The 72,089-nt window shown below is 47.5% G+C and overlaps 1 long non-coding RNA gene across 1 annotated transcript; it reads right to left on the bottom strand.

The window, feature by feature from the left end:
• Positions 1-13,666: 13,666 nt before the first annotated feature.
• Positions 13,667-53,874, bottom strand: LOC146806140 (uncharacterized). Its single transcript, XR_014967556.1, has 2 exons — positions 52,537-53,874; positions 13,667-13,864 (listed from the first exon to the last, which is right to left on the bottom strand). It is a non-coding gene; the product is annotated as an uncharacterized LOC146806140 (long non-coding RNA).
• Positions 53,875-72,089: the final 18,215 nt, after the last annotated feature.

Below are 72,089 nucleotides of genomic sequence, written 5' to 3'. Positions count from 1 at the left end.
CCTTTTTTTTCCCTTCTACAGAAGTGGAGCTCCCCACATGCCCTGAAACATTGATGTTTTTGGGATACACTACTGGATACCCCTCTACAGGAGAAACAATGGACCTCGCTTTATAGGAATATTCTCAAGTTTAACCCCTCGATATTTCTACGGGAGGCCCACTATAAATTTATGTTCGACTGGTATTTCCACCCCCAAAGGTTACACTCTATTTTCGCTAGCACTTCCGACAGGTATTGGAGGGGTTGCGGGCAGCTGGGTGATTTTAGGCACAGCTGTTGGGACTGGCCCCACATCAAGCCCTTTTGGAAGGAGATTCTAGCTCAAATCAAACACATCCTGGGTTATCCACTACCAGACACGCTTTAACACACACTTCTGGGGATCTGGGACACCAAGTTAAAGAGCCAGATGCAGGGAGACTGCTTGGTAATGTGGCTCTGCCTCGGTGCAGCCAAGATGTCAGTGGCAGTGGCTTGGAAGAAATCAGAGGCCCCTTCCCTCACGCAATGGTATGCTAGATTATGGCAGGCATTGGAGATGGAGAGAATGGCCAACATTGTAGAAGATGCCCGCAAGGGATTTGACTATGTGTGGGCCTCCCTAGTTGAATATGTATCTGAGGGCTTACCTCTGTTTGCATGCAGCCCAAGGCTATGAGCTCTGCATCTCTTCCATGTCTAAAACTCCCACTACCACCCTCGAGTTCCGCACGGGCAGTTTCGGACAGAGTTGTGCTCCGGAGGCTAATCCATGCCCTTGTACAGCAACTATTTATACTTTTTTTAATTGACCGTGACACCCTAGTTTCAATTTTTTTTTCCAATTATATGGGGGGCATGGGTGAGTGACAGCCAATTGTTGACTGTTCATACTATTTGGAAATGGCCGATTGCTAGTTCACAAACTGTATCCGATCTATTTGTTTACTGAACTGTTCGGCTGTTATTGTACGTCCGGATCTCCTGCCCCTACATGTTATGTTTGCATATCTGTGCATTTCACTCTCTTTAAAACCAATAAAAAGATACTTGACAAAAACAGCATGAATTATTACATACATTTAGTTTTTTTATTTCCTACCCTATAACACCACATAATTCACAAGCCATATCTAAATTTAAAAAAAAGTGCTTCCTTAATTAACATAATGAATTATCAATTAAATAAATATTAGTAATTAAAAAACAAATTAAAACACATAAACAATAATTAACTTGACACCTTTTACTCCTATAATCTCCACAAACCTCACCTAAAATTAAACTGTAAAAAAATGAATTACACAATTAAAAGGTATTTTTAATTATAAAAACTAATCGTATTTAACAACTAATTATAAATTAAGTAAGCTAAATTACTCCCTACCCGTTAAACCTATAAAACCAAACCCCCAAAAACAAAAATAAATAATGACCCTAATTAATTATCAATTAATTAATCGATATTAATTGTCAATTAATTAATAACTAATTAAACATACATTATTTTCCACCCTTTACCCCTATAAACCCCACAACCCACCCCTAAATTAATTACACAATTTCCAATAGTAATGTTCAATTAATTATTTAATACTAAGTAACTAATTATTAATTAATTAATTAAACATAAATTACTTTCCACCCTTCACCCCTATAAACCCCACAAGTCACACCTAAATTAATTACACAATTTTCAATATCAGTGTTCAATTAATTATTTATTAATACCTAACAACTAATATAAATTAATTAAAAATAAATTACTTGCCACCCTTTACCTCCATAAAACCCACAACCCATTCCTAAAAAAAGTACACAATTACCATAATTACATACCAATCATTTAATTAATGTTAAGTAACAACCAATTAATAATTAATACATAATAACTTACTTCCCACAATTAACAAGATAACAATACAATAAATTAATAATAATAAATAAATAAAATATATATTATAATTAAATGACTTCCCATCCCATTCCCCTATAAACCCACAACCTGCTGTGGAACTAAAAAACATAAAATGGAATTAAAATAAAATTGATAACTACTAAATATTTAACACATATATCAAAAAACATAAACAATACTGATATAAAAATAATACATCACACATATTAATATTGTATACTAAAATACATAACACTAATTACATGTGTTATATTTTAAACAACTGTATTTTTGCAAACAATATTAATGACTTCTATATTTTAAAAAATGATATTTCTTACCTTAAAATCCAATTTTTTATACCGCAATATTCTTACTGTCAATATTTCTGTGTTTTGATATTTACAACTCAATATTTGTGTAAGTAGACAGTTTTGACTTGATATTTTGTCTAAATCTCCTCCCTGACATATACTACGTGTTTTTTACACTTGGCTTATGTACTTTGTTCCTCCATGGCTATACCTTTAGATTACAATTTTGTTACTTTTTTCCTCATCCTTTGGATTCTATTTGTGACAGTCTTTTTCCCCGCTTCTAAATGGACACTATCTCTCAGAATGCACTCCTGTGATTTAACACTAGGCATGGGTGGTGAACTTCGCTCCGTTCGCGGAAATTATGGAGTTTTCTTCACGAGCTGCAGGAATAACAACACAAACTGCAGTTCACAATGCCACTCACGGAATTTCGTGAAGTTTTCATAGCAAAACTCCGCGAACTATGCCCAGGCCTGTTTAACACCCCATTCTCCATCAGACAAAGTGCCAAGATACCTTTCCTGGGTGACCATTTTTACTGTTCCGGTTCCTCATAGCATTGTTTGGGAAAGGATATTATATGATTAGTTTTGCCCAAAGTAACTTTTGCAAATACTGTATGCATTTCGCAATTCCTTGAATGACATTATCACCTCTAGTAAAATCTGTGATGACTGGGACATTCTTACAGTACTTGAAATAATAGAAGATCTAGAGCAGCAGTTCCCAATCTGTGGTCCGTGGACCCTAAGGGGTCCATGGCATTCTCAGGGTGTCTGCAGGCAGCAGTTTTATTAAAAGATCTGTTTTTTATTATGTACAAACAAAGTAAAACAGAGGTCCAAATCGACACAGCGTTAAGCCTACAACCCATTTAGGGCGGGCCGCGTTTCACCAAATGCTCTCCAAAAATATCTAAAGGCATTAAGAGACAGTTGAAAACACAGCTTGTCGCCTACAACTCTTGGTGGGCCGGCCGCTTGACATTGCATATAAAGCAATGCGAGAGTGGTGTGTGAAGTCTCAGGACCTTTTTGGTGTAACAACAAGAATAGTAAGAACACGGGTAAGAGGCCCATTTAAAGTGGATAATAGTGAAGGGACAGAAAAGTGTCGGAAGAATAGGGGAGAAGAGAAAAAAGGAAATATGCAGCAATAAAAGTGGCTAGGTAGGCGGACGGGTATATACGCGCAGCAGTGCATGGTGTGGAGAGCGCACATCTTGAGGCTTGCCGTAAGGAGCGTCGCCCAAGGCTGGTCTGGTTACGCAAGGAGTCTATTGGGGTCCGACGGGAGTATGGCATCTTCAAAAAGTCGTAACGCTCTAAGCTTGGAGGGTAGATAACGCACATGGTCTATTTTACAGAGATAGTGGACTAAGGGTCGCCAAACAGCAGTAAAGCAGGTGTTGAGTGATTGCAGTCGCGCTGTAAAAAGTTCCATGGTTATTACATGCCATAAGCGCGTGAACCAAGCAGCTATTGCGGGAGGTTCCATTTTTTTCCAATACAATGCTATAAGTTGTTTAGCCGCCCCAAGAATATGAGGTGCTATAGTCCAATTGCTGCGGGTAAGTGCCTTTAGGTTGGTGGGTTTAAGGCCCAAAAGGATCCTGGTTGCAGACTCAGGCAGAGGAAAGCCCAATACCTCCTTGATATGACTAAGGACTTCCTTCTAGAGCTGGGTCAACAGCAGACAAGCCCACCAAATGTGAATGAAATCCCCAGAAGCATTCGAACACCTCCAGCACAATGGGGACATGGCAGGGAACATTTTGTGCAGTCGAGTAAGCGTATAATACCATTGCGTCATAATTTTATATGCATTTTCCCTTTGCGGGATGCTGCGATTGACGCTAGGAATATCTCGCCAAAGGCGATTCCACTGTGTTGGTGTGATTTCCGTGGTTGACGTTAATTGCCATTGGCGCTGATACGAGTGTGCAGTTAGCATTGGACGGTGCTGTAGGATCTGGTACGTCCGAGAAATAAGGCCCTTTGATTCATCGAAGGAACGGACCAGCCGTTCAAAGGGGGTGAATGGTCGGACAGCGGCCTGTTGTATCTCAGGTGAGAACACCCAATGTCGCAGCTCTGCATATTGTAGTCTCGCGTTCAGTGGGAGACAAAAGTTCTCCCTGCACTGGGCAAATGTCTTAAGTGTCCTCACCTTACAGGTCTCCGATCACTCTGCATCCCCCATGTAGCCAGTTGGCGAATGTTTGTGAATGGAAGGCTGGAAGGAATAGTGGGTTACCTGCAATGGAGGTATGGGGAGAGGGGAAGGTCGTTAGTCTCTTACGCACTGCTACCTTGTCCCATATATCCAGAACCGTTTTAGTAGGTACTGCAATATGGGCACTGCGTGAGCGCTCTGTACGATGGTGCCACGCAAGGTCCCAGATGGAGCATCCAGTTACGGTCCTGTCCATATGGAACCAGATCTTTTCGCTTTCAACGGCTATCCACTCCGAGACAAAGTGGAGATGCGAGGCCCAATAATAATCCAAAAGGTTAGGGCACGCTAGCCCCCCTCTGTCTCGCGGCGACATGAGGGTCTTATAAGAGAATCGCGGCCTACGTCCGCCCCAGATGAAGCGAGTGAGGTCTCGCTGGAGGCCCTGTATTTGGTGCTGCGGGATAGGGGTGGAAAGACATTGAAATAAATATAAGATTTTAGGGAGTGGACAGCAGCTTTAAAAGCACTGTAAAGTTCCTTGTATAACCAACAATTTTCAGGCAACAATGTCAAGATAACTTCAGTGATTAATGCACCTTCTGATGAGAGATGGGATTTTAATCTATTGGCAGGTTTGACTCATCTATAGTAGCACAGCTGTTTAATATGACTGCTGCAAATATTGTGTTTCATGCATTCTAAAAAACAGTTTTTCATGTGCATAGATCAATGGGCTACTGCGTTTGCCACAGAAATTCTTTTGCTACTGTGCAGTTCATAAGTTACAATCATAATCTAGATCAGTGGGATTTTGAACTGCCATCAAAGAGCTGCAAGCAAACTGCATGGTACAAGTTAGTAAGTTATGTTTTGTCTTCAGTCTTTCAATATCCTGATGCTTCTAAAAAAAATTGTTTGGGTAAAAATAGTTCTTATTATTAAAGTCAACACCAACTACTGTGTTAGGTTCTGAACCCTGACTTTGTGCTTCTCTAGACCAAGCACTTTTAAAAAATGCCTACCAGTATGGATAACATGTGAATCCTACACCTTTTAGTCCCCTTTGCCTTAAGTAACATTTTCCATAAACTGATTTACACACATATGATTCATTGTCTCTGTATGTGCGTGATGTATAATACATGTGACAGAGGGGCTATGGAGAGATGAGAGGCACTATAGGAGGGTGATATTGAAGGAATTATTGAAAAGCTCTGAGCAAAAAGATTTCGAGATGCAGAACGTTCAATACATTCGATAGGCACAAGTGAAAGAGATAAGAGTAGCAGAAGCTCTGAAAAAGAATGCTTTTTAATGTAATTGTTGTATCTACATATCTTGCTGCTTAGCCAGTATGCATGGGTATGTGAATGGAATGATGGAATGCATGATGATTGTATGGAATGTTGGTGTGCCTGGCTGACTGGGAGGTATGACAGTTGGAGAGAGTGGGCTGAGCAGCAGAGATGCAGTTCCTGGTGGGACCATATATCTACCTGATCTAACTCATCTACTATGTAACTACCATCCTGTAATCAACTAATAAACATCAACTTGGATCTACCACCTCGATATCATCTTTGATTGCAACATTGGCGACGAGGATGGGATAAAAAAAATTGCAACAGTAATATAGAGCTACATTTGTAAATTTACACTAATGCATATAAAAAGGGTGAGAATTGATGCCATATATGAAGGGACCCAGTGCCATTAAAATGCTGTTGTAGAGAATACATTGCAAAGAAACATAGGTTGTATAGCCTGTAAACAATAAGCTATGAGCCTGAAACTTTGCAGAATAATGCTAGAGATAATATAGTTTGTAAATTATTCAAAATGATTTTGTTTCTTTAACTTAGAAAATGTGCACTTATACAAAAGTGATGAATTTTGGAGTAGTAAGGTATTCACAATTATAACTAGTGTAGTAATAATTTGTGAATATTAAATATTACATGTAATTTCTCATGGTTATTATTATTTCATTTTATTTAATAATGTTTTAGAAATGATAAAGTGAAGAAAATGTGAAGTAAACTTAATGGCTTCTTGTTGAGACATGATTTTAGCTTTGACCTTTTCCCTAATTGGCTCAGTGATTTAGCATATGGTTGCATTCCCTGTACCGCAGTTGCACATTCTTTTTCTTTTCTGAAAACTATTCCCATGGGAAACGTAGGACTAAGTACCATGATTTCTACTGTCTTGTGTATTGCTGTTATGTTTCTTTTTCCTACGAATAACTGATGCAGACTTGTGAATCTCTCGATTCTCATGACAAGCATGGGGAAATATGTTGATTTTTTTACTATCTAGGTGACTTAATACATATCATGAACACATGATGGTCTTTCGACGGTGGTGTGATGTCACATCACTCGTATGTTGTATCATGAACTTTTAAAAGAAGAAACTCAAAAGGAGGAATGCCACACTCAATTCCTTTTTTGCAGTGCAACACACTTAATTTTTTTTGCTCATTGGTGCACAAACTTTGTGTGATGCTGAGAATCTTTTATTCTGATTGATTTTGAGGTATCAAACTATCCTTTGGCTTTAGACTATCTGTGATGCTACATTCAGTAGCTGATGTACTGAGATCTTTCTTACTGAACCAGAACTTTCCGTTTTGGCTTAAGCTTTGTGCTAAATGAACTCTCTCTTACAGACTCATATATGTTAATTCCCCCTCTCCTGATAGGATCAATTCTGTTAGTTTGAAGAACTATCCTTCTGCCTTCTGGGTAGCAATAATTTGTGAGTGGATATAGAACCAGCTTTGCCCAAATGCTGGGTGCTTTAATTAAAACTGTGTTATTTCTAACTGAATTACTAAATAGATTGCATTTGAAATTTTATTGCTAAGCTGGACTCTTCGGACACTGTGTGCTGGTTGCCTACCATGGCAACACCTTAATGCCACTAGCTTGTTTTTACGTTATAATCTTACAAAAGAGCAAACCATCATGGCAAGAAAGGATGCAACATGGACTATGTTACACATAGTGGAAGTGGGGAAATTACCATTCAATGTTGTAGAAATACCTTCTGTTGATTAGATAATTTGGGGGGTGGACGGAGTTAGCAGAGTGCCACTATGCAGAGTTTCCTGGAGTTGGAAAAATACTCCGCTCCACTCCACCCTATTTAAAACAAATTGTAAAATAATCACATACATGCTCTGGCGTCTCCAGGCAGCCCTCCTCCTAATCGTGGTCTCCTCCTCGTTGGTCCCAAAATACTACTTTGTACATCTTGGGAGGACTGCACATGTCATTTCCTGTCCAGGCGTGGGCGCAGGGGCCAACTCCGCTATGCCGCGGAGTCGGAGTTTCTGCCTGAACTCTACATTCCCAAAGGAGCACGTAGTTGGCAAAACTCTGCAAACTCCGCTGGCGGAGCGGAATTAGCCACCTGGGGTTAGTTTATTTATCTGCCAATTTCGACATTTCACTTCCAATACTGTTTACAACACCAACACAAAGGCAAATATGAAGCTCTAGGAGAAGGATGTGCACAAGTCATGGATCTTACCTCCCAAATACCGCTGTAGGAATGTCAAGACTGAAGCATTTCTTAGCTGGACTTACTGCAAGAGTACAATAGGGAATTCCTTAATATGTAGGGAAGTTTCACTTCATGATGCATGCATATGTGACCAAGGCAAAGTTGTTCTGATATCTGAAGGGTTCTCCAGCTTTTGCGATCCATCTGGCTTTCAGATTACTCTCCTATGGTAGTTATTTGATGTTGATCAACTTGCTGTGGCATGGAACTGGGTGTTGCCTAACTGGTAAGAGTTATGTTATGTTAAGGTGATTTTTAAAGGGCGGTTACCCGATAGGTGTCCTGGCAAAATACAAGTACTGTTTAAATCTGCCAGCACAGTTAGGGAGGCTATGCTTTGCCAATTGATAAAGCTTTTGAATTTGACTTTGATGCTTTAAGGAGTCTGAAAGTCTTATTGTCCCAAAAGGATGTGGATGTAGCATCTTCAAAGTAGTAATATGATCTTCAAGTTCCAAGGTCTTCTTCTGGGATACGGTCTCTACTCCACAGTAATTTCCCACTACATTTCAGTGCGATTGTGCACCGCATTTTTAACATGTCTAGGACCATGGGAGTAGTGCACCTTTTCAGATAATTTGGCTCTGAGCTGGTTGGCTCTTCCAGACAGTCTTCAGAGTTATTTCATCATTTATACACTCTGTGCTCTGAAGTGGTTTTGGAGGTCTTCCGCTCGACCTGTTCCTGATTGTGAGTACTGTGCTTTTATTTTTTCTGCTCCACAATGGATGTCCGATCATGAGGCCAAAGGGAACTGGCACTACCACATGTGCTCCTGTGTCGTCAATGCATGATACAGTATTTTGGCACACTCTTGCTTCAGGAACTAAATGAACATTGGTTCTTGTCCTTTCGGTCTGTTTGGCTACACTGCATGCAGACCATATTCCGCTGTATGTTTTTTACTTTCAACTGTGCCGTGGACACATGCCTAGGAGCCCAACAGATTCAATCTCTAGACACGGAACTGCTGGAGGCCCTTCTAAAGGCTCACTTATACAATTGTCCTCTGAACTTGCTGTTATTTATGAATGTATTTTATAAACCTTTCTAGAATGTTTCAGCTCCGAGTGATCTGGATCTTGTCTTGGCTTGTTTGAATTCAGCACAAGCCCTTCTTCCTTCGGCAGCTGCTGAGGGGGATGGATTGGAACATATTTGCTCTATGCACCTGATCCAATGTGTGCCTCTGGGAACATCGTCTGCGGTTGCTTAGAACAGCAAAGTTTTATCTACCTCTTAAAAGACATATACAACTTTACAGTTTTGAGCTGTGGTAGTGATATTTCGGCCTCATTTTCATATGCTAAATTGCTTTTAAATGATTAATATTTTTTAATTTTATCAGCTGCAGCCATGCAGGTAAGTTCGGTGGGGCCGGCTTGGGAGGGATTTTGACAGACAATGATGAGAGAAAATGTAATATTTATTTAATTTTCACTAGTCATCCTCCATAAAAATCCACATCCACCCGGCCCCACCACCCCACCGCTCTTACCTGCATGGGCCATGTCTGAATTTTATCCCATTTTAATGTTTTAACACTTTGGATTTTGCTATGCTCTTTGATTGAAGAATCACAATGCTTTTTATCATTTTAGGGTTTTATGGATCTTTACCTTATGTTTAGCATAGTTTTGAAGAAGTGGGTGTCACCTGCTTAGGATAGACCCAGGTAGAAACAGCATCATTTTACATGCTCATGTTCTAAAGTTGCCTTCTTGCTTAAAAAGAGTGCCATTTCACAAACATTTGATTGTTTTTTTGTCCCACCATAATATTCTCAGAAACTACATTGCTAACACTTCCACTTCATAGGCACACTATTACAATTTCTTGAACACTCAGTAAAGAGGATAAGGTTTACTGCACAAATGTTGTTGTTTGGTATTGCCCTGAAGGTGACCGAGTTATCACATCAAAATAAACAATAGCAGCCTGACTAGGGCTTTAGCATGACCGCATGGATGATGTGTATTATATATACAGCATCACTTCCTTGATTAAGTTAAAGAAGGATTTTGCTAACACTGCAAGGTCACTACATGTCAGAATTCCAGCCCAGTTGATTCCTGTGTACTCCAGCAAGGATGAATGCCCAGATTTTGACCAAGACTAGCACCCTGATTTCACTTAGCCCTAGGTAATGGAGAGTTAGATCACCTGGCAGGGATTTGACAGCTTTGCTTACATTAGATTAGGGAGCTCTAGCCAGGAGTACATGATACTGCAGTACCTATATGCAGACATTTATGCTCTGTTATAACAAGATGTTTGAATTATTTCCCTTCTTTATAATTCTCATCATGCTTATTACGCTAATGTGTTTCCTTCTATTGATTATCGCAGGGCAAATGCTCTACTCAAGAATCATCATACTTTAATAAATATTGAAACTACACATTTTGTATCTCTTTGGGTATGCATGAGTAACCAAATGCAAGGGTTCTAGATCTGTTACCAAAAAACCATGGGGACTCAAGGCTGCCATGGTCTGAGGTTGCATATTCCATTTGTTGACTGGACAGGTTAAGGCTGCAGATGGCTCACCGTGAGCTAAGAAGACTGCAGAACAACATATCCTGACAGTGTACATGGAATCAGCCTGGCACAATTCTGATATTTATGTTATCCAAGAAACACAAACTATAATGCTGAGAAAGTGTTAGCTGTATAACAGTTAGAAGCAAATCAAATTGAGCTAGTCCCAATACTGCCAACTCACACTTGCATCAAGACAAAGGGATAGAGAAATTCCAGCATTCTATGGAATCATATACATTTAGAACCAGCAGACTACATCCAAACATCTTCTAAAGAAGCAGTGTCAAATAAAGTATCAATAAATAATGGATTTCGATAAGGATGCTGTCGGCCCCTCTGCTATTCTCAATGTTAGAAGTGGATTTACCTGGTGTCTTGGCTACTACAAACAGTTTTAGACCAAAAATGAATGGGACCCATATCACATGTCTCCTATATGCAGACAACATGGTCATTATGGACTGCAGAGATAACTATTTCAGAAATAAATATTTCACAAATATTATAGAAAGAAAAAACTGAAGATAATCATGGAAAAGGAAATGTGAAACATAAATGGCACCTAGGCAAAACAGAAGCAGTCAGCAGGTATAAATATTTTTGGCTGTGGTTCTGGAAGAACTTGCAGTGGAAAGAACATATTGACTCCCTACAGTTGAGCGTACTCTCTTCAGTTAGTGGACTAAAGAAGTTTAATAAACAAATGGTGGGCATGCCTTAGGACCACTCTCAACATGATTTGCCCTCAATGTCAACACGGGGCTGAACTCTTGTGTTTAAGTGGTAAACTCAAGTGGAATCTTGAAGAGGGAAGAAGCCTACAAATCTTTTTTTTTGCCATCCTTTACTGCTCTCCAAGCTATACTTGAAAACTGAAGTGATGATATTTGGATCAGGGTTATCTAAGTGGAACAGTAACTGCTGGCCTCAATCCTTAGGATGCTGTCCTGGCCTGAGCAAGAAGGCTGAGTACCTTGGAGTTCTGATGGATATTGAACTCAGATTTAATATCCAAATGAACCGCAGAATCTCAACATGCTCCTTGCTCATAAGGATGTTTAAAAAAATCTTCCCTCTTATCCAACGACCAGCTCGAATACAGGTAGCACTGGTCTTGGTAATGTCCAGGCTCGACAACTGCAACACATTTTACCTGGTCGCCAATAAGAGTATGCAGTATAAACTCCAAGTGCTGCAGAACGCACTGGCGAGACTCGTTCTGGACATTCCTAGGAAACAATCCACCAGGAGGGGTCTAGAATTCCTGCACTGGCTACCTATTGAAAAACGCATTAGTTCTAAATCACTTTGTATGGTTCATAAATCACTGCATGCTCCCTACCCGTCAAGGATAAAGACAATGGTTAATTGGCATTCCCCAAACAGACCCTTGCACTCTTCTCTCCAAATGCAACTGGCTGTACAAAGAACCAAGAAGAGGAGGTGGGGGACAGAGCATTCTCAGTGGCAGGAAGCAAGCTTTGAAACTCCCTACCCCTTGCCCTTAGGGCTATTCCCCTTTCAATCCCTTTCAGAAAGGCTCTTAAGACCTGGATTTTCTCTGTCTAGCATTTATTTGGACAGTTCCCCTTCCATCCTGTTTTTGGATGGCCGGTCTCTAGCGCCTTGATGCCTTAGGGTAATTGCTACACTTTATAAATTACAAATCAAATCAAATAAAGATGGATACCAAATTAACTGCATGGAGCTTTTAAGCAAACCTCATGTTTTGGATTTGTTTTGCTAATGGCACTACTCAAAAGATTGACACACTTTGACAACAGGAGATACTGTATAGTAAACTAAATCGGGGCTAAAAATTTTAGAAACATGCCTAACATATATGTAAAAGGGCTTCTATACTTCTAAATGAGTAACACACTTGGATATTGACAATAGAACATTGGGGTCTATTTAAAATAAAGGCCCATGAATGCAATATGAGAAGCCTAAAGGGTAAAACATCTTCTCAGCTGGTAAAACAATCTTGGCAAAATAGTGATTGGTTTCTATACATAGATGTCCTTCCAAATGAAGCCATGAGCTTTGCACTGTTGCAAGTTGCATCCATTCAGTTCTTTGGCGTCCTGGTGCTAAAATTGTAATTTTAGAAAGCAGCATAAACTGCAATTGTGGATTGAAGGTAAAATGTGAATCCTCTCATATTTGTTTTGATTGCTTATGGTTTTAGCAAATTGCGAAGCCTTACTAAGGCGAATCCTGCTGAAATTTGGAAATTTAATTTGCAGACAAATGGCTATGTTTTAAATAGTAGAGAGGCATCTAGAAATTGTATGTGCATTAGGAAGACACCTATCAGCATTACAGGAGTCTCTAAAGGGTATTAATTGATTGATGCTTGATGACTTTTATCTCAATTACATTGTGCAATAGGGTAATGTAGTGTCATTGTTTTAGGTGAACTGTATTTAAAATGTCATATTTAAATTGGAAGCACTTATAGACTTAGGTCTGAATAAACATGTTTGTTTACTGACTGATTACTTACAAACACATATATTGGCATACCATTTAGACAGTGTCTGTCTGAGAATGGTTGACGAGGTATATGGGAAATGTGGATGTGTTGTCCATAGTGTGTTCTATCTGAGTTGTATAGACATTAAAATGCCATGAAATGTGTATGTTTCATTTTTGCAGATTGGTAGAATCAATGCTTGTTTATGAAATGTGCCTTTTATGAGGCCGATGCACGGTTTAACGTGTACTTCATGAACTGTTGTGGTTCATGGGAGATCAATATTAATTTTAAAGTCTTGTCACTAATACTATACTTTAGGGTGCAGGTGGGGGGTGCTCATTATAAAATAAAGAAGGTAGCCCTAAACAGTACTAGTTTGTGCAATGAATAACCAATAGCAATGTATTATTCTGATCAAATTCAAATGATCCTGGTGAGGTTTAGACACAACACATTGTTTTACTGGTGCCTGTATTTACCATCCTTCTCTACCATAATCATGTATGCCAGGCAGATGTTAAACCTACAGAAAGAAACATGTAATTCTACCTGATGAAGTCAGGATCAACCATTGTCCCTTTAGCCTGACCATAGGGCAGAACCTTTTAGGATCTATCTGTTTATCAAATAAATTGTGTATTTTCTTTAACCTAATGAGGAACTGGAGACTTGTAACAAGCAGGAAGCAAAGGAGTAATGCTTTACTACTTTATTGAAAAATGACAGACATAACAGAATCATCTTAAGAGGTTCCTACAGAGTAATCAGCTCTCTCCAGGCTTAGAAAATAATGATAGTCCCATATGTCGAGATAGGGAAAAATAGGAGATCTGTCAATTTTCATCTGTTTAGAAACATTCATTTGTCACGAAGATCTGGTACTGGAGTCTCACTGAAAGTAGAGGAAAGATAATATCAGTGAGCAAGATCGGATGTAAAATGCTTCAAACAAATGACTCAAAAATGCATACGAGTTAAGGATAAAAAGAATATAATTACTCACAAAAGAAAATCAATTTAAATTCCCCTAAATTGGTACAGCAAAAAAACGAACCAGCTGTGATACTTTCTAGTTGCTTTTCCAGTAATATCTGTGGATCAGGGCTTCACATTTCATCATAGTCTCACTTTGTGACTTTTATTTCTATCAGGCACATGCATCATCATAGGGTTTTGCGATTCCTTAATTGCGATTATTAAGGAATCGCAATTAAGGAATAGCAAAACCCTATGCATGTAGGAATCGCTAAAGAAATAGCGATTCCCACAAATTCCTTAATTGCGATTAGCAAATTGCGAGTCGCAATTAAGGAATGTCTTCCCATTCATTCCTATGGGCCTCCAGGCCCATAGGAATGAATTAGAGATTGCGGGAGCAATTTGCGAGTACCAGTAGGTACTCGCAAATTGCTCCCGCAATTTCGATGGTGCAAGGGTGTCAAAATGACACCCTATTGCACCCATGTATGTTCACTCTGCACAAATGTTGCATACACACATGCTCTAAGGGCATGTGTGTGGGCAACATGTAACTTAGAAAAATGCAAAGAAGTGCATTTTTCTCAGTTTTCGCAAATTACCATGAGGTCCAGCCTCATGGTAATTTGCTCACGCTAATAGCGAAATCGCTATTTTTTAAACTGTAATGCATTGCATTTAAGGAATCTCAATTAGGGATTCCTTAAATGCAATCGCTATTTAAGGAATCCCAATTTTGAGATTCCTTAAATAGCGATTTTTGCATTTGGGATGATGCATCCCAAATGCAAAAATACCGGGAGCAAAGGGTCAGATTCTGAGAATCTGCCCGTTTGCGACCGGTATTTTGCTTGATGCATGTGCCTGTATGTTCTTTGTTCAAACAGCTGTATATCACAATAATTTGTCCATCTATGCCAATGTGAAACAATATCTACTCCGCCATATAAAATACTGCTACATAGTCTAAGTAACTACATTTATGGAAGTACAAATGTACCGTTCTTTACACCATTTGTTCGTAAGTTTATGACAAAGCAGTAGTCAATAATATCAATTCAGGTTTGTTTCAGGCTTCTATTTTGACAACATTATGACTTTCATACCCCTCTCTGTCACTTCTTTCCCTTCCACTCCCTGCTCAGTCTATTTCATGCTAGGCAGTTGTATTTTGTACTTGATAGGGCAATGACTTTTCAAAAGTAATTTTCAGAGTTAAGTTTCAATTTAAGGGTCATATATGTCACTTTAACTGAAATTAACTTTTAAATATATCTCTAAGGAAGGCAAAAAAAAGACTATTTTGCACGCCAAAACAGACTGGGATCTCTCCAGTATTGTCCAGAATTAAGCCTCAAATGTGGCGATGTATCAACAGATTTCTCGGCTCCCCAGTCTGATACCCACCCTATGCTGATGATTGAGATCACAGATATCTTACAGTCCTTGCACGCGGTTTCACAAGGTCGAGCAGCTGGTCCTGAGGGCATTCCAGCAGATATCTTTCTAGCCAACAGTAAACCCTTGTCTCACTACATCTTAGCCTTGGCCAATGCAATCCCAGCGGGTCTCCCATCTCGACTCATGGAAGGGTGACATAGTTTTGCCAATATTTAAAAATGCGACCATTTACTACCATCTAATTACAGGCCAATAAGCCTTATTGATTGCATTCAGAAAATCGTTGTACGCTGCCTCAATAAAATACTAAACTGGATTCAGGAGAGCAACATTCTAAGCCCATTTCAATAAGGCTTTTGATCTAGGGTCTCAAACATTGATCAGGTTTTTTGCTTTATATTGATCTATTGGAGAGCCGTTTTGATTGGCAGAGGCAGACTTTATGTAGCCTTTGTGAATTTAAAATCAGCTTTAAAAGATCTAAACCCTGGAGTATCCTAGCTGATCTAGAAATGCTTCTTGACATTTTATCTCTTCTAATTTGTTTGCATAAAGATAGTCATGCACGCATACGATGGGTATAGGACCAGGCCCTGTTGACAGAAAGGGTACCAGTGTCTAAAGGTGTTTTCCAGGGCTGTGTCTTGGCCCTGTGTTGCCCGGAAAAAAGTCAAGGGGAGAGTGGGTGGAACATCATGGACGCCTGCATTAATTAGTTTAATCTGGTGTCCGCGAACCAAATAAAGCAGGCAAACAGGAAACCACAACCCACATTCAAAAACATCTCCACACTAGATTACGTTTTCATGAGCAAGGACTTATTGAAGAGGTGCAAAGAATATAAGGTGCCACATACTACTGTAAGTGATCATTGTGCATCATCCATCCTTGTCAATGTAAGTGCCATGCTGCATGAGGAACACATCCCTGTTAGCCAAGTGCTCAATCCAATCAGTGAACCGCCATTGATAAAACAAATTAAATGGGGACATTCAAGCAGAGGTAAAAAATACTGGACTCGCTATTCACAGCTCTGAGTACAGGAAGGCAACCCACACATAAAGGCAACCTTATTGGAAATGGGCCAATCTATCTCCTTTGTAAAAAAGAATTCAGAGAGAGCAAAAAGAGGAGTCATCAGACAGAGCTACAGTATAGGAGACAGAAGTACCCACGATGGAAAAAATCCTGAAAACATCCAGAAACGTCTGGCAGCTGAAACAAACCAACACAGAAAAAAAATGGAAACATATATATGCATTGTTAGCGCCCAATAAGAACAAGGAGTTTTGAAGCTATGTTAATGTCCTAAATGGTGGAGGCCACACAGAAAATTCTGTACACGCCAACAAATGGGCAGCCCACGCAACAAAGCTTTATGTCGACCTAGATAAACCCATGGATACAACGAGATTTTTGAGCTCCTCACATGAATAGCCTGTTCTACCAATGCTATAATACCTTGGTGATACCAGACTAATGGAAAGGCTCAATCTTGCATCCCATCTACAAAAAAGGGGATGCTTCTCCCCAGAGAACTACAGAGTAATCCCGCTGACGGACGTTGATCGGAAGGTGTTCGCAAAAGTGCTCCTGAAAGAGCTAGAGGCATGGATAAAAAACAATCTTATCATACCGCAATAGCAGACAGGATTTCAAGCCAACTGATCTAAACTGGACAACACCATCTTGTTATAATATCTGGCAACCACCGCCACAGATGTTGCCTCCCCTCCTCTCTATGCATGCTACGTTGATGATATTGCCGCCTTCAACGACATTGATCGCAACATACTGTGGGCAAAACTTGCAAAGTGGGGCATCCCAAGGAAACTTCTGGCAGCCATAATGACACTTCACACCGGTTCTTGGGTTCATACTAAGCTTACACAGGCATGTGTAACAGCTAAGATCTACATGAACAAAGGGTTAAAACAGGACTGTGTGATTGCCCCTACATTGTTCAACTTATACACCACAGATCTGGTAAAGGCACTCCTGAAAGCCAACATCTTTCCACCTAAACTGGCCCATCTTAAACTTCAGATCATACAGTATGCGGATGACCACATTCTACTGGATCAACCTAGAATAGGCATGAAAAGGGCACTGGAGACACTACACCTATATTACTTGGAAAACAAACTTCAAGCCAATACCACAAAAACGAAGGTGCTGTTTTTTTTGTTATAAACCCAAAAATTCACTATTGGGTTGGTATCTCGGCCAGGTAAGGATTGCTACAGCTAATAAATACACGTATCTGGTAGTAAAATTCTCAGACACTGGCAGATCAAAACTGCAGGCCAAAGTACTCAAGGCTAAAGCCGCTAAGGTCACACACAATCTATGCAAATTAAATTGCAAGCTCCAGAACCAATCTACAGATGGCATCCGAAGAGTAATGCAAGCAAAGCTAATTCCAACACTGAACTATGGCTATCTCGCCTTTCTGGGTGCGCTTACCGATAAATTGGAGCTCCTGCATATCACTGCCTTTAGAAAGGTTTTCAATCTTCCATATTCAACAAGCCGCACACTGATCCGCTTTGAGTTCAATATTCCAGCAATGGACATTGAATGTAAAAAAAAGATATAGTCAAATTATATTATCGAGTGATTAAGGCAGGCCCTGACACAATCAGGGAAGCATTACAAACAGTTTTTTATTGATAATACTACCCACTGGGGAAGGTATCTCTCGATGGCCAACACGTTATTGGGCCTGCCAGTAGACCTTTTAACTGATACACCCTTGCCGATGTCCGACCTAAAAAGCCTGTTAAAGAAACAGGGCAAACACATCTCAAGGCAACAGGATCTCAAACAGATTAGACACATCCCTGGCACAGAGGGTCCCATCTACTCAAACAAAGCCACTTCATGTCAACCATATTTGAAGGTAGGCTTGGGAAGGCAAGTTCTGAGAACCAGGCCCCTAACATTACCAATATGGAACTATAGGGCCCACTGGAAAAACACACTGCCAAGAAGCAGGGGATGTTGCTCGTGCCAATACCACACAGAGTCAGCTGAGCATATTACTTGTTGTCACTGCTGCTGCTGACTGCCTGCCTGCCTGCCTGGGGGGGACTACAAGCCCTGGTTTGCCTTGTGTCTCCGGCTGCCAACAACGGCGTCACTCTAGCGTGCCTGGAGGTGCTAGAAAACCCAAAGAGGGCTACCGCAGCGTGGGACGCCCGTATTGTCACTGCTGCTGCTGTCTGCCTGCCTGCATGGGGGGACAACAAACCCAAGTTTGCTTTGCGGCTCCGGCTGCCACCAACGCACCACTGTAGTGTGCGAGGAGGCGCTAGAAAACCTGAGGAGGGCTCCAGCAGTGTGGGATGTGCGCGGGCGAAGGGCAGGCCCATCCACACCCAAGGGAGCACAAAGGAGGCTGGGCCATTTCTTTAACATCCGATCTCCAGGAGGTATGCTAGCAAGACTTTGTTTTTCATCGCTTTTCCCATCTATCCTCTACTGCTGGGTGTTGCACTGGAGCCTAATCAGACTGCTTGATTGACTGATTGACCGATATTAAGGGACGGCATACAGGGGGATACAATCGGTATTATTGCATAATCCCCTGGGGCCCGATTCACAGAACTAACTTAAGACAAAATCCTAAACTTACTACCATTTTGGTATTCACAGAAGGCACTTACTCATTTTGGTATTCACAGAAGACACTTACTCACTTCGGTATTCACAGAAGTTAGGAGTCCTAACTTTAGTACTCCTAAATTCCTTATGTGAATACCGAAAGTCTTAAAATTAGGATTTTCCCCAAGAGGAGGAGCAGTAGGTTTAAGGCTATGTCTTCCCACTTGACTCTGACTGCAGATCAGTCTCCTCAGGGAGATGATCTTGAGCCTGAAGAAGGAACTGTCCCAGAGGAGCTTGAACCTGAGCAGGTTTAGTTCTTGGGGACAGGAGGCCCTTCCAGGTCTGATCTGAGCCAGGAGCAGAAAACCTGCCCCTCCCTTGAACCCCTCAGAAAGCAAGCTGCTGATGAGGCTGCTGGGAATGCTAATGGCACCCATAAAGTTTATTGGGATAATAGACTCCTTTACTCAGAGAGTAGAGACCCCAAGCCTGGTGCATTCAGGAGGTTGGTTATACCTCGGATGTTTAGGGGCTTCATATTGACACTAACCCATGATATTCCCCTGGCAGGACACCTGGGCCAGAACAAGTCTTGGGACATAATTGTCCCTCACTTTCACTGGCCCCACATGTCTGAAGACATTAAGGAGTTTTGTCGCTCCTGTGTGACCTGCCAAGCCAGTGGCGAGGCAGGTGGAACCACAAATCCCCCCCTGATACCACTACCTGTGGTGGGGGTTCCATTTGAGAGGGTTGGGATTGACATTGTTGGTCCCATGGATCCTCAGACACCATCTTGGCACAGGTATATACTGGTGGTGGTGGACCATGCCACCAGGTACCCAGAAGCAATTCCCCTAAGGACCACTACAGCACCTGTGGTGGCAAGAGCTCTCTTGGGTGTATTCTCAAGAGTAGGTTTTCCTAAGGAGGTAGTATCTGACAGAGATGCAAACTTTATGTCAAGTTACTCAACTGCGATGTGGAAGTAGGTGGAGGCCAGGTTCAACCACTGCAGAGCAAAATCCAGACCATAATGGACTGGGTTGCTCCAACTACCCAGACTCAGGTGAGTGCCTTCTAAGGCCTGACTGGGTACTATAGAAGATTTGTCAAGGAGTATGGATCAATAGTGACACCCCTGAATGACTTAACCTCTAAGAAAATGACCAAAAAGGTTCAGTGGACAGCTAGCTGTCAAAAGGCATTTGATGACCTGAAGCAGGCAATGTGCACTGCTCCCATTCTGCAAAGTCCTGACTACTCAAAAAAGTTCATTGTCCAAACAGATGCATCTGAGTCGGGGGTAGGGGCTGTACTGTCACAGCTGAATGATGAAGGTCAGGATCAACCAGTAGCTTTCATAAGCAGAAGGTTGACCCCCAGAGAGAAAAGTTGATCAGCCATTGAGAGGGAGGCCTTTGCTGTGGTTTGGGCACTGAAGAAGTTGAGGCCATACTTATTTGGTACTAGCTTCATTGTTCAGACAGACCATAAGCCCCTGTTATGGCTAAAACAGATGAAGGGTGAAAACCCCAAACTTCTCAGTTGGTCCATTTCTCTACAGAGGATGGACTATACAGTGGAACATAAACCTGGGAGTAACCATGCCAATGCAGATGGACTATACAGATATTTCCACTTAGAACATGAAGACTCAACTGGTCAAGGTTAGTTTAATGTCCCTGTGTTTGGGGGTGTTGTGAAGGAGAGTAGGATCTGCTTCACATGTTTACCCCCACTTTTATCTGGTGTTTCACTGTTTTTTGACTTTAGTCTGGCTGGGACCCTGCTATTCAGGGCCCCAGCCTAGCTTCTTCCACTCTAAATTGATTGCATGTACTTTAGGTACAGTTCAGATTGGATCTGGAGTGCCCTTATAAGTCCCTAGTATATGGTATACTATGTACCCAGGGCATAGGTACCAGGGGCTGAAGCATGTATTATGCCACCCCTGGAAAGCCACCCAAAATGACACCACTGGTCTGCTACTGCAGACTGGTTAAGGTGGTGTCAGCCCCCCTTACTGTGATATAGGTTACCTATATCACTATACATATATACACATATAAACCTATAAGTCACTCCTATGGCAGGCCTTATCAATCCTGAAAGCAGAGTACTTAGTTCTTATGTGAGAGGGTGCCCCTGCATGAGCAGTGCCCCTCTACAGCATCCGGAGACCCTTCTCTGATGCTGTTTGTAGTGCAGCCTGACCATATACACTTAAGTGCATTATAACCAAACGGTAAATGCTAACTTTGGACTGGCTGCACGGAAGCATGTCCTGTTTGGTGTCAAACACCTTGGAATCATACCCCCACACCAGTAACTGGTGTGGGAGTATGATCCCACCCTCCTAGAGGGAGAGACATGGCAGCACTGGTATACCCGGTAGAAACTTAATAGAGCCCTGGCATCACAAAATGGATGCTGCAGACACAAGTCTGGCCTCCTCCTACTGCTGACTGAAACTCTGGCAGGGGAGGCCTGGACAATAGGTTTCCTGTCACAGGGAGGTGTAGCCACCTCCCATACAGGATTATGTGTATTGGGGCTGGGTGGGAGCACTCTCTGAGTGCTTTGAAGTCCTGCACTGGGGTCACATTTGGTGTCCCTGTGCATAATCCAGCTTAAACCGGTTCAGGGGCTACCAGCCCCTGCTCTGGCATGAAACTGGACAAACGAAATGGGTGTAGCCACCCCTCTTTCCAAACCCTCCCATAGGTGGGTCCACAGAGCTAGTCCAACCCCTTCCATAGGTATAAGTAAGGAACCTCTGTAACCAGAATTTTAGATTACCCTGGATGAAATTCTGAATGCAAATCCTGGACCTTCGATGCTCTGCTAAAGATGAGAGGACTGAAGAAATCTACCTTGGGGTCAAGGAGTGACTCCCCTGCTTGGCAGGTACCAACGAAGCAATTTGCCTGTCTGCATTTCCAAAGCTCCAGCTGGACTCTGAAGTATTTGCAGGCCAGTAAGAAGATTTCTAGACATCTCAGAGGCTGCCCTGAGTCTCCAGCAAAGCTGAGACCCGCAGCCCTTGTGAGTAGTGTGGAACTGGAACTCCTCATCACCATACACTTTTGCAAGTGCTTTGACTTCTTGACGTCTCCTGAAGTCATGCTTGGGCTGACTTGTAGCCCCGATCCTGAGCACTGAATCCACCGAAGATTGTTAGTCTGGTAATTCCGAGTGACCCGTGGGCTGCCATTTTGTGCTTTGTCTTGAGGTCCCTTCGCGATCCCTGATCCGCTGACTGGTCGGTCCCTGAGGGGGTAACTTTGAATTTCCTTGGGCTTTCCTTGTTGCTCCAGGTGTGCCCTGACTTCTTACCAAGTGGTGAGACCTTGCTTGTTTCTGCGTGGATTGCTGTTGCCAAGGCTTGTTGTGTCCAATCCGGGCACCAATGCTGCAGTTCTCGACATCCTCTGTGGTACAGCTCGAATCCAGCTCCTGGTCATCCTCGACACCTCCTGATCTTCGTGGCTGAAGAGTAAAGCTTCACCTCTTTCACCTGAAATCACCTGACATCGGTGGACATCTGTCCATCGCCTTCCTGGTCACTGGCTAATGAGCCAGTCTCTGTCCCCTCTGCTTTCATGTTCTTCTCATCTTTGATCCAGGCTTGGATCTCTTCGGACACTTCACATCTTCACGGTAGCAGCACTTCTTCGCCAGCTCCCATTGAAATCGACGACGCGACCTGACACCAAACGACACATATGCACCCGGATTTGCACCCAACTTTCCAGGGTGAGGTAACATGAGTACTCCGGTGCTCCTGTGGGTGATAGCCCTAGAACTTCCTAAATCCAAAAGGGTTTGGTCCTGACTCAATTCTAAGTGTCCCTAATCTCTAAAAATCTAACCGCGACTTTCCCCATATAAGCTAACAGGAGCTTGCGGCTTTGTTCACACACTGCACACGGCCCCCGTGGGTCCCCTGTGTCACTACCTTGGGTGGTTCCTTGGAGTCTCAGCGATTCTACAGGCTCTAGGCCTTCTATCTAGTTAAGTCGTGGTTCTTATACCACTATTTTAGTATATGGTTTCGCTCGCCCCTAGGGCCTGATGTGTATTTGTGCTATTTAACTGTGATTATTGAAGTGTAACTTATGTGTTTTGACCTCTAGTCTCATAAAGAGACTAGGAGGGTGTGTTTAGTAATAAATACATATATTTTATATGTTAGACCTGGCGATTTCCGGTTGGCTGAGGCTTGCGCCAAAGCCAGGCAGAAACCACCAGTCTAGTCAGGGCAAGGAAGTTACACGCCAAAGATAACCCCTGCTCACCCCCTTGGTAGCTTGGCACGAGCAGTCAGGCTTATCTCTGAGGCGATGTGTAAAGCGTTTGCGCGCGCACCCAGCAACAACACCCAAGGCCCACCACAAAGGAAACTCCACACAAGGTATTCTATAAAAATAACCTCTGTATTATACACAACACATTAGATAAAAACACACACTTTACAATGTGCCAACAGGCACGGGCAGAATTTACAAGGGATTATGTACAAGACAGGGCCACCTGGACCACTGTCAGGAATTGGCACTTCTTAGCACAAAAATATATAAAATCACTGTAGCACGAAAATAATATGTATAGCACACAACCAGTACTTACTGGTATCGGTGAAGTACCACCTGCGTAACCCTAACTATCTTAGGAGACTGTCACGCAGGGAACTAGAACCTCACTAGCACCACCTGTACTAGGAGAAAGCAACAACCACCTACGTATCACAATACCTGTAGGGGTAAGAGAACGTTACACATGATGCAGGAAAACATTCAGAGGTGCAGAGCAAAGGAAACACATGATGCACAAAACATTCAGAGGTGCAAAAGCAACAATTGCGCAAGAACTCCTAGGAGCCACCACCTGTGGCAGTCCCTGGCCAACTGGCCTGGTAGGGGCTAGGACGCCCTGCGTTCAACAAAGTCAGGCTGCGCCAGCTGCGCAGACTAGAACAAGAATGGTCCCCCACCTAAACGTGGCAGCTGCCCACTAAGTGCTGGGCAGCTGGAAAACGACTTCAGGCACTCTGCGTGCCTCTGGAGCCCTCTCTGGGCTCTGACCATGTAAAATATGCCCCCTAGAGCCTTCGTGGCTCAGCACAACGTTGGAGCCTCACTGGGCTCGAGAAGCGATGCCTTGCCCCTCCGGTGGAGCCTCACGGGGCTCGTAGGTACACTGTGGACCTGTTGGAGCGCCACGCGCTCAGAACGACAATGACCCCCACGTTGGAGCGTCTAGCGCCCTAGACACTCAGGCTCCCCTTCGCGGGAGCCACACGGTGCTCCGGACACACTGTTGGCCCGTTGGAGCGCCACGCGCTCAGCAACTCGGTCCGTCAAGCGTTGCCGCTGCCCCCTGTCAGGCGGGGCAGCGGGAGGGATGAAGGAGCACTGCGCCTGCAGTGCTCGATGTCCACACGAGGACGGCCCCGGATGATGCGTCCCACCACACCCCCAGTCACCCCAGCTGAGCCGTACTCACCGGCTCAGAGGCAGACAGCACACGGAGACGGGGTGGGCTCCCGGTCCTCCCCTCGACGGGGGCACTTCACTCGCGGCGTCACTTCTCCTCAGGGCCCCGGGGCGCAGGGTAGGCTCCTGCCGGCTCCGGGGCTTCCAGATCAGCGCAAGTCCCTGGAAGGAGGCGGGGTAGGCTCCCGCCCTCCTACTTCCTGTTCTGGGTGTCCCGGTCAGCGCTGCCTGACTTCCTGTTTCAGCCCGGGCTGCAGCGGTGATTATTCCGGCCGTAAGAGGGGTAGGCTCCCTCGAAATACGCAAATAAGCGGGGTGGGCACCCGCCGAGGTCCACGGCAATGTCCCTGGCAGGGTGGGCACCTGCCAGGAGACCCTAGAATCGGCAGAACCGGGGCAAACGCCGGGTGGGCACCGGCTCCTTGAAACAAAGCGCTCACAGCGCTAGAAAAGCCCAAACAGCGCGCCCAGCGCTACAAAGCCCAGAAAGCGCTCCCAGGCGCTATTAGCAACGTCCAGCAACCAAAAAGGTCCCTCAGAGAGCAGGGGGCAAAGGCTGGGCCCAGAGCCAGCTCACAGGGCCCTCCAGCAGGGAGGCAGTCCCCAGTGGCGGTCTCTCCTGGCGCCCAGCAGCAGCAGGCCCCCCCCCTCAAGTGGATCCTGCAAGAGAACAACTTCTGTGGGGACACAGCCCCATTTTTATACAGTCAAATCCTTTGTCTAAGGTGCAGGGAAGGGGCGAACCAGTTCCAACAGGTTCCTGAGCACTTTGTTTTGCTCAGCCCCTCTCCCTATTCACTGGCAGGGCTAGGGTCATTAGACGCACCACAGGGGCCGGCGCCAGCATTGTGTGGGGGAATCCCTGTCCTATTCAGGACCCAGGTACACTCCTCCCCAGCCATCAACATGCTAACTCCCCATTCACCACTGGGTGACTCCTCCTGACTCTGGGGAATTCCCTAGTCCGTCACCTGACCTCACCAGCCAATCGCCAGACAAGCCACACATTTCAGACTGCACACTGAAGTGCCCACTTCTAGAAGTGGCACTTCCACACCAGGTACATGCACGCCGCACACATCAACGCGCAGCATTCACTCCCACGAGTCCGCACATACCAAACACGGGCCTGCACACCCCACGCATCAGGAACTACCGGGACACATACATTCCCCCATGCATTCCTATGGGAGGGCAGGCCAACCTCACAACACGCACGCACTTTACCCTGGGACACAGCGGTAAAGTGCGCGGAAGTCACTAAAATCACTAAACCAAGTCACCATATTACGCAAAAAGTTTCGGGGTGAACCGGCCAGAAGGGCCAAGTCCAACACAACCCCCTTCCAGCCAAAACGCAGGGTAGGCCAATCACCACCGTGATGGACTTCCCTGCTTGGGGCGATAGAACACGGACGCGGGCCCGCCACTGCCGGGACACCCTCCTGTTCTACGCCACGGTGAACCCCTGGGGTTTCTTCTCAAACCACTCTCCGGACCAACTGGGCTACCCCACTGGTACTCCCAAGCTGTCCGCGGCCAAGACCAGGCCCTAGGCCACCCAGGTGCCACTGGTCCCTGCCTAACCACAGAGTGGGGGGTAGTAACCCCTGGCACATAGCAGCCATTCTCCACTCTACCCCTCATCAGGGCAGTTCTAAACTGCCACTGATCCTCCAGCCTAGGGCCCGTACCCTCAGGCTGACCAGGAGTCGCGGGTGAGGCTCTCCTCCCCCTACCTCTTCTCCTAGGGTTCCGCCCTCTCCTCCTTTGAGAGGCACCCTCGTAACATACCTCACCAACCAGCTCAGGACCCCTCCCTGAGAACTGGTCTACCAACCTAGGGTTTAACCCCTCAGGTTGCACCGGGGTCAGAGGTGGGCTCTCCCACCCTCTGCACCCCCTTCCAGAGTCCTGCTCCCTACCAACTGGGGCGGTCCCTCTGGAAGAAGAACCGGTCAGGACACTGGTTACAGTAGTCAGACCCTTCAGGTCAGGCTGCTCCTGAACCTGGCCTTCCAACCTCTGGTCTAGAACCTTCGGTGGAATAATTGCCTGGCACTCCAGGACTTCTGGGGATTTACACACCATCCCCCCGAGAGTAACATATGCCTCATATGTTGCATGACCGTCTGCCTGGCGCAGATCTCCCGTCCCCTGTCCACCTGACAGTGCGCGAAGATCCCCCAGGCCAGACGTGTAGTCGCCATGGTCACTTCTAGGAGACTCAGCCCTCCCGGCTGGTCTCTGACCCACTGGCTCCTCCACCGGGGAACACAGCCCCATGCCACTCCTCTCGCTGGACTTCTGTACCCTCCCTACTGGAGCGGTACTGCCAGACATCAGAATCACTGGAGCTCTATTTACAGAGACTCCAGGTCCTCCATACACTAGGTGACTCTCCTCAAGTGGACTCACAGGACAGCCTAGGCCCCCAACCTGGTGTTCCCTGAAGAAACCATCCATGTTTTGAGACAGGGTTTCGGGCCTCTGGGGACTCGAAGTCACCCACTTACTCCCGCTCCACTGAGCCAGGCCGTAAGCCCCTACACCCCTCTCACTACTGTGGGACCTAGCTGGGCTACTCCGAGCCTCTTCCACCACGCTGGGCTGGAAGATACCTGACCCACTACTCTTGGAGTTTCTCCCTAATGACTCTAGAGACCTTTTAACGCTTTCCCAGCGCTCTGCTTCCTCTGCAAGCCTAATTGGCTCAGACCATCCACGCCCCAACAGGTGTTGGCGCAACCCTGGTGAACAACTACGGAGCATCTGCTCTTTGACAACCATATTATACATGTCGCAATAACTGCGTTCCGGGCAAAATCCTGCCCAATCGTCTAGCGCCTCTTCACATTCACCCAAAAACTCGTCCCAAGCCTGGTGAGACAGCTTCCTACGGCTCCTGAATCTCAACCTTGACTCCTCCTCCTGGGGAACAGGTACCAGACTGGGGGAACTGGGACTTCCTATACTGAAATCTATCTCGCTGCCACCACTGGACTCAACCCTCCCTGGGGAGCCCAGAAAACTACGACTGCGCGCAGGCGATAATCTACTCTCCAGCACTGATTTCTCCCTGGCGAAGGCCCTCTCAGCCTCCGCCATCCTCTCCTGCGCTAAGACCCTCTCGGTCTCCAGCTTTTTCTCTGCCATAGTCAGCTGCGCCATCCCCCAGGCATGCTCTAACCTGAGCTTCTCCATGGCCAGCTGATGCTCCCTCTCTTCCCTCCTATCTACCCACTCCTCTGGGGACAGGGACAGGGATGGGGTGCTGCTCCTGACACTGGACCCAGCAAGGGACTCCCTATCTATGGGGTCTTCACTCTCTACTGGCGTCCCTGTCAGGTAACCTTCCTCCTCCTCAGATTCCTCAGGGCTCCCCTCAGACCCACCACCCTCTCGGCGTGCGGCCCGGGCCCTATCTTCCTCGCTGCGCTCTCGCTCCCACTCCTCCTTTTGCCAAAGGATCAGGTTGTCCCTCAGTTTGGACTGGGTATCTGACTCACCCACCTCTATGTCCCTCTCCTCACAGAACCCTACCAGCTCCAACCTACTGTACCTAAACAGACTACAGAAGTTAAAAGCAGGCTCCATTTTGGCGGACGTTCCTGAGAAGAGTTCAGCACAAGGAACCTGGGGGTTGGAGCTCCACAGGAGTACACAATTCACAAAAGGTTTCAGTGAGCTCTCTATCCTGGAGAACTCACACTCACTGTCTAATGCCCCACACACCATCCACACCCAACCCTCCCCTCGGACTGGTAAGGCAGTTTCTACCACCCCTGATCCCTCAACCTGACCACCACGTGACACAGGTACCAAACTCTGGGCGCAGGGCGGGGGGACAAATGTACTGGACACAATTACACAATGATACCTTCAGGAGAAATAAAGGAACTTCAAAAACAATAATCCCTAAAATGTGGTTTATCTAATGCAGAGTTTTGTGGTGTAGCCAGTCGCTGCTGCGGTACAGCGCAAACGCAAGTCCAAATCCCACCGCTGATCACCAATGTTAGACCTGGCGATTTCCGGTTGGCTGAGGCTTGCGCCAAAGCCAGGCAGAAACCACCAGTCTAGTCAGGGCAAGGAAGTTACACGCCAAAGATAACCCCTGCTCACCCCCTTGGTAGCTTGGCACGAGCAGTCAGGCTTATCTCTGAGGCGATGTGTAAAGCGTTTGCGCGCGCACCCAGCAACAACACCCAAGGCCCACCACAAAGGAAACTCCACACAAGGTATTCTATAAAAATAACCTCTGTATTATACACAACACATTAGATAAAAACACACACTTTACAATGTGCCAACAGGCACGGGCAGAATTTACAAGGGATTATGTACAAGACAGGGCCACCTGGACCACTGTCAGGAATTGGCACTTCTTAGCACAAAAATATATAAAATCACTGTAGCACGAAAATAATATGTATAGCACACAACCAGTACTTACTGGTATCGGGGAAGTACCACCTGCGTAACCCTAACTATCTTAGGAGACTGTCACGCAGGGAACTAGAACCTCACTAGCACCACCTGTACTAGGAGAAAGCAACAACCACCTACGTATCACAATACCTGTAGGGGTAAGAGAACGTTACACATGATGCAGGAAAACATTCAGAGGTGCAGAGCAAAGGAAACACATGATGCACAAAACATTCAGAGGTGCAAAAGCAACAATTGCGCAAGAACTCCTAGGAGCCACCACCTGTGGCAGTCCCTGGCCAACTGGCCTGGTAGGGGCTAGGACGCCCTGCGTTCAACAAAGTCAGGCTGCGCCAGCTGCGCAGACTAGAACAAGAATGGTCCCCCACCTAAACGTGGCAGCTGCCCACTAAGTGCTGGGCAGCTGGAAAACGACTTCAGGCACTCTGCGTGCCTCTGGAGCCCTCTCTGGGCTCTGACCATGTAAAATATGCCCCCTAGAGCCTTCGTGGCTCAGCACAACGTTGGAGCCTCACTGGGCTCGAGAAGCGATGCCTTGCCCCTCCGGTGGAGCCTCACGGGGCTCGTAGCTACACTGTGGACCTGTTGGAGCGCCACGCGCTCAGAACGACAATGACCCCCACGTTGGAGCGTCTAGCGCCCTAGACACTCAGGCTCCCCTTCGCGGGAGCCACACGGGGCTCCGGACACACTGTTGGCCCATTGGAGCGCCACGCGCTCAGCAACTCGGTCCGTCAAGCGTTGCCGCTGCCCCCTGTCAGGCGGGGCAGCGGGAGGGATGAAGGAGCACTGCGCCTGCAGTGCTCGATGTCCACACGAGGACGGCCCCGGATGATGCGTCCCACCACACCCCCAGTCACCCCAGCTGAGCCGTACTCACCGGCTCAGAGGCAGACAGCACACGGAGACGGGGTGGGCTCCCGGTCCTCCCCTCGACGGGGGCACTTCACTCGCGGCGTCACTTCTCCTCAGGGCCCCGGGGCGCAGGGTAGGCTCCTGCCGGCTCCGGGGCTTCCAGATCAGCGCAAGTCCCTGGAAGGAGGCGGGGTAGGCTCCCGCCCTCCTACTTCCTGTTCTGGGTGTCCCGGTCAGCGCTGCCTGACTTCCTGTTTCAGCCCGGGCTGCAGCGGTGATTATTCCGGCCGTAAGAGGGGTAGGCTCCCTCGAAATACGCAAATAAGCGGGGTGGGCACCCGCCGAGGTCCACGGCAATGTCCCTGGCAGGGTGGGCACCTGCCAGGAGACCCTAGAATCGGCAGAACCGGGGCAAACGCCGGGTGGGCACCGGCTCCTTGAAACAAAGCGCTCACAGCGCTAGAAAAGCCCAAACAGCGCGCCCAGCGCTACAAAGCCCAGAAAGCGCTCCCAGGCGCTATTAGCAACGTCCAGCAACCAAAAAGGTCCCTCAGAGAGCAGGGGGCAAAGGCTGGGCCCAGAGCCAGCTCACAGGGCCCTCCAGCAGGGAGGCAGTCCCCAGTGGCGGTCTCTCCTGGCGCCCAGCAGCAGCAGGCCCCCCCCCTCAAGTGGATCCTGCAAGAGAACAACTTCTGTGGGGACACAGCCCCATTTTTATACAGTCAAATCCTTTGTCTAAGGTGCAGGGAAGGGGCGAACCAGTTCCAACAGGTTCCTGAGCACTTTGTTTTGCTCAGCCCCTCTCCCTATTCACTGGCAGGGCTAGGGTCATTAGACGCACCACAGGGGCTGGCGCCAGCATTGTGTGGGGGAATCCCTGTCCTATTCAGGACCCAGGTACACTCCTCCCCAGCCATCAACATGCTAACTCCCCATTCACCACTGGGTGACTCCTCCTGACTCTGGGGAATTCCCTAGTCCGTCACCTGACCTCACCAGCCAATCGCCAGACAAGCCACACATTTCAGACTGCACACTGAAGTGCCCACTTCTAGAAGTGGCACTTCCACACCAGGTACATGCACGCCGCACACATCAACGCGCAGCATTCACTCCCACGAGTCCGCACATACCAAACACGGGCCTGCACACCCCACGCATCAGGAACTACCGGGACACATACATTCCCCCATGCATTCCTATGGGAGGGCAGGCCAACCTCACAACACGCACGCACTTTACCCTGGGACACAGCGGTAAAGTGCGCGGAAGTCACTAAAATCACTAAACCAAGTCACCATATTACGCAAAAAGTTTCGGGGTGAACCGGCCAGAAGGGCCAAGTCCAACATTATATAATTCCCTGGTGTGGATATCTTTCATTTAGTGACTCATGAGATTGAAGGCTGGTAAAACAAGCTGCTTTACATTCCGTCAAGACTTAGCCTGAAGGCTGCTCTCCATAGCTACCACTAGGATAGCTTTCAATAAAGGTTGTCTTTAACCTATAACCAATAAGGCGTTGTTTGGACTAATACAAGGTGCTCGCTATAACCAGTGGACAGCATATATCAGGCCAACTTCTCACAATGCCTCTGCTACACAATTTGTTTGGTTGACTAGATCCATAGATACCTAAAGAGAATCAAAGTATTGGGTTTCAGCCAGCATTTCTTTTGTTACGAATATGTTTTATTGAATGACAAAGTATACTGTCATACTATTAATGGTATTGGTGCTAATGCTATGTATTCATCTTTTCCCTAATAACATTAGGATACATTGTATATGAATTGTGTTTTGTGTTAGGTTTCCTTACAGCATTGTATTAGAAAACATTTGAATTGTTTTTAATCAGTGCTTTTTCCCCCCTCCCCCCTTTTTACCATACAATGATATATAGGAGAAGTATTATAAATCATTTTTAATAAACTTTGGACTAATTTCTACTCCTGACATATTTTGAGTTTACTGCCTGGGTCTGTTTCAATTTTCTGTGTGTGAGTGACAAGAGGTACATACAGGCGAGTGTGGAGGAACCAAAGGAAATACTGGCTTTTTACTTATTCCTTATAATTCCGTACACCTATTAGCATGGAGATGGACACAAGTCAGGTAGGTCAAGAAGATATATAGCCTGGACATGCAAACAAAACATGGGGAACACTTTCACTAGCGTGATCAAAAATTGGGCATGAGGTGCCTCCTTTCCCAGCCCAACCTGTTGTACACACTCTAAGAGGTAAGATGCTTATGCAAAACTGAAAGTAAAGGTACCTTTGGAGTGGAACAGAAACTACACCCCAGAATGGCTCCAAACCTCATATAGGCTTAAAATCCATACATTCACTAGTTAGCTTCAGAGAATCATCGGCCATCACAAGTGTCTAATATGTCTTTTTCATCAAAACCTTTGAAGGAAAAATATATGTATCTGGATGTTCCCACAAATCATGAAGCCCTAAGAAACATAGGGCTGTCTTCATGTTTTTAAACCAAGGGATTTTTGTTAAATATTTTGGCCTTCATAACATCCAGAGAATGGACATAGTGGGCAGGTTCATATGTAGGCCACACATGTCTCCAATACAGCAGGCTGCAAACGTTTTTTATTCAAGACCTTAGAGATACCTAGTTCGCTAAACAGAGGATACAAGATTTCAAGGAATTTGTTCTTGTGATATTTTCGTGGTTCGAGAACCCTCACAGTTTTGCCCCAAACAGGGCTGACCCAAACCCTTGGCTTCATAGATCTTTAGTGCAGGAAAAATGGGTGCAGTATGTGATGTCAAATACTCCTTGAGTATTACTCCTGAGATCTGCTTAAGCTTTGCATTTGCCTTGTCAATATGGAGATGCCAAGACATACCCTCTGTAAATCTAACCCCCAGGTATACAAAGGAATCTACCTTTTCTAGGCGAACCCCTTCTAATATTAAGATATATGCCAATTGAAAAACACCACCTTAGTTTTGGAAGTGTTGATTTTCAAGCCCCGATCCTCACAGAACTCATTAAAGTATATCAGAAGTTTCTGGAGGCCTGGCGAAGTCTTAGAACACAACAAGATGTCATCAGCAAATAAAAGAATCAGTGTCTTAAGGCTAGCCAAAGATGGAGCATCTGCTTCTACTTGAGATAAAAATGAGACAATGCCATTAATAAATAGTGAAGGTCCTCATTTAGTTTGTTTTATTGATGCCAGTTCACTGATTGTGTTGGGCATTTAGTAACCCTGGGCTTAGTTTGCGAAGTAGCGCTACGTGTAGCTACGCGACGTGCACTTCGCACTACGTGAGCTGCACGTAGCTTCGCAAACTGCGTAGTGCACTGTGCAAGATGCTGTTCGCACTGATTGCACAGTGCCGGATGCTTGTCCACACTGTGCAATCAGTGCAAACTGCATCTTGCACAGTGTAAGCTGTTGTTTTCTGCCGCTCGAGTAGATTTCTACTCTAGCTGCAGCTTTCTCAAAGCGGACTGGTAGTTTCTCATCATGAGCGATCGCGAACATACGTGACCACTCGCAATGAGAAACCTGACCTCCCCTCTTTGAGAAGCTCACCGGGAGGTTTATTTTCCACGCTCGCGATCGGCAACTTGATGTTGCTGATTGCGAATGAGGAAAAGGTCTCACCTGGATGTCATTTTGCTTGTTCGCGGTCGCCAACTTGATGTTGAGGACTGCGAGCAAGCAAAAAATGACCGCTGCACTACGCTACGCGTGTTTGTACTGTGCTACGTGCAATTCGCGTATTGCAAAGTAGCGAAAACTTCGCAAACTACGCTAGCGTAGCGTAGTGCTTTGCCCAGGCTTAGCAGTTGGCCAACAGGGAGGTGTTCCTCATGCAGCATGGTGCTTACATCGACAAGGATGGATAATGGACGAGGGTCACTTACAGTAGTAACTGACACCTCATATTCTTCGCACGCCTTCAATAATTTCTTGCTCATGACGATGTAGTCTAGTGTGGAGATATTTTTGAATGTGGGTTGCGGTTTCCTGTTTGCCTGCTCTATTTGGTTCGGGGATCCCAGATTAACTTCATTAATGCAGGCTTCCATGATGTTCCACCCACTCTCCCCTTGACTTTGTTCTGGGCAGCACAGATCTCTCATATTAATGTTCCCGGTAACAATACATTCATGCCCTGGGTGCTCATAAAGATATTCTTTAATCAATCCGGTGATCATTCTAATGTTCGTGGTTTTTACCTTCTTTGGATTAACATAGAGATTGATTACTGCAATTGTGATTGGAGTGTCCTCTTGTCCTATTCCTTTTATATTTATGATCTGAACATCAGGTGAGTACGTAGGCCATTCCTTGACTCGTACTTGCAGGTTTAATTTTATGAAAATTGAGACCCCACCAATTGGTCTTCCAAAGATGTTTTTCTTATTGGCCAATGTGTGGGTTGCCTGGAAATCTTTAATAGCGCTTAGTGTTATCATCCATGTTTCCTGTAAATCTAAAATGTCTCCTGTTTTAAGGAATTCCATGGCTTCTTTATTAGCTTTACCTGATATCCAATGGTGTTGGGATCCAGGCAAAATCAAAAGTTTTCTTTTGCTAGGAATTTGCCCTTCCATTGGTCTGCAGTGCCGTTGGGATCCAGGCCCATTCCTCTGATATCCTTGAGTCATGAGATGCTCTTACCTCCATTCAGTGTCTAGTTCCATCGCCCTTGTGAAGCTGGATTTTAATATTATTATCACAGGTTTGTTTCGGGGTCGGTTTTGTACCCCTTAGTAAACTTTTCAGTGGCTCTTGTGCCACTTATTTATGCAACTTCTGTGTTAGTACATGGGGGTACTGTTCCATTGGGCAGTTATCTCCACAGATCCCTCAATCCTTAAGTAGTTCCTTTTCTGCCATGATGTTTTGAGTATATAACCTGCTAGTCCATTTTATCAGGGTTGACTTCCTATGACTTATACAGGTATAGTTTTTGAAGTGCACCAATGCTAGTTGAGCTGATTTTAAATAGACCTGTGAGGGTATGCTCGACAGGAGATATAGAATATTTGAGCAGTTCAGGGAGTCACCCGGGACTCTTATCTTTAATTTGGGGTGAAGATTACCAAGAATTCTTTTCCCATTTCTTTTCCGTCAATCTCATATTTCTGCCGATTGTGCAGGTTTGTTTTATCAAAGATCCCCATCTGGCTATTATTTCAGCAAGGTGCTGCTTGTGTTTTGCCATCTGGTTTAGTGCTGAGAGGTTGCTTGAGCATCTGGGCCCTTTGATCAACCATTGTCATCTTCCATGAAGTTGTTGTTTGTGAAGTTACTGTATTTTGGCCTTTGCATTGTGTTATATTAGTGGTAGGTGTACCTTTGTTGTGGAAGAATCCTGCTCAGATACTGGTGGGCTACATCTCCAGCTGCTTGCACAGTTGCATTTCAGTGGACCTCAGTGCTGTTGTTCAGGTTTTCATGATTCTGCTGGTCTCAGATGGTGCCTTTGCCTACCAACTTTCTATTCCTTTAGTAGGATTTCTATAGTTGGTGTTCACCACCTTGGAACAGGATTGTGCTTGAGAGTTAGGAGCCGTATAGATATTGAAAGACATAGAATTCGCCTTGTTTGGGCTTTCCGTATTTTTCACATTCAGATTTTTTTTAAATGAAGCTTCCTGGCAGTTTTTCACCTGGGCCACTTCATCCATAGAGCTGTTTCTGGTTTGGTAGATGGGATAGTTCAATGGGCCCTTTTTGGTGCTGTCTGTGCCAGTATCAGGCTGGTTACTGACTTGGTTTGGGAGAGTTGTTATTTCACACTTTTTTGTGTAAATATCATCCCTCTTTTCTCTTTATTTCTTTCAATGATTTCTGTAATTTTTTATTTTGCCATCTGGAAAGCTGCCCTTTGATTGCCTTTTGGACTATTGTCCTGCTTTTATGTCCATCATCTGTGCTTGTGGCGGGGATGCCACTTTTCCCCAGGAGCATGATGCTGGTTGGAACAGCTGTGCCAGTTGTTGTTTCTGGTTCCGTTGAGGCAATTATTACTCCAGGGGTGGTTCCTCATTTTCAGAGTTATATTTTGTTTATCCATACTTCCCTGCATTGATTTATTAAAGTTATTAGCAGATAAGGCAGTGTGGTTAGCTTTTCAACTATTGAATCACTCATGTTTTTTGCAGGAGTTGCGGTAGCCCACGGCCATTTTCTCTGGTAGTCCACCTGTCAACTTTGGAATTAATCCTGTTCACCTTTTTATCAATTGTCAAGACACTTTGGTGCCGATTCCGATAGGTTAAAAATGTTCCCCGTACGAATTGTATCCAGATTTTTTTCCGTACGAATCGTACAAGTCCCGCACAAACTGGCAAGTACGATTCGTATGTGAAAAAGTCCATACGAATCGCATTGGGTGAATTCCCCGACACGTCCTCGGGTCGGGAAAAGTGTCCGACACGTCCCCGACAGATTTACGTACGAATCGGAAAACTGAAATACGAGCGCGCAAGTATGATCCATACCGTCCGTCCGATTGTACAACAGTATGGAAAAAAGACCGTCCGGAGCGAACTCCTATAGCAACCATGGAGATGTCCAAACAGGTGCCCGGTATGCGCCGGACCCCCACCCCACCCGTGTGTACGCGCCGTAGCCCCAGTCCCCCGTGTGTATGTGTCGGACCCCCACCCGTGTGTATGCGCCGTACCCCCAGCACCCCCCGTGTATACGCGCCGGACCCCCACCCCACCCGTGTGTACGTGCTGTACCCCCAGCCCCCCCCGTGTGTACGCGCCGGACCCCCACCCCACCCGTGTATGTCCGGAGCGTACTCCCACCCCCGTATGTACGGTGCGGACCCCCACCCCCGTACCGTACATACGGGGGTGGGGGTACGCTTCGGACATACACGGGTGGGGGTCCGCACCGTACATACGGGGGTGGGGGTACGCTCCGAACATACATGGGTGGGGGTCTGCACCGTACATACGGGGGTGGGGGTCTGCACCGTACATACGGGGGTGGGGGTACGCTCTGGACATATGGGGGCGGGGGTCCGCACCGTACATACGGGGGTGGGGGTACGCTCTGTACATACAGGGGTGGGGGTCCGCACCATACATACGGGGGTGGGGGTACGCTCCAGACATACACGGGTGGGGTGGGGGTCCGGCGCATACACACGGGGGGCTGGGGGTCCGGCGTGTACACACGGGTGGGGTGGGGGTCCGACGCGTACACACGGGGGGGCTGGGGGTACGGCGCATACACACGGGGGGGCTGGGGGTACGGCGCATACATACGGGGGTCTGGGGGGTGTTCGGCACGTATCGTGCCCCCGTTTCCTCACGCTTCGCGGCGTACTTCGCTTTTCCGGCACTTTTTGGGTGCCTTACAGATTTTGCCGTCCGGAGTGCTGTCGGTACGAATCGTACTTGCTGGTACGTAAAAAGCTGCCTAACTCCGTACGAATGTCGCGTATGCGCTGTCCCGGATCACATTTGTATGTATATTTTCGTCGGTCGGTGTTTTTTCCGATTCGTACGGAAATGGTGTTTCCGTACGAATCGTACTTGCATGTTTGTACGGTCTTTTTACCGGGTACGAGTCGGACGGAGAAAACGCTCAATCTGACGATTCGTACCCGGTTTTTCCAGGATCGGAATCTACACCCTTGTGCTGCCATATGTATTTTACTTGTATCTCTAATTTTTGGGATTGCCAGGTAAGCGCCTTCACTGCTGCCAGCAAAGAGGAATTTGTTATGTTCAGAATATGTTCCGGACCATCCTTTTAAATAGGATCTTGATCGTTAGAATGGGTTCCGGGATATTGACCCATGGGGGCTCCTGTGGGTGTCTCTGCCCTTGGTTGTAGTTTGCTATCTGATTTTGCTGTTGTTTTTTTGTTGGGCTTTCTATATGGTATATCTGGGGTACAAAGGACATCAAGTTGTTGTTGTATATGCACCCTTCCGGAATTGTCAGGGTGCGTGGAACAGTTCTGATTAATTCCTCAATCACAAAAATTTATAGAATCATCCAGTATATCATATTGCTGGTCATTAGCTTGGTGAACGAGGGCCTTCTTATTCAAACACATTCTTATTTTGGATGTGTCCAGTGAGTATTAGACCCTGCATCTTGCTTAATGATTTGTCATCATTCATAGTTGACGAGATCTCAATTATACCAGTTCGCTCTGTCTGGTGTTCTGCTATGTTATGATTAATTTCTCAGCTTGTTGCATTTGAGGTGCTGTTACTATCCGTAGCCATATCTGCTATCTCTGCAAGTCTCACCATCTCTATGATTCTAGACTATCCTGACCTGTGCAATTTGGGATACGAGCGTATGCCTCTCTCAGCATTGTTGCCTCCTGACTAGCTAGGAGGGGGCTTGGGCTAATGTCTGCTACTAGTTCCTCATTCTCCAACATACAGCCCATATGATCTCTTGGGGTTTCTGTCTTCAGTCTTGTAAAATCTTGATATATTGGGATAATCCCTATTGCCGGTTTGCGAATCGCCCGGCTTCTGGTGGTGCCTTGACCTTCTTCTCCTTCCTCTGCTGTGATGGGTAGGCTGTGCAGCTCGGTCCCTGTCTTGCGCCGATCTTGCTGACTTTTCTGTCCCTTGTTTATTTGAAAGATTTTACATAGCGCTGGCTCGACCCGGGGGTATCAGAGCGCTTTACAAGTGTACAAAGGATTATAAGACGAGGTTATTCAGTAGCAGAGCATTCATATAAAACAAAATAATTAAAACAAAATGGAGGGCTAATTTAAACAGTAATTGGTGGCACAGGCGATAGCAGAGCATTTGGATGGGTAATTAAAAGGAGTTAGTTAAACAGAATGGGCAAGGAGCACTATATATGCAAAGGCTCTCACTGAGGGCTATTTTGAACAGTAACAAGAAGCAAGGTAATGTTATGTAAAAAGTGAAGGGTGGGAGAAAAAAGATTGTGGATTGGGCTTAGGGTGAGGAATAAATTAGATAAGAATAGGTGGGTAAAAAACAAAATTGGGGAAGAGGGGGTAAAGTAGATAGCGAGAGATTTTGGGGGAGAGTGGGGACGGAAGTAGACGGAGGAGAGGGGAAAGATAGGTAGAGTGAGCAGGGTGAAAAATAAGAAAGAGCGGGGAGGGGTAATAGATAGGGATGAGGTAAAGAAGAATCAGGATGGGGAGGCTGGGTGATAGGGATAGGATAAGGGAGAATTAAGGGAAAAGGGATGAGGTAAAGGAGAATCAAGGTGGGGCAGCTGAGTGTAGGGTTGGAGGTGCAGTTATGCAACCCAATATTTGATGAGAAAGTGAAGGTTGAGGTCTTTTTTAAAGCTGAGGTTGGAGGGGTTACAAATCGGGTCCTTGGGGAGAGCATTCCAGATGATCGGTGCATTTCCAGAGAAGTAGCGTGATAGTGTGCTTCTCTTTTTAGACAAGGGGAGACGAGGAGAGAGCGTTAGTGCTTCTCATCGGTCTGTAGTCGTCTACTTTTTTGAGTTTGTTTGAGAGGTATAATGGGGTATCTTGGTGTAGAGCTTTATGCGTAATGCATGCTGTCTTGTAGGAGGCTGTACCTTTAACGGGAAGCCAATTAAGTGCCTCAAGGGCTGGGGAGATGTGGTCAAAACGCTTATAGTCAGTGATTAGCCTGCCGCTAAGTGGAGCACAGATCTGAGGGGGGAATAGCTGTACTCTAGGGGTTCCTGTGAGGATAACGTTACCATAGTCAATTTTTGAGAGTACTAGAGATTGGACAATCCCTTTGAAATCTTCAGGTTGAATGAAGGGTTTGATGTTCTTCAAATGACGGAGAGTGAATGTCAATGGTGATCCCAAGAGATTTCACTGAATTGGATAGGGAGAGCGGACAGTTAAGGCATTATGGTCAGAGATCCAGGATTGGATGGGGATCTTGTTTTTTGGAGAGAAGAGGATGACTTCAGTTTTTGGGGGGTTTAGTTTGAGATGATTGCAGTGGAACCAGGATTGGATCTTGCTAAGTATATTGTTAAGAAGAAGTATGTCAGAGAGGGACCTAATCTTATAGTAACGTTGGGTGTCATCAGCATTGAGGTGATAAGTGATTCCAGCTTTTTTTAGAATAGTGGTAAGGGGTTCCATAAAGAGGTTAAAGAGAGACGGGGATAGAATAGAGCCTTGGGGGACATCTAGGGAGACAGGTGCAGGGTTTGAGAGGCAGTCTTTGATTTCAATTTGTTGAGTTCAGTGTTGGAGATAAGAGGCAAACCATTTGAAGACAAGACCTTTAAGACCGATTCAAGTCTTGAGCGAGCTAAGTATGGAATTGTGGTTGACTGTATCAAAGGCAGCAGAGGGGTCAAGAAGAATAAGTAGGCAAGACTCACCATTTGTTAGTTCCCCATTGCTGCCGCACCCTTATGTCTTTGTTGTCAGAGTCTGCACTCCTCATTTTTTTCTAGAGGTAATCCTGTTCCTGCGAGCCTCAAAGACCTTGTGCAAGTATTTCCAATTGGTGTAAAATCCAGAAGCATGTAGCCTGGCCCTGCGCACCCAATCTCTGGCTGCTCTCTTTTCTTCAGCTGCCTAGTTTGGCTATATTGAATAACTGTTTGATCTCATTGATGTGGTTGGATTCCTGCTGACTGGTGGGCGGGCCTCCCTATCCAACTATATGAATATGAGTGTTAGTGTTGTAGTCTTTCTCCAGGGATCCCATGCTATTCTAAGTGTAATATCTCTGCTTGTGCAGCTTTATAGTTGCTATGAAGTGCTGTTCCCTATCCTGGGCACCCCCAGTCTCCTTGGCTGTTGCTTGTCCACAGTCAATCTGCATATTTATTTGCTTATTAATTTATTTGGTTGTCTTGATTTCTCCTTGAGTGACATCTTTATACTTGGAGTTGTTAATGAGCTATGGTCAAAAAGATGTGAGGGGCCATGTAGCTCTGACATGTAGTTCTGCCAAAAGGAGCAGGGGAGGGGGAGGAGGGGGAGAGCTGATTGCAAGCTGCTGATGCAACCCCCTCTGCTTATCAAAGTGCTTAATAAAATTGCTGACTGTGTCGTTCCCCCTTTGTGGTTAAGGAAAGTCACAGAAGTCACAAAGCTGCAGGGCCACTGTACTAGAGGTAAAACCACCTTTTCAAAGTGGTAGCACCCCCTTTGATGCCCTGCCCCCTGACCCCCCACAGCAACAATCTGCCTAGGCTATGATTTGGGCCTCGGGCTCAGTCCACTCCTTCTGGTTCTGGGTCCTTCTGGATCCGCCAGTCCTGCTACACATCCACGGACCTTTCTCCTCTTGCTCCACTGCACCGCTGCCACTCATTCCCCTGCCATCTGTTTTCCAGTGATGGTGTTGTGATGGTGATGATAAAGGTGGTTGTGTGGTACAGGTGCAGCACAATATGGTGTAATATGGGGCTTCAGGTGCCGCATCCAACCTGCGTCCACTGCAGCTCCTAGAGTGCTATCAGAACTGAGCTCAGCAGCCCAGCAGCAAGCATGAAGTACAACAACGAGCATGTTGAGCTCAAGCCGCCACACCGCCGCGGCACTGTTACCACTGCCACCACCACTGCCGTCGGTTACAGACTCCAGTCCATGGTCCGTAGTCTGCAGAGCCATGACAGATTTGAGCCGCAATGCCATCACTGCCGTAATCGCTAAAATCCACAAAACAACTCGGGCTCACTACCACTTCTGCCGGCTCCAGTGAATCCCTATCTGCTAAAGCGAAGCCCACAATATTCCTGGAGTTGGATAAACCAGGTGCCATCTTGACATTTAAGATGAAATTTTACTTCATAATCTCTCTAATGGTGCGTTGTATCTAATACTTTTCATTTTCAAAACTTTGGGAGAATGGAGCATTAGTATGGACTGAGAACTCCTTAGGCTCTGTCAGCCTTCATGATAACCATTTTAAATAGGGCTCTATGCATATGTAAATAGTTTTGGAAGAGGGTTGTTTTGGGTTGCTGGTTGATCTCTATCTTGACTTATAAAGTGTATTACTGGCCTAGTTAGAATCAGTGTTGTATTCTGAATGTCCTGCATTTCATTAGTGGTGAAGTATAGCCAGTGGATGTTTTTTCAAATGGTCCGTGATGTCTGGCTCCAGTTACTGGCTTGTCTCCTTTGGACGTAGGGGCAATATCACACAATGTTGCACTGCATGCTAATTACACTAGCCTACTGTTTTCTTTTCATCCATGAGGAATAAAACCAAAACAAAGAATAATAACACACACTGCTACGAATCCTAGTGACACTAACCAACTACATTGCATTGCATTTTAAGGTTGAATACCAACATTCTCATGCAGCAGGAACATGTTTTAAAAATCATCTATAAATGGTGGAATATTATGTTTTTATAGACAAATGCTAATAATATAGACTGTAAGAAATTGGGTTATTATTTGTTAAGAATGTGAGTCCTTTAAAAGTCATAATTTTGCAAGTTTTCTTTAATGGCACTAAGTAATTCACTGTAGCACTTGACACTGCCAGGTAGCTAAGCAGAGCAGTCCAAGGCCTACTCAGATGAGGTGGTGTGGGCTAGGAATCCCAGTTATCTGATATGCAAAAACACTCAATAATTTATTTTCTTGCCAGTACTTTTTCTTTTTTAAAGTACTTTATTACGCATACACTACTAAATACTACACTAAATAATACACATTAGATGACATATATGTACAATCAGTAGATGGATCCCTATGATGACACCTCATAACACATTATACCACTAGCAAGCACTGAATCCTATAATCACAATACCCGCCATCTACACAAGACGCAATATCATAATATAAGGTGGTGTCATTATTATTAAAGCAGACCCACTGCCTTTGTAAGGGTGTCATTGCATAAGTAAAAGCAGCAACATGTTATAATGCACCATGAGAACATCATTGCAATCTACAGAGACAATGTCAATATGCAATTCATGCCATACCCCACCAATTAATCAATCAATCAGGGGAATTGTCAGCACGCTACTCACCTGCGAGGGTCTGAAGGCGCTGGGGGGGTAGGGGTAGGCAGCTCAGTTCAGGGAGGAGGTACGTCTGATGTCGATCGGAAGCTTGTTCTAGGTCTTGGAAGGAGAAGGTTCTTCCACCTGTTCTAGCTCTGCGGATGGGCAGGGTTTCGACGAGGGCAAGGCTGGCGGATTGGAGGTTTCTACTGGGTATGTGGAAGGAGATTCTCTCATTGAGGTATTGGGGTCCAGTGTTGTGGAGGCATTGTAGGCGTGAGTGAGTATCTTGAAAGTGACTCTCTTCTCAATGGGGAGCCAGTGGAGGTTCCGTAGGTGTTGAGTGGTGTGTTCATGTCAAGGATTTCCCACAGAAAAGTCTGGTTGCGGTGTTCTTTATGGTCTGGAGCTTGTAGAGCAGAGACTTATTGATCCCGGCATAGAGGGCGTTTCCGTAGTCCAGTCTGCTGGTTATGAGTGCATGGGTGACGGCCTTCCTTAATTGGGGGGGATCCACTTGAAGGCCTTTCGGAGGATTTGGAGGGTGTTAAAGCAGCTGGAGGCGACGGCGTTGACCTGTCGGGTCATGGATAGGGAGCAGGTGAGTACAATGCCGAGGTTTTGGTCATGGTTTATGGGGGTGGGGTGCTGCTGAGGGCGGTGGGCCACCAGGTGTTGTCCCATGCTGAGGGGGAGGGTTAAAGGACGAAGACTTCTGTCTTCTCTGAGTTGAGCTTCAGGCAGTTTCTCCTCATCCAGGATGTGACGTCCTTCATTCCTTCCTGGAAGTTGAGTCTGGTGGTAATTGGGTCCTTGGTGAGGTAGAGGATGAGCTGGGTGTCATCGGCATAGGATACAATGCTGAGTCCGTGCTGTCTGACGATGGCAGGGAGGGGGTCCAAATAGATGTTGAAGATCAGGGGGCTGAGCAATGATCCTTGGGGCACTCTCCAATTGATTTCAATGGTATCGGAGAGGAAAGGAGGCAGTCTGATTTTTTGGGTTCTGCTGGTAAGGAAGGAGCAGATCCATTCGAGGGTGGTTCCTTGTATGCCAACTTCCTGGAGTCTGGTGGTGAGTGTGTGGTGGGAGACAGTGTTGAACGCTGCAGAGAGGTCTAGTAGGATCAGGCCCACAGTGTGTCCTTGGTCGAGGAGGGTGTGGATATTGTCTTTGGCAGCGAGTATAGCGGTCTCGGTGCTGTGATTGCTGCAGAATCCAGATTGGGAGGGGTCGAGGATAGAGTTTTCTTCAATGAATTTTGTTAGCTGTGCATTGACAGTCTTCTTGATGACATTGGCCGCAAAGGGAAGGAGGGAGATGGGTTGGTAGTTCTTGAGGTCGGTGGGGTCTGCTGAGGGCTTCTTGAGCAGGGGTCTGACTTCTGCGCGTTTCCAGTCGTCGGGAAAGATGCTGGTCTTGAAGGTGGCGTTGATGGTGTGTCGTAGTTCGGGAGCGGTGGTGGTGGTGGCTCTATGGAAAATGTGTGGGGCAGGGGTCTGTAGGGGCACCTGAGTTGATGCCTTCCATGTTTAAAGTGGTGTCTTCGGTGGTGATTGGGGTCCAGGAGGAGATGGTGGGCTGGATGGGGTTGCTGGAGAAGGAAGTGGTTTTGGAGTTGGGTGTCTGGTAGTCAATATGTTCAGCGGGGTTTGGATGCATTTCCCTCTTTATCTAGTAATCACCATTGGCTTACTTACCATGATTTTTTTTGTCCCTTAATAGTTTTAGATAGGTAAGACATAATTATGATATGTGAGTTCATCTATATATGATTTTCATGATTTGAACAACCCCATCACATGTGTGAAAAGATGTTAATAAATTGTAACCACAAGCATGAAAAGATTTTCATTCTCTTTACAACTTATAATTTTTATAATTTGTGTATCATTGGCATCTCCTGTCATGTGTTTAACATGCCTACAGGACAGAGAAAACTCAAATCACCAGCAAATGCTGCCTAGACGGAACTATAATAATAGGTATTGTGTGCCTGTGCCTAACAATAAATGAATGCATACATTTGTAGTAGAGGAGTTAGGAAAAAAATATTTTGGGCCCTGAAGGAAGCCTAGGACTCACAAAGACCCATAATACAGTCTGAAACATGTTGATCCATTTAGATACAGGGATATTAGACAGTCCCATGTATCACCACAGATTTCAATTATCCCTTGGACCTACCCAAATTAAAAGTCCTTGGGTTAGGGTACATGAATAATTTTTCTTTCTAAGTCCTGATTCCAGATTTACCTACCCCTTAAAAAACACTCCTCACAATAACAAGGATCCCATTTATCACAAGAATTTTCACTGGTGAATTATGTGCTGCTCATGATGAAGCAGATCCACAAGCGGTGTGAAGACACATCTGCCAATTCTTTGTGAATTGCTTAATCCGACACATAACGGGAGACATAATATGAACAAACAAGCAACTCCTTACAAAGAGGTAATTCCCAAGATGTAAGGTTGGTCACTTTTTGCTCATGGGTTTTCCTGCATCAGTTGTTACCTCCTACCAATTCTTCCCTGACTTTACCCAAATAAATGCATTTCCACAACCCAGAATGGGTCAGTAACAGAGGCCAAAGATCGCGAACAATTTTTGCCAGCATTCAACAAAATACACAAAAAGACTAGGTTTGAGGGCTAATGCAAAGTACTTGTGCAAAAAGTGAAGTAAAGTCTTAAACATAGAATTTCTTTATTATTTTCAGAAACTGACCAACCCGTGTTTCACTACTTCAAGTGGCCTCATCAGGGCCAAAACATTAAGTTCTAAAATAAAATTAGTAGTCAGAACACAACCAGATACAAATGAAAGAAAGAAGAAAAGTGATACAAAAACAAACAGACTCATAGAAAAAAAAACATCAGTTTCAATATTTAAAGTCTCCTCAGAGGAAAAATGTTCTAAAAACCAAGAAACAATGTGTTAAATAACATAGGAAAGTCAGAACACAAAATAGACCCATACTTCCTAGTTAGAAAGGAAAGCCATGCCATAGTGTTTGCAATATCTGTAATGGGGACAAAAGATCACTGAAGAAAGAGTTTTGCATCTCTTGCTCATTATGCCATGTACATAGGCTCATTGGTGGTATCCTAAACTATCACATTGAACACACAGTAATACTATTAACTCATAAGTATTTCATTCAAAATTAGTAGCGATCAATGCAAACCCATGCACAAGAGAAGTGGAAATCTATATGCTTATAAAGTGCCTTAGGAAGCTCATGCCTCTAACAACACCAGTGTGAGAGCCAGAAGAATTATTTGTACAAAGGATGATAAAACTTGAACACTTAGCATAACCATCTATCCTTGTGGTTTGAAATTATATAAGTACGAAAGATCAATCCAGATTGGCAGTAATGCATAATTAAATATTTGTACCATTAGTAAAAAAGTATTGAGCACGACTGTAAATGGCATTTCGAGGAGTTATATAGTCAAAATAGATGAGGGTACTAGCTCTACATGAAAGCAGCTTCTTCCAAGTGTCTCTTTGCGGGTATTGTGCTATAGTTCCACTGAGTTATTTGTCTTTACTTCTTGGGACATTGTGCTTTCATAGACATTCCAACATAGAATGTTATACTTGAGTTAGTGTTTGTGACCTGATCAGTGCAGGCAACCAATACAAGTATTTACAAAATAATCCATTAGTGGAACTAACTTTGTTTTATGCTGTTAGTAAAGGGGAATTTAATCAGAATAGCTAATGTTTAGTGACCTCTGTTACAAGGACCTATGCTAATGCAGATTTTGCATTTTGTGTGATAATTCTAGGTTAGATGCCTATTCTCTTATACATTTTTATAAGTCCCTTCAAATGCACTGGTTAAAGTGAAGTGGTTAATCCAGTTGGACACACCACAGAAGCCTAGCGAGGCCATGCGAACATGCAATGGGCAGATCATGACCACACTAGAGGATATTAATGGTCTATTTTGGGACCATTGTAAAACACTATATGCAGCTGATATGACCCCCTAACCTGCCCACATTGACCGATTGCTGGCATCTGTACGGATGCTGATGCTTGCTGGGGCACAGTCCAGGCATTTAAATACTGTGCATCCTCATCCAGTGACTGTGGGTATCTGTCCGTCTGTTGGTGTGTAAGCAGCTGCATTGGTTGGTGAGTAGCTACTAGAGTCTCTATATGAGTTATTGATTGGTTGTCTGAGTATCTGTATGGGTGCCTGAGTGTCTGTGGGGGTGGGTGGGGTATGTGACTCCCTGCATGTATGTGTGAGTGGGTGATTCACTGGGTGTATGTGTTCAAGAGTGCATCTGTGACAGGTTGTATGGGTGGGTGAGTATGTGTATGGCTGTGTTGGTGAGTGAATGGATGTCTCAGTGGTACATTTGTGAGTTACTACATATGTGAAAGGCAGTATATGTGAGTGCTGGAGTATATAAATGACTATATGTGGGAGTATGTGCTTGTGTCAGTGATTGTATAAGAGAGTAAGTATGTGTTAGTATCTTTATGGATAATTGAGCTGGTGTGTGTATAATTGTTCAGGTGAGTAAATGGGAGTGTGATTGATTCTTTGCATGACTCACTAGCTGTGCGAGTAACTATATGGGTGAGTGGCGCTGTGTGAGTATCTGTATGGGTATTTGAGTGCATATGATAGTGGCTGTATTGATGAGTGACTGCATGTATGAGTGACTGTATGCGGAAAGGGGCAAGAGAATTGCAGAAAGAAGTAACAGAGATGCAAAAAGAGGGAAGAGGGGTGGAGAAAGAGGTATGAAGGAAGCTGAGAGAAGCAAGAGAGGTGCAGAAGAAACACAAGAAGTGCAAAAAGAGGCACAAGTGGTGGAGAAAGAAGTAAGAAAGGTGCAGAAAGAAGCAACAGAGGTGCAGAACGAGGGAGGAGGGGTGGAGAAAGACGCAACAGTGGAGCAGAAAGAAACAACAGAGATACAGGAAGGGGGACGAGGGGTGGAGAAAGAGGCAAGAATGGTGCAGAAAGAAGCAATAGGGGTACAGAAAGAAACAAAAGAAGTGAAGAAAGAAGGAACAGGGGTGCACAAAGAGGCAATAGAGGTGCAGAATAAAGTAAGAGGGGTGCAGATAGAGGCACAAAGGTTGCAGAAAGAAGGGACAGAGGTGCAGAAAGAAGCAAGAGAACTGCAGAAAGAAGCACCAGAGGTGCAGAAAGAGGGAAGAGGGTTGGAGAAAGAGACAATAGAAACGCAGAAAGAGGCAAGAGAGGTGCAGAAATAAATAAAAGAAGAGAACAAAGAAGGAACAAAGGTGCAGAAAGAGGCAAGAGATGTGCAGAAAGAGGGAAGACGGGTACAGAAAGAAGCACAAGTGGTACTGAAAGAAGCAAAGCGGTACAGAAAGAAGCAAGAGTAGTGCAGAAAGAAGCAACAGAGGTGCAGAAAGAGGCACAAGGGGTGCAGAAAGAGGCAATAGAAGTACAGAAAGAAGCAACAGAGGTACAGAAAGAGGCTAGAAGGGAGCAGAAACAGGCATTAAAGGTTCAGAGAGAGGGAACAGGGGTGCAGATGGAGGCAAGAAAGGTACAGAAAAACTAAAGAGGAGTGCAGACAGGGGCAAGAGGGGTACAGAAAGAAGCAGGTGAGGTGCAGAAAGAGGCAACAGAGGTGCAGAAAGAAGCAAGAGAGGTGTGGAAACAAGCAAAAGAAGTAAAGGAAGAGGCAACAGAATTTCTGAAAGAAGCCACAGAGGTGTGGAAAGAAGTAAGAGAAGGGCAGAAAGTGGCAAGTTAGGTGGAGAAAGGGGCAAGAGAGGTGCAGAAAATGACAAGAGAACTACAGAAAGAGGCAAGTGGGAAGCAAAAAAGGGAAGAAGTGTACAGAAAGAAGCAAGAGAGGTACAGAAAGAGGTAAGAAGGGTACAGAAAGAGGCAAGAGGGGTGCAGAAATAAGTAAGTGAGGTGCAGAAAGAGGCAATGGAGGTTCAGAAAGATTCAAGAGAGGTGCAAAAACAAGCAAGAGAAGTGCAGAACGATGGTGATCGATTACAGAAGAGATTTTGATGATTGGACTGGTGATTACATACTATGAGGTGAGCCCTGTTTCGGAGTGTCTGCCCCTTTGGGTGTGGTGGTAGGTTGCCCTGTTTTGGGTCGCGGACCTCCTGTCGCCGGAAAGCAGCGCGAGAAGTGTAGGCTAATCCCTCTAAATAAACATACCAGCTCTGCCCCCTCGCACTCTGTAGCAACGTTTGTTTACTTGAGAGAGGGAACAAGTGAATGCGGTATACCTTAACAACCCGTTCTAGTACAGATTCACCATAAAGCTTGTACATTTCGTGATCATATTCTATATATATCACTTGCATGAGAATTCACAAGCGGACGTCGTGGCAGGAAGAACCTGTATTATATAGGGGCAGTACAGATTCCAGTCGACACAGTAGTATCTGTGTAGGTGTAGTGCACAATGGAGGAGGAGGATGAGAGGAGGGCAGCTGCCCAACTCCTATTTACGCAGAGACAGAAACCAAGGGCACATGCAGAGAGAGCAAGTGCCAACACACCATCAATAGAGGACAAGCTTTCCAAGTTGGAAAAACTCAAAAAGAAGGAAATTTGTGGTGGGAGGCCATTTCTTTACAGATCTATATAGACCAAGAAATGGTTCCCAGAGGGTTACGTATTTTTACGACACCTACTTACGAGACACCCAATCCAACAATGCTTACTGAGTGGTCTGAGAATTCCGCCCTGAGCTCTAGAAGAATGCTAGAGATTTTGGTAAAATATGCCTGGATTGATAGAGATTTGACCTTAAAACAAACACAAGAACTTATGGATGAACTTAAAAAATGTACTGAGGTCGAAGCGGTTGCGAAGGCAATGAATACAATGAAGGATCATCTTAAAAAATACGAGGATGATATTAACGCCCGTAAGGAAAGGAAACTAAATCGTGATTACAACTACTACGACAGCGGCCATATCCTGACGTTCAGGCAGAAATATGATCATTTGTATCACAAAGAAACATTGACAGTAATTGATGGTGATAAGGAAGACAATCCATCCACCTCGGTTTCTACAACCAGCGAAACAGAATCTGACATCTCAGTAGAAAATGCCCCCAATACAGACTATAGAACTCGCCCCGTGAATTTTTTAGAAGAATATCGTCATCTACGACGGAGTCGACGGACAATCAAAGATACTCCGGCACAAACATCGAGGGGCCGGGGACGCGGCCGAGGTCGGGGAAGAGGAGAAACAGAAGGAAAAGACTACAACAACACTGGCAGAAGAGGCAGAACAACAAGAGGAGGCATGGGAAACAGCAACACCCGCTCGAGGAGAGCTCTCTAATGGATCCTGAAATGGTAAATAGACTGTGATCAATTTATCTAAAAGGGTGATGAGCGACATTGAAAAAAAGACTTTGTGTTTAGGATTTTTATTTTGCCCTACAAAGACATTTAATTACACAGATGCAAGGATTGATCTATTCAAGTTTGTTAGGAAATTAAAATTTTAAAAAAGGCATCATTTGAAAAGGTTGGGGGACAACAGGAGAAATACTATACCCACTCCTAGATATCAGGACAACATAAACATAGGTGATATTGACACCCTTATAAATTTGGTACAATTGAACCAGAAGGGGGTGGGCAATCGGGCAGAGATCAGTGACAATGCAATTGAGCCCACTCCTACAATCAAGTGGGATAACACCACCACACAATTCCTAAACAACCTAGAAATAACTACTGATGACTGTGCCTTTTCAGGCTTCAGACCTAAATCTACATTTCTTCCGACATTGCCCCATGATAGTATCGACACTTTCCATGAGATTGTGAGCAAGACATTGTGCACTTTTAGGCATAAGAAAAAGAATCCTAGGATTCATTATAACAAGATTTCTTATAGTCAGAGACAAGTACTCAAGTCCCTCATGGAAGATACAAACATCGTAGTCTGCCCTGCGGACAAGGGAGGTAACGTGGTGATATTGGACAAAGAAAAATACATCGAGGAAGCCCTTAAACAACTTAATGACATCAAATACTATGTACCTATCTCCACTGAAATGTACAATCACAATATTAAGTGTGGGACAAACTCACAATGTGGAGAGAGAAGGGCATTTTGGAGTGGGAGGAATACAGGTATCTAGAAAATGATCATCCATTATTACCTGTGCTCTACCTGCTACCCAAGCTTCATAAAGATCCCAGTAATACATGAGGATGCCCCATTGTGTCCTCTAGGGGAAGTGTGTCGGAACATATTTCCAAATATGTTGACCGCTTCCTCAGGGATTATGTTGTCAACTTGTCCAGTTACATCAGGGACACAAAAGATTTTCTAAAGAAAATAGAGGCAATCCAATGGGAAGAGAATTCCTTATTCATCACTCTTGATGTCCAATCTCTATATACGATTATCAATCACAAACATGGGCTGAATGCATGTTGCCAGTATCTAGAAAATAGACCATTACGATTCAGGGAACACAGCAAAATGATACTTGCCTTGATTGAGTTCTGTCTCACTAACACCATCTTTCAGTTCAACGGTGTCCTGTACAGACAGGCCACCGGTATTGCGATGGGGTCGTGCTTCGCTCCCAGCTTTGCGAACCTCTTTATGGGGCGCTGGGAGGAAGAAGTATTTGCCAATCAAGAATATGCAGGCTATCTAGGTCATGTTACTAAATGGATGCAATACATTGATGACTTGTTCATCATTTGGAATGGCAGTGAACATGAAGCAATTGAATTTATTAAAGACTTGAATAAGAACAACTACAATATTGTCTTATCGGGTAACATCAGTAAAAACATGGCAGAATACCTAGATGTCAGACTTGACATCAAGGACAATCAAATAAATACCACCCTTTTTAGAAAGACCACGGCGGGCAACAGCATCCTACATGCCCTCAGCAGTCATCCTGAAACTCTCAAGTGGAGCATTCCATATGGAGAACTGCTGTGGGCAAAAAGGAATTGTAACACAGAAGCTGCTTACCAACTAGAATGCAAAGAGATGCTAGGCCGGTTTAAGATCAGGGGGAATCCAGATTGGGTGTTCCGAAGAGCCAAAGAAAGAGCTGATGGTGTGTTAAGATCATCTACTATTTCTGAGACACGCATTGAACCCACCGATGATAGTGAGAACAACACTAGAATGATTATGAATTTCAATTCGGATTCTAAGGAAGTACAAAAGATAATTGCCAACAATTGGGAGATTCTGAGATGTGATAACATCATAGGTGACACGATCCCTATGAGACCAAATATAACATACAGGAAGGGCAAGAGTATAAGGGATATGATAGTACATAGTGATATCACCACATACCCTATCAAACATGACCTCGGCCTCAGGGGATTTTTCCCCTGTGGGCATTGTAAAGCATGCAGAAGCAGTGTTTTTCGCAATAAGATCACATACAATGCTATTGATAGAGAAATCAAACAATTCCTTACCTGCAGTTCGACTTTTGTCATTTATCTCATCGAATGCCCGTGCAAACTGTGGTACATAGGGTGTACTACTCACATGGCTAAAACGCGGGTACTCGAACATTGTAGAGCAATCACACACAATGATGAGAAATACCCAGTAGCTCGTCACTGCAGAGACAAACATTACTCTAATCGTGCTCTTTTGAAATTTTTTGTATTGGAACAAGTGTGGCAAAATCCAAGGGGTGGGAACAGAGTTTTGAAATTGAGGCAGAAAGAGTCAAGTAGTATTTTAGACTTTCAGACAAAACAACCTGGAGGCCTTAACCAGGATGAAGAATTGGCAATTCACCTTAGAGAGTAATAGAGAGCATATTCTTACATGATTGGAATATTGTCCTCTCCTTATGTCTCCGTCTCCATTTGTCTAATTCTGTGCATTAGAAAAAAGAAATACTGCATTAGTTTTAAATGTTATTCTTAGACTTATATTAATATTTATGTTTTCTGTTTTCTTTTCCTTTTTCTATTTACAGGAGGAAAGGAAGCGGCCCAGACACCTGCACTCACTTTCACGGGCCACCTACCCTTTTCCCCCTCTTTCATCACTTACCACAATTGACTGGTGGGTAGAGTATATTTGCGACTGACGACGTGTAATTTGATTTTAGCCAAGTTACTCTTTCTTTTTTGATTTTAATATCCTCATTTCGAAATATGTGGTCTATCAGAGACTGTGGGGACAACAATCTGGATTAAGCTATTAAGCTTTGATGTAGAGTGTTGAAGTGCAGAGCATTATTTTTCCACAATATGGCACTGGTATTCCGTGTCGTCATTATTCCTGTATTACCGGTGGTATTCAGTGACAGTCCGTGATTGCGCGGCTGCATCACTTTTAATCCCATTGCTTGTAGACGAACAATGGGGCATCTATTTGTATGCTTGTATAAAGTTTGTGACATGCTACATCCTAATCCGGTTGCATTGGGTTACAAAGCATTCGCACACATGCTATTATATGGCGTTCGAAATGTTAACAATGATCGAAATGGCCATTAAGATCACCGGGAGTTATGGTGATTCTTCAGTTCCTTTGTGTATTTCTAACACACAGGTTATCTATTTATAACAAGAGGAATTGTCACATACGGAAGAAGAATATATATATTTTGTACATATGTGCTTATACGTTTCTCAAATGATGCATGGAATGAACTAGGATTTATGTGTTAGGTTATAATATACCTTGGACCATTACAAGATGTCTGCCATAGTTCTAAAACAATGTCCCACAGTAACATCATGATGTCAGTCCTTTGTTTGTGTTTATTGTTTACGCAAATGCTTTATCAGTCATTGTTGTATGCACATTCATTCACGTGAACAAGGCTTTGCAGTAAGCCGAAACGCGATAAGTGAATAAACACCCTTGGAACTTACACTGTTGTGGAATCTGTACATGCTGAGAGTGCATCTTATTGGAATATTTTAAGGATTGAAATACCGACGTGCTCCACCGGCGCGTGCACCACTTCCCATGGGTCCCCTGCAGTCGGGAGGAGCAGTGTTTTGGTGAATATATATGTATATATATATTCACTGAAAAAACCATAGGTTTCACACACGTTATAGTTAGGAATTAGCATTTAAAAAACCTTGCAAATTCACTTAAAAAACCATAGGTTTCACACAAGTTATAGTTAGCTGTACATTTCACTCGTAAAAAAACAATGAAATTCCACGTTATAGTTAGATCAGGTAACTATAACTTGCGCGCCCACAATAAACTGCTGATGACGTCACATATTACATCACTTATGACATGGTCAGTGACATCACTCATGACATCAATGATGACATCTGAAATGACACATTGTGCATTGCGGTCGCGCAAGTTATAGTTACCTGATCTAACTATAACGTGGAATTTCATTGGTTTTTTATGAGTGAAATGTACAGCTAACTATACTTGTGTGAAACCTATGGTTTTTTAAGTGAATTTGCAAGGTTTTTTAAATGCTAATTCCTAACTATAACGTGTGTGAAACCTATGGTTTATTCAGTGAATTTGTACGTTTTTTTAAATGCTAAGTTATGTATTTATTTGTAATTTTTGCGCGCATGGTGCGCTTCGCACACCGTGCGCGCGCTGTGGGCACTGGGTGCGCTTCGCGCACCGAGCGCCCACGTTGCGCCTTTCGTACCGTGCTTACCTCGCCATTTTTTACAAAATATCAATTGTTTTTTTCTCCCTTGGGGGTCCTTAGATTTATATATCAAATGTGATTGTTAATTCTTTTTTTTTTTTTTTTTACCGTACGCGTACGGTAAGCTTACCGTACGCGCACTCCGCGATTTTTTTTAAAAATAATTAAATGTATTTTTTATACTTTTTGGTCCTTCGTGAACCCCCTGACAAATGCTAGGGGGTCTGCAACTCTCTTCGTTGCCCCCTTTTCATGTTATCAACCTTTGTTTTTCAGTGCGAGAGACAGAAAATGGCGGCCGATACTTTCTGATTTCGACCGATTCGAATGTTTACAGTCATGTAACCACCAATCAGAATTGAGCTCGCGCACGGCACCGTACGCGTACGGTAAGCTTACCGTAAGCGCACGGAGCGCGCCTATAGATATATATATTGATTTAAATGCTATTTTCTCAGGACCTACTGAACAGATTTACACCAGACCTGCAAAAGGCACATCCCTGACCTGAGGACTACCTTTCTGCCCAATTTCAAGTAATTCTGTTCAGCCGTTCGGGCTGTAGCTCGGACTAAAGGTCCTATGGGAAAATGCATGGGGAAAACGCGTTTTGGGACCCCCCTTTTTTCTCAGCCCCCGCTTGACGAAACCCCCCGAGACTTTCAGGGTAGGAGCGGAGCGTAGCGCCCCATTAGTTTTGAAAAATTTGCGAGGATTCGTCAAGCGGCGCCAAAGTTATTCCAAATAGAATGTTGCGGATTTCCTATGGAAACACGGTCCTAACTATAACTATCTACTGGCGGCGGCCAGTAGATAATATATATATTCACTTAAAAAACCATAGGTTTCACACATGTTATAGTTAGCTGGACATTTCACTCGTAAAAAACCTATGAAATTCCCCCGTTATAGTTACTGTAGGCAACTATAACTCACGCGACCGCAATCCTCTGCGCTCGGTGCGCGCGCGGTGCGCTTCGCGCACACTGCGCGCGCTGCGGGCGCTCGGTGCGCGTCTGGTACCGAGCACCCACGGTTCGCAGTTCGTGCCGTGCGTGCGCGGTGCGCGCACCTCGCGATTTAAAAAAAAAAAAAATTAGTTTTTCTCCCTTGGGGGTCCTTCTGTGACCCCCTGACCAAGGCTAGGGGGTCAGGAACTGTCCACTCTGCCCCCTTTTCACGTTCTCCTCCTTTTTTTCACCCCCTCAGACTGCGAGAGACAAAATGGCGGCCGACACTTCCTGGTTTCGACCGATTCGAATGTTTACCGACATCTAACAACCAATCAGAATTGCGCTCGCGCACGGCAGGGTGTGCGCACAGTGAGCGCACGGTGCGCGCGTATAGATATTGATATGCTTTTGAATGCTATTTTCTCAGGAAATACTGAACAGATTTACACCATACCTGCAAAAGGCACTTCCTTGACCTTATGGCTACCTCTCTGCCAAATTTCACATAATTCTGTTCAGCCGTTCGGGCTGTAGCTGCGTCTAGAGGTCCTATGGAAAAATGCATGGGAAAAACGCGTTTTGGGACCCCCTCTTTTTCTCGGCCCCTGCTTGACGAATCACCCCGAGACTTTCAGGGTAGGAGCTGAGCGGAGCGCCCCATTAGTTTTGAAAATTTCGCGAGGATTCGTCAACCGGTGCCAAAGTTATTCAAAATAGAATTTTGAGATTTCCTATGGAAACTAGGTTGTAACTATAACTATCTACTGGCGACCGCCAGTAGATAATATATATATATGTGTATATATATATATATATATATATATATATATATATATATATATATATATATATATATATATATATATATATATATAACTTCAACTCCTTTTCACGCACTGGTTTCACCGCTGCAGATAGGAGCTCGGACCACAGTTTGGTGCTTAGAATTCGTTTATTTGCCGCTCACAAGCACAGCACAGCCATTACGCGTTTCGAGCCCACAGGCCCTTGATCACATGACGCAAAGAACAGTCTCTACTGGGCTTTTGACCATTTTTTTCAACAGTGAATTTTTTTCATTTTTAAAGTGACAGGTGCTTAAACGAACACTAGTGGTATCGCGTTTGAAATGAAAATGGACATAGAAAAGTTACTTGATACATAAACACATACGTAATTGCATAAATTGATAATCATTGTTATAAAATCTTTTGACAATAAATATATAAATATATAAATATATAAAACTGCCATTGACTTACAATAAATAAATTATAATTAAGAACTGCATAAAATGTCATGTAACAATTATATATATTTATTTAGTATACTATGTATACATGTGAAAATGTGTCGGTCCACCTGTTTACCTCGGTGGCACGGAAAAATTGGATGGTACTGACGTCAACACACCAACGAGGTTCTCTTATGGCTCCTATGACATCATACAGTGTCGCGAGCGGAGCTGTGCTATTATGACATCGTCATCGACGTGGCAGAGCTAGGAAAGAATTTCCATGGAATACTGGCACAGGTGATATTCACCTTAGTGTTCAGGCTAGTCCTTTGGGAGCAACTGTTTATGCTGCCACTCCAGAAACCGAAACCAGTGATCCGAGGGCAGAGGCCCTGCAGATGGCACATGAGGTGGGGAGCCCAGTCGAGTGCACTGGCGGGGCAGCGAAGTAACAAGCACCATTACCCACAGAAAAGGTAACAAGGGCACTGAATAACACAGGATATTCTCTTTGTATCTGGCAGGAACAACAAGGTTAAAATGCCCTAGTTCCAAAATGTAGAATTAGTGCTACACCGGTCTTCAAGAGGACCTGCGATGGATGCCGCTTCTGCCTTTCGTACACTGGAGGCGGCACATGGGTCACGCGGTACGGTGGTTGACCTCTCATGGCACTGATCCACACTTCGGGGACAACGCTTTCCATTAGCTGTGTTTTCTGATGACGTGTCGCGCCGGCTTTGTCCAACAGCAGAGCCCCTTTAGATCCAAACCAACTCTTTCATTCTCTCACCGTAAGTGAAACCAGGCCACGCGGACACTTTCACTATACAACAGCCGGGAATGCACTTTTTGGTAAAGAAAAACACATTCCTTCCTCAAAATTTATCAAATAAACGACTCACTGAAGAACAGGGGCCAGCTTTGAACTGTAAATAGCCATTACAACAACTTTTTTTTTCACTTCGCAAAACCATTACAACGCATGCATTACAAAGCATGCGTTGTACATCGCAAAGTCATTAATACACATTTTTTTAGAACACATGGTCATTTGCCACGCATCCCGTTGCAACAAATTTTGTTGTAAAGGTAGGTATAGTAAATGACCATGAGTTCTAAAAAATTGTAAACGATCCACATTGTTGTAAGGAAACAGAGGCTGTTCCGTTTCCTCACAACGAGGTGCACTGGACATCAGAGACGACATGAAGCAGGAACCACGAGGAGAGAGGAACCACGAGGAGTGAGAGGTAAGGGGGATTGGGCATGGGGTGGTGGTTACTTTTCTAGTGTTTAGCGTAGTGCAGTGGTGTTTGGGTAGTGTAGGGTGTCGTGCTGGGGGTGGTGTTTCAGGGTTTAGGGCAGTGCAATGGTGTTCGGGCAGTGTAGGGGGTCTTGCAGGGGGTGGTGTTTCAGGGTTAAGGGCAGAGGTGTTTGGGTAGTGTAGGGGGTCTTGCTGGGGGTGGTATTTCAGGGTTTAGGACAGTGGTGTTCAGGCAGTGTAGAGGGTCTTGCTGAGACTGGTGTTTCAGGGTTTAGGACAGTGCAGAGGTATTCGGGCAGTGTAGGGGGTCTTGCTGGGGCAGGAGTTTCAGAGTTTAGGGCAGTGCAGTGGTGTTCGGGCAGTGTAGGGGGTCATGCTGGGGGTGGTGTTTCAGTGTTTAGGGCAGTGCAGTTGCGTTCGGGCAGTGTAGGGGTCGTGCAGGGGTGGTGTTTCAGGGTTTATGGCAGTGCAGTGGTGTTCGGGAAGTGTAGGGGGTTGTGCAGGGGGGGGGTGTTTTAGGGTTTAGGGCAGGGCAGTGGTGTTTGGGCACTGTAGGGGGTCATGCTGGGGGTGGGATTTCAGGGTTTAGGACAGTGCAGTGGTGTTCGGGCAGTGTAGGGGGTCGTGCTGGGGTGGTGTTTCAGGGTTTAGGGCAGTGTAGTGGTGTTCGGGAAGTGTAGGGGGTTGTGCTGGGGCTCGTGTTTTAGGGTTTAGGGCAGTGCAGTGGTGTTCGGAGAGTATAGGGGCTCATGCTGGGGCTGGTGTTTCAGGGTTTAGGGCAGTGCAGTGGTGTTCTGGCTGTGTAGGGGTCGTACTGGTTCTGGTGATTCAGGGTTTAGGGCAGAGCAGTAGTGTTCGGGCAGAGTAGTGGGTCGTGCTGGGGGATGGTGTTTAAGGGTTTAGGGCAGAGCAGTGGTGTTCATGCAATGTAGGGGGTTGGGCAGGGGGTGGTGTTTCAGGGTTTAGGGCAGGGCAGTGGGTTTCGGGCAGTGTAGGGGTTCTTGCAGGGGGTGGTGTTTCAGGGTTGAGGGCAGTGGTGTTAGGGCCGTGTAGGGGGTCTTGCTGGGGGTGGTGTTTCAGGGTTTAGGGCAGTGCAGCGGTGTTTGGGCAGTGTAGGGGCTCATGCTGGAGCTGGAGTTTCAGGATTTAGGGCAGTGGTGTTCGAGCAGTATAGGGGGTCTTGCTTGGGGTGGTGTTTCAGGGTTTAGGGCAGTGGTGATCAGGCAGTGTAGGGGGTCTTGCTGAGACTGGTGTTTAAGGGTTTAGGACAGTGCAGTGGTATTTGGGCAGTGTAGGGGGTCTTGCTGGGGGTGGTGTTTCGGGGTTTAGGGCAGTGCAGTGGTGTTCGGGTAGTGTAGGGGGTCGTACAGGGGGTGGTGTTTCAGGGTTTAGGGCAGTGCAGTTGTGTTTCAGGCAGTGTAGGGGGTCTTGATGGGGTGGTGTTTCAGGGTTTAGGGCAGTGCTGTGGTGTTCGGGAAGTATAGGGGGTCGTGCTGGGGCTGGTGTTTCAGGATTTAGGGCAGTGGTGTTCGGGCAGTATAGGGAGTTTTGCTGGGGGTGGTGTTTCAGGGTTTAGGGCAGTGCAGCGGTGTTTGGACAGTGTAGGGGCTCATGCTGGAGCTGGTGTTTCAGGATTTAGGGCAGTGGTGTTCGAGCAGTGTAGGGGGTCTTGCTTGGGGTGGTGTTTCAGGGTTTAGGGCAGTGGTGATCAGGCAGTGTAGGGGGTCTTGCTGAGACTGGTGTTTAAGGGTTTAGGACAGTGCAGTGGTATTTGGGCAGTGTTAGACGGCGACCTCAGAGGAGCCCGGAAGGGGTCCTGACTACCCTGAGACCCACCCTCGAGGTATCGTAGCCGGGCACTGGCGGGAGACTCCTCAGGGGGAGGAATCTCGTATCTAGGATCGTACCCCTGGTACCACACGACACAGAGACACCACACCGTGCGTTCTTAGGAATCAATCTTTATCAATCAGATTAGCACTGCAAATATGTACAAGGAGAGCGTGGGCTCAATGAGTCTCGGCAGGGATAGGGGGTAGCGGGACAGTCTCTGGCAAAGGTTCAAGGCAGGGGCGTACCCGGCGCACAGCTCACAATCCTCGAGCCGGGGGGTACGCTTGCTGTAGTTGGGGTCCGGCGGGACCGGGAGCGTCCGTGGGAGCCGCGAGTCACTCAGCAGGGCTCAGATATGAGTTCGGAGGTCTTACGATCTTCAGGGAGCCGCGAGTCACTCAGCAGGGCTCAGGTACAAGTTCGGAGGTCTTACGCTCTTCAGGGAGCCGCGAGTCACTCAGCAGGGCTCAGGTACAAGTTCGGAGGTCTTACGATCTTCAGGGAGCCGCGAGTCACTCAGCAGGGCTCAGGTACAAGTTCGGAGGTCTTACGGTCTTCAGGGAGCCGCGAGTCACTCAGCAGGGCTCAGGTACAAGTTCCAGGAGCCGCGACCACGTCAGCAGGGCTCTCGTTGTTCCAGCATTGAATCTGCCGGACAGTCTCAGAGCACCCCTTGTTATAGGTCGACCCCTCTTTGATGTCCGGAGTCTGTGCAGGCAGGGGTCTTGTCACCTGGGGGTCGCTTGTCGGAGTTTCCTGCCATTGTCTTTTGATCCTTTCAGGGCCGGGTCGGGAGGAGTCCCAGACACCCAGCAGGCGTGGAGCCAGCCCTCAGGGAGGCCGGAGTGCCGATCGAAACCCATCGTCCCAGGGGAGTTCAGAGGTGCGATAGAAACTGCTCCTCCCTCTCTCATCCCCTGGAAGCGTGATGTCCTCCAGCCGGAGTGGCGCCTCTAGGCCCGGGTCGCGCTGGGGCCGGGCGGCCATCTTGGTGCATGAAGTGGGCACGCGGGCCCGGGGTGGCCGAAGGGAGAGAGGCCATGGACGAGGATGTCCGGGTCGGGTGCGTGTGTTCTGGTGGGAAGGATCGGCTAGGCCGTGTGCTTGGGGCTGCAGGTACCAGGTTAGGTGGTGCGGGGACAAGTAGAGCCACGCTACGAGGCCGGGTCCAACACGCGTCCCCCCCAGCTGAAAGCCGGAGAGAACTGCCCATCATCTTGGGGGGTTCTCTTCGCTGAGGCAGAAGAACCGGGAGAGGCCGTCAGCGTTGGCCTGGTCCGTACCAGGGCGATGTTCCACGGTGAAATCCATCCCCTGGAGGGAGATTGACCACCGCAGTAGCTTGGGGTTTTCTCCTCGCATCTGCATGAGCCATCGCAAGGGCCGATGGTCGGTTTGGACTTTGAAATGGGTGCCGAACAGGTAGGGGCGTAGCTTCTTGAGTGCCCAGACCACGGCAAAGGCTTCGCGCTCAATGGTGCTCCATCTCTGTTCTCTGGGCAACAGCCGCCGGCTGAGGAAGGTGAGGGGCTGGTCTAGGCCTTGGTCATTCATCTGGGACAGGACGGCCCCAATGCCATGCTCGGAGGCATCGGTTTGGACTACAAACTCCTTAGAGTAGTCGGGCGCTTGGAGGACGGGGGCAGTGCACATGGCCTTCTTCAGAGCCTCGAACGCCTCCTGGCAGGCAGTCGTCCACTGCACCCTCTTTGGCTGTTTTTTGGACGTGAGTTCTGTGAGGGGGCCGACCAGGCTGCCATACCCCCGGATGAATCTTCGGTAGTAGCCAGTGAGGCCCAGAAAGGCTCGGACCTCCGTTTGGGTGGTGGGTGGTTCCCAGGCTAAGATAGCGTCGATCTTCGTCTGTAGGGGGGCGACCTGGCCGCTCCCGACCTGGTGCCCCAGGTAGACCACTGATCCTTGCCCAATCTGGCACTTGCTGGCTTTTACTGTGAGGCCTGCCTGGCGCAGGGCGATTAGCACCCTCCGGAGGTGCTGGAGGTGCTCACTCCATTCGGAACTAAAAACGGCAATGTCGTCTAGATAGGCCGCGCTGAACTGCTCCAGTCCGGCCAGGACTCTATTCACCAGTTGCTGGAAGGTGGCCGGGGCGTTTTTCATTCCGAAGGGCATTACGCGGAAGCGGTAGTGCCCATCTGGGGTGGAGAAGGCCGACCGCTCCTTGGCCCCCTCGGTGAGCGCAATCTGCCAGTATCCGCAGGTGAGGTCGAATGTGCTGAGGAACCGGGCTGTCCCGAGTCGGTCAATGAGCTCGTCGGCTCGTGGAATGGGGTGGGCATCGGCTCGGGTGACGTCATTGAGCCCCCGGTAGTCCACGCAGAATCGGAGCTCGGGGGCGACACCAGGGGCCGCTGCCTTCGGGACTAGGACCACGGGGCTGGCCCAGGGGCTGTCAGACGGCTTGATCACCCCCAGGGTCAACATCTTCGAGACTTCAGCTTGAATGCAGGACCGGACCCGGTCAGGGACTCGGTACGCTCCGTGTCTCACCGGCGGGCTGTCCCCGGTGTCCACGTCATGGACACACCAGTCGGTGACTCGGGGGATCATGGAGAAGAGGTCGGAAAATTGTCCTAGGAGCTGGCGGCAGTCCTCTTGTTGCTGGGCAGTGAGGGCTGGGGAGAGGTTCACTCCTTCCACGGAGCCATCCTGCTCCTTGACACACAGGAGGTCCGGGAGGGGATCGGACTCATCTTCGGCCCCGTCATCGGTGGCCAGCAGGAGGCTCAGTTCTGTCCGCACGAAGTGCGGTTTGAGGCGGTTCACGTGAAGGACCCGAAGGGGATCCCGAGGCGACTGGACGTCCACCAAGTATGTGACTTGACTCTTCCGCTCAATCACCTTGTAGGGCCCGGTCCACCTGTCCTGGAGGGCGCCCGGCTTCACGGGGGCCATGACCCATACCTGCTGGCCCGGCTGGAACTCGACCAGAGTGGCATTCTGGTCGTACCAGCGCTTCATCTCTTCTTGGCTCGCCTCCAGGTTGGCCTCGGCCAGTTCTCGGAACTTCCTGGTTTGGTTCCGGAGGGTCAGAACGTATTGGAACACATCTCGGGGGTGGTCTGGGGTGTCGCCTCCCAAACTTCCTTAACCAAACTGAGGGGACCTCGGACGGGGTGTCCATAGAGTAACTCAAACGGGCTGAACCCTAGGGACTTCTGGGGGACTTCCCGGTAAGCGAACAAGAGGCAGGGGAGTAGGACGTCCCACTTACGCCGGAGGGGCTCTTCTAGGCCGGTGATCATCCCTTTCACAGTCCTGTTAAACCTCTCTACTAGGCCGTTCCCTTGGGGATGGTAAGGGGTGGTGAACTTATAGGACACTCCACATTGTTGCCACAGGGACGTCATGTATTTTGAGATAAAATTAGTGCCGCGGTCGCTCACGACCTCGCGGGGAAAGCCTACCCGGGAAAAGATCCCCATCAGGGCCCGGCCCACCACGGGGGCCGTGACGGTGCGCAGGGGAATAGCCTCAGGGTATCGGGTGGTGTGATCCACTAGGACCAGGATGAAACGGTGACCTTGGGAGGTGGGGGGATCCAGGGGCCCCACGATGTCGATCCCGACTCGTTCGAATGGGGTACTGACGACCGGGAAGGGTTGGAGGGGAGCCTTGCGCTTCCCCCCACTCTTCCCACTAGCTTGGCACGTGGGACAGGATTTGCAGTGGGCCTCTACAGCTGCTCTCATTCTAGGCCAGTAAAAGTGGGTCACGAGACGGCTGTAGGTCTTGTCCTGACCCAGGTGGCCGGCGAGGGGGACGTCGTGGGCTAAGCCCAGGAGGAAGTCTCGGAAGCGTAGGGGTACCACCAGCACCCGGCCGGATCCCAGCTCCACCGACTTCTGCTCACTGTACAAAATGCTATTCTCCCAATAAACTCGGTGCGTTCCGGTTTGGTCGCCTGCGGCTTGGCCCTCGGCCTGGCGCCGCAGTCCAACCAGGGAAGGACAGGTGGCTTGCTCCCGGCAAAACTCCTCCCGGGTGGGCCCGCCCTCGTGGCGCCATTGGGCCAACTCGGGTAGGTCGCCTAACTCGGGGACCGGGGCGGTGTCGGACAGTGAGGGTTCGCCGCAGGCGACTGACCCTTCTGATGGGGGGACGGGAGGACCCTCTGCGGGGACTGTTCTGACTTCTTCGGTCGGGCCGTCGTCGACTTCTCCCAGGGGGGGAAGACGGGCTGACATAGATCGGGTGGTGGCGCACACCCACTCGGGGAGCCCCATCATTCCTAGGTGGGCCTTGCGCTCGACGTGCTTCCAGGGAGAACTCTCCAGGTCGTTCCCTAAGAGGCAGTCGACCGGCTGGGAGGTTCTTACGGCAACCCTTAGTTTACCTATCACCCCTCCCCACTCAAACGGCACCAGGGCTACCTGACACATACTCTCTCTATTGTCTGCGGAAATTACCGGGCAAAAGACGTTGGGGAGGATCTGCTCCTCGGGGACTAAGTGCCTGAGGACACCGGTGATGCTGGCTCCGGTGTCCCGCAGGGCCTCTATTTGGTGGCCGTTGATCTTGACAAGCTGCCCGTACTTCTTCGTGTTGGAGGGCAGGAGGCTACCAGGGACCATCTCTCTATCTCCCAGGGATACTAGGGCCATAGCTGCGGGTTCCCACTCCTCGGTTTCCTCAACCTCCTCCCCCAGGGCTACGTTGGCTATCTGTCTCGCAGGGGTGACTTGGGTGGCCATGGGGCACTCTGGGTCATTGGCGTAGTGCCCGGGCTTCTGGCAACGGAAACAAGTGACGGTTACCCTGTGTCCCCGTCTCCCGGGGGGTCCGGTTACTCGTGGGGGGGGGCGCTGGGAAAGGTGGAGGTTGGGTCTTTGGGGGACTAGGCTGGGACTCTCTCTGGCCTCCCTGGTTCCCCCCTCCTCTCTGGCGGGGTGGTCCCTGACTGGCTCGGGGGTATTCTCCTACCATGCCCCGGGTGACCCGGGTGTTGGTCCAGCGGTCTGCTTCCACAGCCAGCTTCCTGGGATCGGAGAGTTTGCTGTTGAGCAGATGCTGGCGTAGTTCCACAAAGCAGTTTGCAGCCAGGTGTTCCCACAACAGGAGGTCGGTGAGTTCCTCAAGGGTGGTGACTTTGCTGCCCTTGATCCACCCATCGAAGGCCCGACTGAAAAAGTTTACATACTCCACCCAGGTGGTGCCCGGGATCTTCCTGCAGTCCCGGAATCGCTGACGGTACATCTCGGGGGTGAGGCCGTACCTTGTGAGTAGAGCCTCTTTCATGTGGCTGTAGGATGTCTGCAGGGAGAGGGGCAGGTTGAGTAGGGTGTCTCTTCCTTCGCTCAGAAACCGTCCCCACAACCCTGCCCCCCAGTCCTTCTGCGGGACCCGATGGGAGGTCATGGCGACCTCGTAGGCCCTGAACCATTGTTGAATGTCATCGTTTTTATAATATTCTTTGACCACGTCCTTGGGGATGTGGACCTTCTGCTCCGCTGGTGAGGCCGCCTCTCGGTTTCCTGGGGGCCTCCCTTCCTCGTTTTTGGCCTTAAGCTCGAGTTCCTTCAAGCTGCGTTCGTGCTCTAGTTGGAGCTTCCTTCCTTCGTGCTCCCGTTGGAGCTTCTTCTCTTCTAGTTCGCCTTGTACGCGCATTTGCTCTACGGCTAGCTTTTTTTCCGCTAACTTCAATTCGCCTTCGATTTTGAGTTTGGCTAACTTTAGTTCCTGATTGCGACTTCTCTCTCTGTCCGCGAGTTCTTCCGGGATAGGCCCCCGTCTGGTACGATGCCTCGCACCTGATTGCTGCTGCTTTCGCCTTGGGGGGGTTCGGCTTCGTCGGGGCGCTCCCCCGTGCCTTCCGGGCGGGAGGCCCCGGCATCCACCCAAGCTTTCAGTGCTTTCTGCAAATCTTCCTTGGTGTTGAGACCGGTGGTAGCGATTTTAAATTCTTTGCAGAATTGCTTTAGTTCTTTGTGCGTGTATTCTTCTAGCTGTTCCACCTGGAACACCCTGTTGGCGTTGGTTTCTGCGAGGCTCATGGTGCTTCCTTCTGCCATCTTTGTCGGTAGTGCGTCCTTCGTTCACGGTACGATCTGTAGGTTATGGGCCCGAATCCCGTCGCTTGCCACCAATGTTAGACGGCGGCCTCAGAGGAGCCCGGAAGGGGTCCTGACTACCCTGAGACCCACCCTCGAGGTATCGTAGCCGGGCACTGGCGGGAGACTCCTCAGGGGGAGGAATCTCGTATCTAGGATCGTACCCCTGGTACCACACGACACAGAGACACCACACCGTGCGTTCTTAGGAATCAATCTTTATCAATCAGATTAGCACTGCAAATATGTACAAGGAGAGCTTGGGCTCAATGAGTCTCGGCAGGGATAGGGGGTAGCGGGACAGTCTCTGGCAAAGGTTCAAGGCAGGGGCGTACCCGGCGGACAGCTCACAATCCTCGAGCCGGGGGGTACGCTTGCTGTAGTTGGGGTCCGGCGGGACCGGGAGCGTCCGTGGGAGCCGCGAGTCACTCAGCAGGGCTCAGATACGAGTTCGGAGGTCTTACGATCTTCAGGGAGCCGCGAGTCACTCAGCAGGGCTCAGGTACAAGTTCGGAGGTCTTACGATCTTCAGGGAGCCGCGAGTCACTCAGCAGGGCTCAGGTACAAGTTCGGAGGTCTTACGATCTTCAGGGAGCCGCGAGTCACTCAGCAGGGCTCAGGTACAAGTTCGGAGGTCTTACGATCTTCAGGGAGCCGCGAGTCACTCAGCAGGGCTCAGGTACAAGTTCCAGGAGCCGCGACCACGTCAGCAGGGCTCTCGTTGTTCCAGCGTCGAATCTGCCGGACAGTCTCAGAGCACCCCTTGTTATAGGTTGACCCCTCTTTGATGTCCGGAGTCTGTGCAGGCAGGGGTCTTGTCACCTGGGGGTCGCTTGTCGGGGTTTCCTGCCATTGTCTTTTGATCCTTTCAGGGCCGGGTCGGGAGGAGTCCCAGACACCCAGCAGGCGTGGAGCCAGCCCTCAGGGAGGCCGGAGGGCCGATCGAAACCCATCGTCCCAGGGGAGTTCAGAGGTGCGATAGAAACTGCTCCTCTCTCTCTCATCCCCTGGAAGCGTGATGTCCTCCAGCCGGAGTGGCGCCTCTAGGCCCGGGTCGCGCTGGGGCCGGGCGGCCATCTTGGTGCATGAAGTGGGCACGTGGGCCCGGGGTGGCCGAAGGGAGAGAGGCCATGGACGAGGATGTCCGGGTTGGGTGCGTGTGTTCTGGTGGGAAGGATCGGCTAGGCCGTGTGCTTGGGGCTGCAGGTACCAGGTTAGGTGGTGCGGGGACAAGTAGAGCCACGCTACGAGGCCGGGTCCAACAGGCAGTGTAGGGGGTCTTGCTGGGGGTGGTGTTTCGGGGTTTAGGGCAGTACAGTGGTGTTCAGGTAGTGTAGGGGGTCGTACAACGGGTGGTGTTTCAGGGTTTAGGGCAGTGCAGTTGTGTTTCGGGCAGTGTAGGGGGTCTCGATGGGGGTGGTGTTTCAGGGTTTAGGGCAGTGCTGTGGTGTTCGGGAAGTATAGGGGGTCATGCATGTGGTGGTGTTTCAGAGTTTAGGGCAGGGCAGTGGTGTTCAGACAGTGTAGGGGGTCTTGCAGGGTGCAGTATTTCAGGGTTTAGGGCAGTTGTGTTCGGGCAGTGTAGGGGGTCGCTTTGGGGGTGCTGTTTCAGGATGTAGGACAGTGCAGTGTTGTTCAGGAATTGTAGGTGGTCATGCTGGGGTGGTGTTTCAGGGTTTAGGGTAGTGCAGTGGTGTTCGGGAAGTGTAGGGGGTCGTGCTGGAGCTCGTGTTTCAGGGTTTAGGGCAGTGCAGTGGTGTTCGGACAGTGTAGGGGCTCATGCTGGGACTGGTGTTACAGGGTTTTGGGCAGTGCAGTGGTGTTCAGGCTGTGGAGGGGTCATGCTGGGGCTGGTGTTTCAGGGTTTAGGGCAGAGCAGTAGTGTTCAGGTAGTGTAGGGGGTCCTGCTGGGGCTGGTGTTCCAGGGTTTAGGGCAGTGGTGTTTGGGCAGTGTAGGGGGTCTTGCTGGGGCAGGAGTTTCAGAGTTTAGGGCAGTGCAGTGGTGTTCGGGCAGTGTAGGGGGTCGTGCTGGGGTGGTGTTTCAGTGTTTAGGGCAGTGCAGTTGCGTTCGGGCAGTGTAGGGGTCGTGCAGGGGTGGTGTTTCAGGGTTTATGGCAGTGCAGTGGTGTTCGGAAAGTGTAGGGGGTTGTGCAGGGGGGTGGTGTTTTAGGGTTTAGGGCAGGGCAGTGGTGTTCGGGCAGTGTAGGGGGTCATGCTGGGGGTGGGGTTTCAGGGTTTAGGACAGTGCAGTGGTGTTCGGGCAGTGTAGGGGGTCGTGCTGGGGTGGTTTTCCAGGGTTTAGGACAGTGTAGTGGTGTTCGGAAAGTGTAGGGGGTTGTGCTGGGGCTTGTGTTTTAGGGTTTAGGGCAGTGCAGTGGTGTTCGGAGAGTATAGGGGCTCATGCTGGGGCTGGTGTTTCAGGGTTTAGGGCAGTGCAGTGGTGTTCTGGCTTTGTAGGGGTCGTACTGGTTCTGGTGATTCAGGGTTTAGGGCAGAGCAGTAGTGTTCGGGCAGAGTAGTGGGTCGTGCTAGGGGATGGTGTTTAAGGGTTTAGGGCAGAGCAGTGGTGTTCATGCAGTGTAGGGGGTCGGGCAGGGGGTGGTGTTTCAGGGTTTAGGGCAGGGCAGTGGTGTTCGGGCAGTGTAGGCGTTCTTGCAGGGGGTGGTGTTTCAGGGTTGAGGGCAGTGGAGTTATGGCAGTGTAGGGGGTCTTGCTGGGGCTGGTGTTTCAGGGTTTAGCACAGTGCAGTAGTGTTTGGGCAGTGTAGGGGGTCGTGCTGGGGATGGTGTGTCAGGGTTTAGGGCAGTGCAGTGGTGTTTGGGCAGTGTAGGGGTTCTTGCAGGGGGTGGTGTCTCAGGGTTAAGGGCAGAGGTGTTTGGGTAGTGTAGGGGGTCTTGCTGGGGGTGGTGTTTCAGGGTTTAGGGCAGTGGTGTTCAGGCAGTGTAGGGGGTCTTGCTGAGACTGGTGTTTCAGGGTTTAGGACAGTGCAGAGGTATTCGGGCAGTGTAGGGGGTCTTGCTGGGGCAGGAGTTTCAGAGTTTAGGGCAGTGCAGTGGTGTTCGGGCAGTGAAGGGGGTCATGCTGGGGCTGGTGTTCCAGGGTTTAGGGCAGTGGTGTTTGGACTGTGTAGGAGGGTCTTGCTGGGGGTGGTGTTTTAGGGTTTAGGGCAGTGCAGTGGTGTTCGGGCAGTGTAGGGGGTCGTGCTGGGGTGGTGTTTCAGGGTTTAGGGCAGTGCAGTTGCCTTCGGGCAGTGTAGCGGTCGTGCAGGGGTGGTGTTTCAGGGTTTATGGCAGTGCAGTGGTGTTCGGGAAGTGTAGGGGGTTGTGCAGGGGGGGGTGTTTTAGGGTTTAGGGCAGGGCAGTGGTTTTTGGGCAGTGTAGGGGGTCATGCTGGGGGTGGGATTTTAGGGTTTAGGACAGTGCAGTGGTGTTCGGGCAGTGTAGGGGGTCGTGCTGGGGTGGTGTTTCAGGGTTTAGGGCAGTGTAGTGGTGTTCGGGAAGTGTAGGGGGTTGTGCTGGGGCTCGTGTTTTAGGGTTTAGGGCAGTGCAGTGGTGTTCGGAGAGTATAGGGGCTCATGCTGGGGCTGGTGTTTCAGGGTTTAGGGCAGTGCAGTGGTGTTCTGGCTGTGTAGGGGTCGTACTGGTTCTGGTGATTCAGGGTTTAGGGCAGAGCAGTAGTGTTCGGGCAGAGTAGTGGGTCGTGCTGGGGGATGGTGTTTAAGGGTTTAGGGCAGAGCAGTGGTATTCATGCAATGTAGGGGGTTGGGCAGGGGGTGGTGTTTCAGGGTTTAGGGCAGGGCAGTGGTGTTCGGGCAGTGTAGGGGTTCTTGCATTGGGTGGTGTTTCAGGGTTGAGAGCAGTGGTGTTAGGGCAGTGTAGGGGGTCTTGCTGGGGGTGGTGTTTCAGGGTTTAGGGCAGTGCAGCGGTGTTTGGGCAGTGTAGGGGCTCATGCTGGAGCTGGAGTTTCAGGATTTAGGGCAGTGGTGTTCGAGCAGTGTAGGGGGTCTTGCTTGGGGTGGTGTTTCAGGGTTTAGGGCAGTGGTGATCAGGCAGTGTAGGGGGTCTTGCTGAGACTGGTGTTTAAGGGTTTAGGACAGTGCAGTGGTATTTGGGCAGTGTAGGGGGTCTTGCTGGGGGTGGTGTTTTGGGGTTTAGGGCAGTGCAGTGGTGTTCGGGTCGTGTAGGGGGTCGTACAGGGGGTGGTGTTTCAGGGTTTAGGGCAGTGCAGTTGTGTTTCGGGCAGTGTAGGGGGTCTTGATGGGGGTGGTGTTTCAGGGTTTAGGGCAGTGCTGTGGTGTTCGGGAAGTATAGGGGGTCGTGCTGGGGCTGGTGTTTCAGGATTTAGGGCAGTGGTGTTCGGGCAGTATAGGGAGTCTTGCTGGGGGTGGTGTTTCAGGGTTTAGGGCAGTGCAGCGGTGTTTGGGCAGTGTAGGGGCTCATGCTGGAGCTGGTGTTTCAGGATTTAGGGCAGTGGTGTTCGAGCAGTGTAGGGGGTCTTGCTTGGGGTGGTGTTTCAGGGTTTAAGGCAGTGGTGATCAGGCAGTGTAGGGGGTCTTGCTGAGACTGGTGTTTAAGGGTTTAGGACAGTGCAGTGGTATTTGGGCAGTGTAGGGGGTCTTGCTGGGGGTGGTGTTTCGGGGTTTAGGGCAGTGCAGTGGTGTTCGGGTAGTGTAGGGGGTCGTACAGGGGGTGGTGTTTCAGGGTTTAGGGCAGTGCAGTTGTGTTTCGGGCAGTGTAGGGGGTCTTGATGGGGGTGGTGTTTCAGGGTTTAGGGCAGTGCTGTGGTGTTCGGGAAGTATAGGGGGTCATGCATGGGATGGTGTTTCAGAGTTTAGGGCAGGGCAGTGGTGTTTGGACAGTGTAGGGGGTCTTGCAGGGTGCAGTATTTCAGGGTTTAGGGCAGTTGTGTTCGGGCAGTGTAGGGGGTCGCGTTGGGGGTGCTGTTTCAGGATGTAGGACAGTGCAGTGTTGTTCAGGCATTGTAGGGGGTCATGCTGGGGGTGGTGTTTCAGGGTTTAGGGTAGTGCAGTGGTGTTCGGGAAGTGTAGGGGGTCGTGCTGGGGCTCGTGTTTCAGGGTTTAGGGCAGTGCAGTGGTGTTCGGACAGTGTAGGGGCTCATGCTGGGACTGGTGTTTCAGGGTTTTGGGCAGTGCAGTGGTGTTCAGGCTGTGGAGGGGTCATGCTGGGGCTGGTGGTTCAGGGTTTAGGGCAGAGCAGTAGTGTTCAGGCAGTGTAGGGGGTCCTGCTGGGGCTGGTGTTTCAGGGTTTAGGGCAGAGCAGTAGTGTTCGGGCAGTATAGGGGGTCCTGCTGGGGCTGGTGTTTTAGGGTTTAGGGCAGAGCAGTGGTGTTCGGGCAGAGTAGGGGGTCATACTGGGGATGGTGTTTAAGGGTTTAGGGCAGAGCAGTGGTGTTCGTGCAGTGTAGGGGGTCATGCAGGGGGTGGTGTTTGAGGATTTAGGGCAGTGGTGTTTGGACAGTATACGGGGTCCTGCTGGAGGGTGGTTTTTCAGGGTTTAGGGCAGTGCAGTGGTGTTTGGGCAGTGTAGGGGGTTGTGCTGGGGATGGTGTTTCAGGATTTAGGGCAGTGGTGTTCGGGCAGTATAGGGGGTCTTGCTGGGGGTGGTGTTTCAGGGTATAGGACAGTGCAGTGGTGTTCGGGAAGTGTAGGGGGTCTTGCTGGGGGTGGTGTTTCAGGATTTAGGGCAGTGCTGTGGTGTTCAGGCAGTGTAGAGGATCGTGCTAGGGCTGGTGTTTCAGGGTTTAGGGAAGTGCAGTGGTGTTCGGGCAGTGAAGGGGGTCATGCTGGGGATGGTGTTTATGGGTTTAGGGCAGAGCAGTGGTGTTCGTGCAGTGTAGGGGGTCATGTAGGGGGTGGTGTTTGAGGATTTAGGGCAGTGGTGTTTGGACAGTATACGGGGTCCTGCTGGAGGGTGGATTTTCAGGGTTTAGGGCAGTGCAGTGGTGTTTGGGCAGTGTAGGGGGTTGTGCTGGGGCTGGTGTTTCAGGATTTAGGGCAGTGGTGTTCGAGCAGTATAGGGGGTCTTGCTGCGGGTGGTGTTTCATGGTATAGGACAGTGCAGTGGTGTTCGGGCAGTGTAGGGGGTCTTGCTGGGGGTGGTGTTTCAGGGTTTAGGGCAGTGCTGTGGTGTTCAGGCAGTGTAGAGGATCGTGCTGGGGCTGGTGTTTCAGGGTTTAGGGAAGTGTAGTGGTGTTCGGGCAGTGAAGGGGGTCATGCTGGGGCTGGTGTTTCAGGGTTTATTGCAGTGGCATTCGGGCAGTGTAGAGGGACTTGCTGGGGGTGATGTTTCAGGGTTATGGGCAGAGGTGCTCGGGCAGTGTAGGGGGTCATGCTGGGTGTAGTGTT

Source organism: Triturus cristatus, chromosome 8, assembly GCF_964204655.1.
Source record: "Triturus cristatus chromosome 8, aTriCri1.1, whole genome shotgun sequence".
Lineage (NCBI taxonomy): Eukaryota > Metazoa > Chordata > Amphibia > Caudata > Salamandridae > Triturus > Triturus cristatus.
The sequence above is the reverse complement of the archived record's forward strand: the minus strand, read 5'-3'. Positions and strand labels throughout refer to the sequence as shown.